Source organism: Phasianus colchicus, chromosome 3 (genome assembly GCF_987193195.1).
Source record: "Phasianus colchicus chromosome 3, bPhaCol1.hap1.1, whole genome shotgun sequence".
NCBI classification, from domain to species: Eukaryota; Metazoa; Chordata; class Aves; order Galliformes; family Phasianidae; genus Phasianus; species Phasianus colchicus.
Window position 1 is genome coordinate 68,744,709 of NC_143438.1, and position 72,089 is coordinate 68,816,797.

Sequence of the window (72,089 nt, forward strand, 5' to 3'; positions counted from 1 at the left end):
AATAAAATTCATGTCTGTGCCTAACATCCTCCTACCTCAGCCAAGCAATCAGCAAAGAAAGCCACACAAAGCAATCTTGTATTTGTTGTTTCACCTTGATTAATCTTTCTAGTTAGGTCTCTTCACAGATCATAATGCTGATCGTGATGGTCAGGATTAGGGCTGGACAGTGAAGAGGGGATGGTGATGGATTTTCCCTCCGTCATCCAAGACAAGGGAAAGCTCTGTTTCACCCAAAAGATTCCCTCCTAAAATCTAGTGGATGCTCTATTTATCAGGTAAAATGCTAGACAACTACTTGTGGAGATCACCTCAATTAACTCTAATCAAAGCATTGCTTTTGGGTGACTTCTACCCTGTTCACTGGTGCAACTGTGCAACTGAAGAACCTCTTTGTGCAAATTTCTGTCATACATTGAGGAATTCTAATACACAGCTTCAGCCTTGGGATAATTAATGTCCTTTAGGAAAATGAAGAGTACTTAAGCCAAAGTTGTATTATAGGTTACTCATAAGGAGCACTCTGCCTCTCCACTGCCACTGTGAGAATACTGAAACTGTTGAACTTGTAGCATTCGTCTTATTCAAATAGTATTTGTCCATCTGAGTGCCCAACACTTACTCTTGCACTGTGGGAATGTGAACTTCCGTTTGTTTTTTAATTAAAAGATCTTTTATATCCATTTGTACTATCATATATATATATTTATATGTATATAAACTTACGGGTTCATAATAATATTGTACAAATCAGCTAGGGTAAGCATTTCTGCCGCTACTTAAAAATCTTGGCTCACATTAGTATACCATACAGGCACGTTTGTTTGTTTTTCATGAAAAATAGATTACAATGGTATCACTAGAGTGCAAATATGATGTGAAACATAATCTTTAGAGTAAAGTTATTATAAGCTATTGCATAAGCTGTGTTTAAATACCAGTGTTCAGAAAGCTCATTTGAATGTAGAGCTGTCTGGAAAGGCTTTCTCCATATCTTATTCTTCTTACTGAAATTATTTGATATTCAGAAATTTTTCTTTGCATGCAGGTGCAATTACATTAGCTTCTGTCTCCAAAACACAGGTCTGTTCAGAGTCATTTCTGACTCAGCTATCTGCGTTGCATAGTTATCAGCTACAGATTTCTCTGTGGCTCAGAGGAAAGCAGTCATTACTGAGTCACTGTTGCCTTCAGGGACAAAAATGTCAATATGCTGTCATCTTGCCCACCTTCATATGTTCATTTTAGTATAAAATTCATTTAGAATACAATAGATAAGGTCTGACTCACTGGTCCAATCTGCGGCATGTTTTTGATCTCAGCTGGAACTTGGTCTGATGCAGTGTGTAAAATGACCTTTTTGATGGATATTTAGTTTGTGTGGGTGGCACCACCACATTTATTTTGGGTTTAATTATTTCCTTCACACCAGCCATGGTCAAGCACTCCAGCAGTGCCACTGTAGTCAATCTGCAGGTTGTTGCACTTCAATCACTGTGTGTGGCACTGGTGGCCAACGGTAGGCACAGACAGGCTCACTAAAAATTAGGTTTTAGAAATATGTAATGTGAGTCCAAAGAGAGAGATGCAAAATGCTGTCTGTGGCTTCCATCATCCCAGCTAGGCAATTTTATGCTTTTCTGTAAAAATGAAATATTTGATAGCTGTTTGTAGGTGATTGAAGGCTTCATTGAATTACAGGTTTGCTTTAATGCTTTTGTCAGTAACGTTGGATATATGTGCTGCACTGTAGTATCATAGTCTCTACTCACCACTGAAGTGAAGGACTTAGTAAATAATTCTGACTTAACGCTTTTATATGTGAGTGATGATGTTGTTTGTGTTTGGTAGCTGGTTGTTTTTTTTTTTCTTTCTTTATCTCTTTCTTTTTTTTTTTCCCCTGCTGTTAACTAATGTCTTGATTTAGGGTAGAACAAGAACATAATAGCTAAGATAGTTCTGCTATCTACTCTCTTTCTCATACATTCTCTAGACTCTTGTACCACCATCCTTCTAGATTCAATTCTTGAAGCAGGAACTGGAGAAAGCACCCTTTCATTTTCAAAGAAGATCTCTAAAAATAGTAGTTAACTATCCTGTGTAGTCAAGGAAGCATAATTTCTATGGATGTGCTTTTCAAGGTTTATCTTCAGTTTCTAAAGTGTGAGCTCTAACTGGGTCATCCAGAGATGTTCTCTCTAAGAGACTGATGTTCTTTATTACCTCAGAAAGGTTGATCTCACATTGTGGTATTTTTTTGCCTATTATCTGTGGGACTAATAGTTATTCTCTTCTAACACAAGCCATGAATTTTTATACAGATGTGATTGGAATTGGTCTACTGGGTCAGATACAATTGCTGTGAAAAAGACAGATGCACATGTAAAGGCTGGCTGCATGAGCTTTCTATACGATGTGAAGGATTCACAGACTTTTTCAGTGGCTAAGTTCAAGTGAAAACAACAACAAAAAAAGGATGTGAAAGACTTCTACTTCTATGGTTACCCTCAAAAAACAAGGAACTCGGCACATTGGTTGTTTAATCACTGCCAACTTCTTTTTATGCACCATAACAAAGTGGAAGTTAATAAAGGGAACACACACACACACACAAAAAAAAAAAAAACCAGTGAAATAAGTTTGCAGGTATTTCCAGGGAACTCCTATGCAAATGTAGGACTAAATATAGGAGACTGAGACATTAGTGTGTGAAAGTGATGCAGATCGATACTACAACCTCATAGCATGTAGAAGCTAGTGTTAAATGATGAATGAGAGATGACAAAAATCACAGCAGACAGTTGTAATGGGGCTTAAATGTACAAAGCTAGTTGCTTATAGTTGATGAAACTGAAAAAAGTAGTTTAAGGCAGTAATATAGTAGAGGTGATTAAATATGTACATTTTCAGCAGCATTCAGCATACAAAGAAATGCAGAGAAACATATTTTGTCATCAAAGATTATGCATTTTTCAGAGTTTAATGTTCATATAAAAAGCACAGTCTTTTTGTTGTACAGATCAGTAGAAGAAGAAATTTTCCCAGTGCACTGTCATGGGATGAATTTCATGGCAGCTCTTTCATTATCTAGAATATGACTGCCTTTAGAGTCTCTGGCCATTTTTAATCATGAAATTTCATCTTGTATATAAATTCCATTAGTCTTTGTCAGTGATTAGTAAATGATCTGAAAGGATTGGAAAATAATTGCTACTCATTTTCAGTTATATGATGTTTTTTGTTGTTGTTTTTATCTTTATTTTGACTAATGATGCATGTTAATTTATTCTCACCAACTGTCATTTGCTTATAAACATACATAATGGCAGACCTTGAATCAAACGCATAGATTTTCAGATATGGCTTTGGAAGAGACTGTTCACTAGAACACAACATCTGCAATGAGATGCTGAACCCTGCATTTGCACATTGTGTCTTTGTTTCTGTGGTAAAACTGTTCTTTGCAGTGAGGCCTTGAATATAACAGACCGGAGTATAGGAACAGGCTGCACAGAGAGGCTGTGGTCTCCTTCTCTGGAGATAATCAAGACCGCCTGGATGCTTTCCTGTGTAACTCACTGTAGAGACCTGCTTTAGCAGGGGGTTGGACTCAGTGACCCCTTCCAACCCCTCCGATTCTGTGATTCTGTGTCACCTGTGACACCAGAGGTCAGCAGTGCACATTCCAGAACTGTAATCTCCCAGCATTGACATACAGATCTACAGTGTGGACGAACAGGATGCATACGTGAACATCCTGCTTTGGAGGAGTGATTTTGAAAAAGAGTTATTGTGATGAATGCAAATATATTTATTGGATGAACATCCCCTATCTCTGGCCTAAAACAGCAGTCTGCCCACAGATACGGTGTTTTGATAAAATCTTATTTTTGAAGATATCATTGATTTTTTTTTTTTCTATTTGTTTATGTAGAATCATTACTACTTGTTTGTCATTTGATATTTGAAAAATGCAGACCTTGGTTGGAGAGGGTCCAGAGGAGGGTCACAAAGGTGATCAGGGAGCTGGAGCACCTCCCCTACAAAGACAGGCTGAGGGAGCTGGGCTTGTTCAGCCTGGAGAAAAGAAGGATGCAGGGTGACCTCATTGCAGCCTTTCAGTACCTAAAGGGAACCTATAAACAGGAGGGGAGTCAACTCTTTGAAAGGGTAGATAACTGCAGGATGAGGGGAAATGGTTTTATGTTGAGGGAGGGAAGATTTAGGTTGGATGTCAGGGGAAAGTTCTTTACAGAGAGTGGTGAGGTGCTGGAACAGGCTGCCCAGAGAGCTTGTGGATGCACTGTCCTTGGAAGTGTTCAAGGCCAGACTGGATGGGGCCCTGGGCAGCCTGGTCTAGTATTAGATATGGAGATTGGTGGCCCTGCCTGCAGCAGGGGAGTTGGAGCATCATGATCCTTGAGGTCCCTTCCAACCCGGCTGATTCTGTGATCTCTCAGAGGGGGAATTTGCTACAGACTTAGCCCAAAACAGATCTATAAATTACGGACAGCTGGGAAGTCCCCAGTTCCCTCTCAAAGAGTTGGGACGAGGCCGTTGCTGTCACACCCATCCACAAGCCGGCGTCGCCCCGCTCCAGCCGGACCCCGAGCAGGCCCCGCTCGGGCTGCAGGCCGCGGCCGCTGCTGGGCGCCAGGTGGCAGCAGTGACCCAACAGCCGCTGCGTGCCATCACGCCGGCCGCTGGCACCGCGGTTGCACGGGTGGTGGGAATGGTGAGGGCGGTCGGGTGAGCCGCGGTACGGCCCTTGACAGTCCGAAAACAGCACCGGCTTTCTGTTATCATACTGTATTTTAATACATATGCAGACGTGAAGGCGGGGATCAGAAGGTACGTGTGCAAGAGCGCTTCGTATCTTGCGCTGGTATCACATTCCGTTACGTAACACGGGTTACCTGATGCTGAGCTGCGCTGTGCCATCGCAGAGCTGAGCAAGCAGCAAGGGCTGCATCTCAGCCTGCGGTGCGGACCTGCTGCCTCGCCCCGGCCCTGTCTGGGGGGCAGGGCGAGCTCCAGCCACGCCGGGCTCGGAGCCTTGTGAAAAATATGGGGCACAGCGTGGTAGAAATTTGGTTCTGAGCTGAACGCAGGGAGCGGATTAACGGGGATTTGAACTCGCTGAGGAAAGAATTGCAGAGGATGGGTGCAGGCTGCTGCCATGTGTTCATGTCTGGTACAATCTTTCCTTTGCCCTCTGTATGCAAGTTGGATTTAATCACAAAAATGTAGGCCTTTTACCTTGCAGAGAAACTTCTCATCACTGTTGAGATTTTGTGGTTGATACAACTCCATACAATCTCAAGACTCGCTGTAATAGAAAATGAAGATAAGCTACTTTTATATCCACATTTGCACTACAGCCAGCACACAGACAAATGAATTTGATGTTGTGGCTTCTGATACTCTGTGGTTTCAGTCTCCATTTTTGAAGGGTCTTTTTGGGTCAGCATGAACGTGCATTCTGCCATAGCCCTTTAGATGCTCACTCATTATCTCTGTACACAGTGCTATGCATACTGTATCCAAATAATTAAATCTGCTTGTGAAAGTAACCTTATAAACCCTGTTGGAGGCAGGAGTAAGACTCTCTGTTGTTTGATGAAAGGGATTAAAATGTGAAGCCTTAACCTATAGAAAGGCTATCGAGTCTTTTCTAGGAAAAGTCAAAGGAACAAAACACCATGGAGTTTCTGTGCTTCTGTAAATAATGCTCTGTATTTTGCAGAGTGAGACTTCTAGAGGTATGTGGCAGGTATGACATGTTCTGCTGTGTTTCAGCTGGTAAACAAGATGCAGTTGCATCTGCCAGATTTATCCAAATCTTCTTTTTAGCAGTCTAAAGAGGGAAAAGAGAATCAAGATGCATCCCAAAATAGTGGAGGAACAATTTGTTTCTATACTTGATAGCTCATATTTTCTATAACCTCAGGGACACTTCTTACTCAGCACCTATTTTGCATAATATTGAGTTAAATTTTATCTTAACTGAGGAATGCCACTAATATAGAAGGAGGTAGAGTGTCCCTCCACGTCCTCAGTGGAAGCCATCAGCGGGGTGATCAGAGAGGCTGTCCTCATATTACCTTTACACAGTCAGTGCAGAAATGCCTAACTGTTCTTTCATTTTGTGAGTCTCAGGCAGGCAGAAAGAAAAACAAAGAGCTAGACTGCAGCCTAGGGCTGTTCAAATCACTATGTTTTTTTTTTTTATTTGTTTGTTTTTCTATTAATGGGAGCAAACATTAATGTACCATAAAACAGTACACTTTTTCTAATGTTGCATTTAATGACCATGTCTACATAGCACGATTTCTCATGGGCAATTTCTTAACCAATACAATGTCTTTCTTGTCTATTCTTAATCTATGCCTCAGTATGCTATCACTGTTTTTCCTTTCCATGTCTACGAGAAGAGAAACTGCACTGTTACTTTTAGGGAATCTGATCTGATGAGATCTGTACACCAACAGCTTCCAAGAGTGCACCCAGTCTGAAGTATTAACATTTACCAAAGGTCAAGAAACAGAGATAAGCTGTGTAAAAGTTGTCACCACGAGGTGCCTCAAAAGTCTGAGTGACTCAATGCAAACATGTTTGTACTGACAATGGACAGCTGGGGCGTTGTTTTATCTGTATGTTGCTCAGTTTTTAAATTATATAGGAAGCCTAGAAAATGGAGTTGCTGCAACTGTGGCTAGGTATGTCTTTCCAATCTTATGGTGAAAGGGCTTTCTTCTTTGGTTGTTTGTGTTTTTTTTTTTTGTAACTGCATATTGTTTAGTGTTATTTGTGGCTTTTTTTTTCTTGCTATAGTCAATAGCTGTTAAATTCTCTTACAGATTCAATATCATGGAAGTATCTATAAATTTTTATTCTAAGGAAGTGATATTTCCTTAAATTTTCATGAAGCTTCTAATTCATAAGTATTTATATTTATTTATTTGTAAACGAGAAAGGATAAGGTATTAAGCAAATAACTATAGCAAGAGCAGTCAGGGAAATAATACAAGCAGACCAGAACATGCTAGGAATTTCAAAAGTGAAACAATTAACCCTAGGTTCATGAGAATGAGATTCAGCAAAGAATCAGCTAGCAGCTTGCCTAGTAGAGTTATGTAATAGCAGTCATTTGCTGCCTGTCTGCAGAGTACTTCCTTTTTAAGCCCCAGTAAGATGTTTAGCACACCTTGTGTAGTGCAGCAGGGGCTTGAGCACATGAGCTCATTGTTTTGTTGTTTGCACCTCCCTTCCCCAAATGCCTGGAATTTCTGGTTACCCAGCAACCCTGCAGGTGCATTTGGGCACCTCTAATATCTGTGTGGTCTGGAATGGCCATAGTGCTGAAAAATCTTGATGTCTGGACCTGCAAAAAAAGACAGAACAGAGAGTGAAACCTGCAAACTTTAGTTCCTGAATTGCCTAAATGCGTGCCAAAAAGAAGCATGCTGACTGTTGCTATTTACCTCTTTAACAATACTATCTTGCTTTTTCTGACACTGTACTGCCAGACATTTTCCATTCAGCCCCAGACTATGATGCCTGATAACTGCAGGACTGAAAACTGCAACAGTTAAGCAGACCTACCTGCCATGGTCTGTGGTTTTACAGCTAAGTGTAATTAAGCAGCTGCACCTGCTTGCTCTCATCAGTTTTAGAAAATGATTGCCTTTGCCTGCAAACTGCTTATCCATGTAAAACTGCAACAGTGGTATTATAAAGTGGAAGAGCTTGGGTGCTGAAATTTATTTCACTTTTTGCTAGAAAAGCATGCAGTTTAGGGAGGATGAGCAGATTAAGCAAGCATAGGAAGGTATTTCCTTGTCTTCTCTTAGACGAAGATAAGCGTACAATATGGAAAACAACAACCCTTGTGAAAATAGCTATTAACAGTGCTTTCACCCCTTTTTGTATTAAAAAAAAAAAAAAAAAAAAAATTGTATAGAAGTAACAGGCAGCATTTGTGAAAGCAGGAAACTTGACTCTTCAACATCTTCATCAATGGCATAGACAGTGGAGTTGAGTGCACCCTCAGCAAGTTTGTTGATGACACCAGGCTGAGTGATGCAGTTGATACAGTAAAACAGGGATGCCATCCAGAGGGACATGGACAGGCTCAAAAAGGAAACCCATGTGAACCTAATGAGGTTCAACAAGGCCAAGAGCGAGGTTTTGCACTTTGGTTCAGGCAATCACAGAAATGCATATATCGTTGGAGGAGAACTCACTGAGAGCAGCCCTGAAGAGGACTTGGGAGGGAGGCTGATGGATGAAAAGCTGGACTGAGCCAGCAGGGTGATCTTGCAGTTTGAAAGGCCAACAGTTTTCTGGGCTGCATCAGAAAAGCGGTGGCTACCAGGGAGAGGGAAGGGATTGTTCTCCTCTACTCAGCCGTCATGAGGCCCATTTGGAGTACTGCAGCCAGGTTCCGGGCACTCAGTAAAAGAGGGATGTGGAGCTGTTGGAGCAGCTCCAGAGGAGGACTACAAAGATGATCAGAGGGCTGGAGGATCTCTCTTATGAAGAAAGGCTGAGGGAGCTGTACTTGTTTAGTATGGAGAAGAAAAGGCTCTGTGGAGACCTCATTGCGGCCTTCCAGTACTTGAAGGGAACTTCTAAGGAGGAGGGAGACTGACTTTTTACAGGGTCTGATAGTGATAGGACAAGGGGGCATGGCTTTAAACTAAAAGGAGAAAATTAGATTAGATGTTTGGAAGAATTTAATGATTATAATTAATATTAATGATTAAACTATTTGGTGAAAGTGAAGATTAACTACTAATAGCGTAATTATGGCTATACAGTTTTCAGAAAATAGGAGCAGGGGAAAAGGAATGTTTCTAGAGGACACAAAAATGCAAACTGTTGGCTGTCATGGACAGCTCAGCCTCAGCCTGGTTACTCATCACTGCTGCATTTAACCTGACAAACTTGCAGGGAAAAAGGCAGGTTTAAATTCTAACTCATATATTCTCATTAGATTGTTTTGTAAATTCAGATCATATTATTCTTAAAGATAAGCCTGCTAACTCAGGTTGTTATCACTGTAGACATATAAAGACTCAATTCTTAAGTGAGGGAATGGAGTCACTTAACAGGAAAAATGCTTGCAATTAGACGAGTCTTTTATTTGAAGAGTTTACATATTCTGCCGCCAGACTGAAAAGCTTCATATGCACTGCAGAAAGTGTAAGGGAGAAATGAGATAGAAATCCATATTTAATTCTAACAGGTTTCTCTGGAAAACAGCCCAAAAGATCAAAAGGCATGCTAATGCTTGAAAAATAAGGCATGGACTGATATTATCAGAAATTCATCAAATCACATCCCAGAACAGAGGAAGATAAACTACGGGAAAGCAGAGACAACATGTCTGGATGATTTGGATGAATTATCCACAGGAGAAGAAGAGTGTAAGGAAAAATGGGAGAGAATCATACAATCATAGAGTGGCCTGGATTGAAAAGGGCCATAATGATCACCTAGTTTCAGCCCCCCTGCCATGAGCAGGGTCGCCAACCACTAGACCAGACTGCCCAGAGAGAAATTAGAAGCATTAAGAAAGAGAGTTAACAAATGCAGTGGAGAAGCTGGAAAAACAAAAGTCATCATTTGGGCCATGTCTACTAGATTCTAGATTCTGGAATGAGGATAAAACACATCAAGAGTTCAGAAAGATTGAGTCAAGATATGGACCAGGAAAGAGACTGTGATGCTTCAAAAGAAATTTGGATATTTTGAGGGAAGAATAATATGTATGGAGTAACTGCCACTTACAAGTATTGAACTGAAGGTCAGTGTTCATGGTAAGCATGACATGCTGCCACTAGCTGGTGCTATGCTAGACCTGGTAGTTTATGAATGCTGTAAAGTGAAATAGGAGCCAGTTAAGAGAAAAAATAATACATGTTACATTGTGTGTCTGTTCTCTTATATTATTCATACTGACTCTTATGTTAAGGACACGTAAGCTAAAAACCCTGTTCATCCCCTGTGTAAATATTAGCATAAAGCAGAAGATGTCTCAGATTGATACCTCATCCAGAAGCTATTACATGCCTTGTAACCAGACAAAATATTTAGTTTGTTTCAGAGCCAAATCCCATGCAGTCAGGTTTGTTTAGCATTTTATTAACACTAAAGGGTAACGTATTTTCTCTTTTCTGTCTTTTTAAAGGAAATATATATATATATATGTTTAATCAGGCTGCTGCAGTCATATACTGTTGCTGTTCTAGGAACTCTTCCTGGAAAGTAATATAGATAAATGCAACATTGCATTTATGTGAGTTTTATGCTGGCGTGAAATACTGACATGCAACCTGTAGAGCAGGTAGATTTGATGATACAATAGCAGTTCTGAGACTTATTGCAATTCTGACCAAACCTAAGGCTGTTGAGGCTAGTTTTGCTCGCTCTTCTAAGTCTGCCATTTCTACCAGGCACAAACTTACGTGAAATGCTTGCACACAAGCCACTGAATAAAATCTACGTTTCAGTGACTACAGCATTCAATGACTAAAATTTTAACAAAGACCAAGAAACAGTTATCACATATATCTAATTCTGAGCTATCCACACCCACTACTTTTTTCTTGCATAAATTAGAGTCAGACACAGAAGTGGGAGGGCTTTAAGGCTGATACGTGCTGCTTTCAGAGAAAATTCAGTTTTTTATCATCTGAAGGAGCTTATTGGCAAAAACTATGCAGATAATACATAAAAATCAAAGAATCACAGATTTGAAGGGGCTGGAAGGAACCTCCAGAGATCACTGAGTCCAACCCCCCTGCAAAGCAGGCCTGCTACAGCAGGCTGCACAGGTAGGCATCCAGGTAGGTCTTGAGTATCTCTAGAGAAGGAGAATCCACAACCTTCCTGGGCAGCCTGTGCCAGTGCTCCGTCACGCTCTCTGTGAAGAAGTTCCTTCACATATTGTTGCAGAACTCCCTATGCTCCAGTTTGTGGCTCTTTCCCCTTGTCCTGTCCCTGCAGAAGATACCTTGAAGCAGAAAGTTCAGAAAATGTTGAATTAAACTTCATTTAAATTTAGGTTTATTCTTATAAAGTGTTTAGAGGTTGTTTTAAAATATTTTTTATAGTTTTTAGTTTTGTCTATAATATAGAACATATTATATAGTGGACATATTAAAAAAATGCATGGATTCTGACTGCATTTCTTTGTTAAGCACAATTACAGATTATTCTACAATGTAATGATAAAGACAGTTTACTATTCATGCAGGTCTGATTCTGCCACTGACATATTAATCTAACTGGACAAATTATATAACTTGACAAAATAATCATTTGTTATTGAAACACCCTGTAGTTACTCTCCAAAGTGACTTTCAGTTTGGCAGTTGGTTTTTGGGTCTGGAATAGTTTAACTGTCGACAATGAATTCTGGGTAACCTTTTCCCCAGAACCCTTCCTATGGTGAAATGTTGGACTGTTGTCAGTGTACATCACTTGTAAAGAATAGTTATGAAGCAGATAGGGTGTGTTTTCAAGGTCAGTGAGCAGAAAAATGACTGCAGGTCTATATGCAATCAACGTCTTGTATTGCACAATTTGCAGTGGTGTTCAGAGCCCTTGTGTTTGCTGCTGTTTCTGCTGACGCTGTTGATCAGTCCTTTGTCTTGCTTTCCAGTCCACATGCAAACTGTTCCTGCTCAGAGGGGTTTTTACATCATCCTAGTCTCTGTTACTTTCTGTGCAGCAAATAATCCACATGAACTGATGTTAAAGCAGCTAGCCATGTGTCTTCAAGGCAGAGGTAGCCATACTTTGGCACGTGTCTTTCTTGTAAACTGCAAGCAATTATAGCACAGCTTCCATGCTGGAAGGGTGTGTATCTGACTGGCAATGAGCCTCTGCAAGCATAAGGTCTGGTGAGAAGCCTTCAGCTGTGGGAAGAAGAATCTGGAGTCACATCAGCCCATTTTGAGCACATAGCTCCCACAGCTTAACCTTGTCCACAAGGAGAAGCTGGCATCACTATGAATCATCACCAGAATTCTTCCTTCCTTCAGCTTTTCAGAGGATCTTGTACAACTCATGGCCACAGTCAAGTAATATTTTGGACTATCAATCATACAATACTTGGAGCCCTTTCTTAACAGTTGTGTGCCATCTTTTCACATTCTTACTTTCCCTAACAAGAGCTGCTTGTTCCTTCAAACATCTAAATATGTTCTGCCTTCATGGTAGAACTACCATGAGTAAAGGCTTGATGAAAATCCTGCTTCATCATAGATCAGCTTGTATCACCTCCTAAGCTATACTATGTTGTTTTGTGAAAAGATGTCTGTTCTGTTCAAAAGCCAGATTTTATCCCTGTTCAACACTGAGGAAGGCACAAGTGTTTGGTATATAATCTAGAAGAGAACTTGGTCCTGTGTGGACAACATATTCACTATGACAATTTGACGGAAATGTTTCTTCCTTTTGCAGGAGACTATCTATAGTATCTCTAGTGACACAGTCATACAAAGTACTTGTAATGTAAGCAAACTCATTACTGACTTAAAATTCAGTTCTTTTGTTGGACGCAGGAAGTACACTCTTGTTCAAACCTTTTCAAGAAATAATGTCAGTAATTTGTTCAGAGTACTTCCAAAGCAAGAAGAGGCCTTAAATGTCGCTCAGAAATGTCCATCAGTGAGTGAATCACTAGCATGAACAGTTGATTTTAATCCATCCTAAAAAAATGCACTTTTGCATTTTGAATTGAATCTGAGGTCCTATTTTGGAGGTTAGAGGTCATTGTGCCTCATGTTCTAAGCAGGGCAAGCAGAACATGCTGTAAAATGCATAATTTTTTGTAATTTTTTGTAAGGCTGTAATGAACATAAACGTTAGAAAAATCTTGACTGACCTCTACTTTGCCTTGCATCTAATGGAGATTCTTCGAAATTAACAGCTGCTGTTGAACAAAGACTTTCTAAGAATCTTCAGTCTCAACTTCAGACTGCATCAGAGGTTTTAGTCAGCTCATGGAAGCTATGTGAAAATCTAGGTTTTACTTCTCCCTTTTCTTGTTTCTGCATAGTAACGTACTATGGAAATTGCTTGATTGTTTGCTTAGTAATTGCTTTTTGATTTCTTAAATTAAATATTTATGAATGCAGTAATACTGTCTTACTACCACAGAGATCTTCCATATCCTGCAGCTTGATCTGTATTTGTTGACAAACTGACTTTAATTCAGCCCTTCAGCAGGTAAGCCTGACCAAGACAGCTCAGTCTGAGGAGTGCTCCTTTGCTTTCCAGGAAGAAGCTGACTGGCCTTACTGCCACCAGATCAGCTAGGATGCTTCCATTTCATATTGTAAAACCACTCCCACACTAAACGACAATCCTCATCTAAGCACTTTCTTCAAATAAAGTGTATTTGTGAGTGGGCACAGTCAGCCTCACCAGTCAGTTTTATTCAATGCAGCGATGTCAATGTGCCTTTCTGTATTACTTTTCATTCTGGGATGTTGCTTCAAAATTTTCTCCTCTGTATGTAGAAATTTAAAATGGTAGCAATAATTGACTACTGTAATTCTTGCTTTTGGCCACAGCATGAGTTCAGCAGACACAACATGTGATGTTTTGTAAGAAGACAAGCAATTCTTAATTCTTTCTCATTGTGGAACATTGCTCTGTTGTGCTAAGTCACAGTGCTAAGTTATCCGAGAAGTTATAAACCAGTACTGTTGTCTTTTTATTAATTTTATTACCAGATCATGTATTCTGAGTTGTTTCTTATGAATGTGCATATTTATCCTCACATTAACAACCTTCTCTCTGCGTGTATTTCTACAAGACTTGTCCCCTGCACTGGCAATTGCAACACATCACTGCCACTGAAAGAGCTCTAATGGCTTATGCAACACTATCACAGACCTTTTTCTGGGTCAATACACCATTGTGCAAAGTGTCTTCTTTGCTGTGAACTTATTATATAGTTATTTAACTATTTTCAAAACCAACAATTTGCATGTTAAAATTGGGCTTACTCAAAAATATGTCAGATGCACATTCTGCTGAAGCCCCATACATAGTTTCGCTGGTTAACCATGCCTATTTCCCAAGGAATTAGTGACAAACAAAATCACTACTGCCAAAAGTGCTTTATAATGGAATGAAATGTGGAAACAAGCTTTTATAAGCAACCAAGGAGATGAAGATACCAGTGTTCTCTGTGCTGTGTAATTATTTCCTAGAAGTCATTGTTTTCTTTCAGAGGATCAGGACTATTTCTGCTCTGAACTCAGACAATGAGTTATACTTAATTACTATGCTCTGAATTGAGTTTGAGTTCCATTCTTTGAAAAATATTCTTAAAACAAGTGATAGGAAAGAGTTTATGTCCTGCTTACTTAATTACTATGCTCTGAATTGAGTTTGAGTTCCATTCTTTGAAAAATATTCTTAAAACAAATGATAAGAAAGAGTTTATGTCCTGCTGCCAGTCCAATATAGAAATATACTCAGAATTTAAGGGCAAAAGTAGTTTATGTGATGTTTTGATATTAAATAGGTAGTAGTTACTAATTATTTACGGTTGTTGGCATCTATAATAATTTTGTACACAATGTAAATTTATTTGTCATTTTGAAAGGCTTTTAAAATGAGTTGTATTTACAAAACAGGTCGGCATAGTGTATCAGTCCTGGGAGAATACTAATCCGATCAGAATCCTTAAGAAGATTGAGAGATGCTAATGCTTACTGAATAGGAATGTTCAGATGTGCATGACTGAGAAATATAATGAAAAACAGAATGAATTACAAAGATAGCAGCTACATTGCTGAACTTTGATTTCTGAATTGAAAAGTCTATTTTGTGAGATGTGATAAATAAAAATGTAATAAATCAGAAAAATTCAAATATGATTATAAATTTCAGTTTTGATTAGTTTAAATCACAGAATGACAGAATTGTAGGAGTTGGATGGAGCCTCTGGAGATCAGAGAGTCCAACCCCTACTAAAGCAGGTTCCCCACAGCAGGTTGCACAGGAAAGCATCTAGGTGGGTCTTGAATATCTCTAGAGAAAAGACTCCACAGACTCTCTGTGCAGCCTATTTCAGTGCTCTGTCACCCTCAGTGTTCTTTCTCATGCACAGACGGAACCTCTTGTTTAAGTTTGTGCCTTTTGCACCTTTCCTGATAACTGGGCACCACTGGGCCCCATTCACCTGAGACCCACCCTTGAGATATTTACAAGCACTGATAAGATCCTGTCTCGGTCTTCTCTTCTCCAAGCTGAACAGTCCCGGGTTTCAGCCAATCCTCATAAGAGATGTGCTCCAGGCCCTTTATCATCTTTATACCCCTCTGCTGGACTCTCAAGTAGTTCCATGTCTTCCTTTAACTGGGAAGCCAAGAACTAGGCACAATACTCCAGGTATTACAATAATGTATATTCAAAACCTCTGCTTTGTATGCATTCACAAAGAGCATGTCCTTGTGTTCTGCCTACAAGCAGAAGCTTCCTCTGGCTGTAGACGAGTGAATAGGGTGGGCTGCAGACAATATATATTTCAACACAAATCTTTAAGTGTAATTTGTTTAATCAGTGATGTTATCCACTCATGGGGACTGATTTTTTTCAATAACTTTAACAGCTGTTAAAGAAATAACTAAAAACTAGTTCAGCCAGCTCTAAGCTACTTTCATTATTCACATCACCTTAGCCCGAATCTGCAGAGTTCTTTCTGGGTCAAAATTCAGAAAATCACCTTTGCTTTACATTTTCACAGCCTGTACTAAAAAGAGTTTGGCTCACCTACAAGTCTGGACTTACAGTCTGCTTTGATTCCACATGCCACTGAAAAAGGGGAACTGATTTGAACTGTGTGAGATGGATTGCAGCTGCTTTACTAAGCTATTTAAAAGCTTTTGTACTCCTGACTGTAGCTATTTGAGAGAGCACCTTGGCTGATTAAAGACAAAGCGTACATAATACCCATAATGAGCTTTTCTTTTTCAACTTCAGTGGGTATAATTTATTTTTAAATCATCAATATTTCACAGCCAGAATACCAAAGTTTCAATTTAAATATAGTGAAGTATTCTGCAGGAAAAAAAAGAAAAAAAAAAAAAACAAACTAAAAAGTGAAGCAGGTGATGTTATATTCATTGTTCATGAGTTGGGTCACTCTTAATTATTGCTGAACTGACTGCATCTCTATCTGTATCTCTCTCCTGCTGAAAACTAAGTTTAAAACAACAACAACAAAACAAAAACAACAGATGGATTATCATCATACACCAACCTAAGAAGTTGTGTTTGTGCAGTTGTGGTTATGTGTGTGTGTCTCGTATATTTCTAGAATGAAGAGAAAGAAAGATGGAGTGTCTGAGAGGAAATGTAAACAAAATCAGACTATGATGATAGTTGTATTTCCTGATAGTTTGTGCAACTTTTAAAATCCAAAAATCAGCACACAAATATAAGAAAAGAAAGAATTCAGCATTCTTTCTGAAGGCTGTGTCCAGATTGCTGACTGTGGCATATAATACAATGCTGACAGAAATGGGGTAATAACGTTGGTATGTTATTTAGGAAGAAAAGAGTATAGAGACAGAAAGATTAGCTCTGAGATAGAGGCTTGAGTTTTATTTGCTATAACGATCCATTCTGATATGAAATGCTTAAAAATCTGAAGGTCCTTTGCCCAGTAACTCTACCTTTCACTTAATTTATTTGGAATACAAAAGCTGTTCTTTAGAGGCACCCTGACAGAGAAATATATAGCAAAATAGATTTCTCAGAACCTTACTACATACTATGTTATTTCTAGATAGAAATTTAAACAAACCATCAAATATTTTCTCAACATGAAGCTTAATTATTTACCCACACAATAAAAAGGGGTATGTATTATGCTGCTATTTCACTGATTTATGAAGTATTTGCAGACGCTGGCAGGTTTCATTACTACTTTGAAACCACATCCAATTCAGTGATGTCCTCACATAGCTGCTGGGATCACCCAGTCCAGCTTGCAATTTTTCACTAGAATTGGAGGCCTCAGCTATAAATTTTGGATTGAAGGCTGAGGCTCATTTTCATCACTCTAGTTTATATCCATCAATGACAACAATCATAGATTCATATGAAGAGTTGTCCACAGCTTTTAGACAAAGCTGGGTGAAGCTCTGTTGGTTATAAGAGATTTTTCTCTACAATTTCCTGCTCTCTTGGATGTGGAACTTTGGCAAGAGAAAGTAACAAAATTGACAGAATATTTGTTACCTTGGTGCTTGGAATTTTTGCACAGTACTTTTATAGCTGTTCAGGCACCATCCATCTCCGTGCAGACTGCAAGTCTTTTCTGCACAGTGAAAAATGGCTTTCAAACCAAACTTCTATCCTGTGGCAACTCACAAAGCTCCTCTGCAACCTCTCCTTGATTACTGCTCTGTACTCAGCCATCATGGTCCCTTTGCATGTCCAGTATTGTTTTTTTTTCAATCTATGAGCACTTTCATGACATGATTTTTACACATACAGTAGACAGTTCTTCCAGAGAGTACAGGAGGAGCAGATCACCTTCTTTGCTTGTACTTCCTACCTTGAGAAGCAACACTGCTCTGTTAAAATGAAGAGCTTAGCATAGGATCTAATAAAAAATAAATCTTACAATATGTCCCTTTACAGAGGCATTTGGTTGAATACGACTTTCAGTGTCTTCACATAATAAAATAGGAGGCATTACTTTCAGAGCAGCCCTTGTTTATTGTTTCTGCCTAAATCCTCCCTTACATTTATATTCTGATTTTCATTCTATTCAGGGTAAGCATATTCCCCTGATCCCGGGTAATACATGCAATTCAGAATTTGGTGACAGGAACAGATTTATTTTGAAGTAGAAAACACTGAATTGGGAATGGGAGATAACACTTTGTTATAAGTGCATGCTAAAAGCTACTTGTTACCTCAAAAATGCTTCATTATTTCCACATAATAGGTTTTCCTGATATAACCACACAACATCTGACTCACAGTCCTGTATAGGGCCAGCTCACCCTATAAATTCTGCTGCTGCATTGTGATAATTGTACCAGGAGGCATCTGATTTTGCTCACATGCAGGACAGTCATTATTTATTATGTCACAGTTTAGGAACACAAGCAGTCTTTAAAATTTTGAAAGAAGACTCATATGCAGAATGTGATACAGCAGGTAGTACTGCTAAGACGCTTGACTTTCTGTGGATAATTATTCTGGGGCCAGAGAAAAGCTTTGCAAGTCTGGGATTCCCACTGGGATTCTCACTGCATCTGCTGAAATTTCCTTTTCTTGCATTTATACAGAGAGATTCTTCTAGTCTGCAAAAATCTCAGCAGGTCATGGTGTTGGGTACATTATCATCTCTGCCGATTGGGCATAGGAAATAACATGGAGATAGAATTTCCAGAATCTCTTCTGCCTCAGAAGCTGAGTTCTGCACAGCCTTCTGAAGATGGGAGCTCTGCGTTGGGTCAAGAGTACTCTGAGGATCTCAGAAGCAAAAACAAGACCTTTGGTTGCTGGGAACTTATTAAAAGAGAAATCTCTAGCCTGCTGCCCTTGACCTCATGTATGTTATCTCCCCTGTCTTCCAAAAACTATTGGCATTTCTTGCCAAGATTTTGTCCTCAGAGGAATAGGAAGTGACTTGCTTACGGAACAGCTGGAACTCAGTGGCTTTTATTAGTTTATAAGCCATTTTTAACTGCTTTGCTTGTGCGGTCCTGTACTGAGTCATGCTGGTGACTTTCTGCTGCCATATCCTTGCAATACTCTTATGTACATTCTGTATCAAGGATTTACAGTGAGAGCTGCTACAAGTTCACCATCTGGTGCAGTTTTAATGGGAGAAGTCAGAAGAAGGCAGTTTGCGAGACTAGTAGAGCATGCGTACAAGAAGATATATAGGCAGAAAGTCAGGATGATGAGTACTGACACATCCACGTGTAAAGGGGAAGTAACAGTAAGCAAGGAAATAACACCTGGAGCTGTAAGGACTGTAAGACAGGTATAGGCCACATCGTGAGACAGCTCAAAATATCAAGGAGTGCAGTTGGTGAGCCAGTACACCAGCCTGGAATGGGAAGGTGTGTACACAAATATGGACTGCTCTGAAAATAATGCCTCCTATTTTATGTTTACCCACAACCCCAGAGGCGGATGTTGGTGGAATGGAAGTAGGACTTGAACCTTCCCACCAGTATTCCATTACATTTTTTTGCTGTGTGACACATGGCAGCAGAGGGGAAGTTTGACAAAATGGTGTTTGACATGGAAGTGAATATAAAGCAAAGGTGTGGGACTGAATTCTTCCAAGCAGAAAAACTTACACCCATTGGCCTTCATTAACGCTTGCTGAACATTTATGAAGACCAAAAAATGGATATGAGCACACTGAGGCATTTCAGCAGTGTTGACAATGACAGTGGGTTACCTCCGCTCATGCAGATTTTTATGAGCATGACATGCAGGCTCTTGTTCATTGCTGGTGAAAACGCACGGCTAACGGTGATGACTATGTTGAAAAATAGTGTTTTGCAGCTGAGACTTGGTCTATCAAACACTGTTATTATGCACTTTGTTTCCATGGAAATAAATAGAAAGCATTACTTTCAGAGCAACCTAGCTAAATGTTCAAAACCAAAACGAATAATGAAATGTCCTTGATGACATCATATTTACACTGTATAGGTCTTTACTCAGTAGGTGTAATTTCACCGAATCGTGGCATAGCTTTAGTCTGGAAACTGAGGTTATTCATGTAGTCAAGGTTGTTCATTTTGGTATACTTGTTTACTTAAATGTGTATTCATAGCTGCCTGTATCAGTAATAACCAGAAGTTGGCAGAGGCAGGCAGTCCTTTTCTACTGCACTGATATGACATGAGACTTGCTATGTTGATACTTACATTATTATCTCATGAAAAATTACTAGTAAAGGAGCTTTTTTTTTTTTTTTTTCATAATACAAGGAAGATCTCCCTCTACCTGACTTTAGCGTAGGACAAAATATTAAATTCTATAATTTAAGTTTTACAGAACAGCTGGCATGAATCACCATGTTGCATGGTTCTACTGGAGCAGAGACAAAATTGTCAAAAAGAAAACAACAACAGCAACAAAAAAATGCAAGTACCATGGTGATCACTGTGTGCACTTCTGCTGAAAGCCCTGGAGGCTGATGCATGTTTTTCGTGACTACTCCTGCAGCTAGGATGCTCATAGAAGTTGGCAACTGACTAAAGCAGAGAAAAAAAAAAAAAAACTTTGCAATGGAAGAACCTGTGCCATTTTTTCATCATTTTCAGTGATTTCAGTGATTCCAAAATAATAATTGTGGACAAACAGGATGCGTTCCTTCTGGTGCTTAGTCAACCACTGTGCTGGGATGTGTGAGATCAAAAGCATAAGCTTTGTGTTGTCGTTATCCCAAGGATGAGTGTCACGAACAGAGTTTGGAAGTACCTCAGTGAACAGTTTGCATTTACTGAAGCCATCAGTGCAGTTTCTGTTTACTTAGGGGTATGATTCAGAAGTACTATGAGATCTGTAGATTTGTTTGTTTACCACATTTAAGTATGATCTAACTCTGAGAAACACAAGAGAGATGATTAAAAATGTTTTTATTAGTTTCTAAACACCTTCAGAATGTGTGGGGATTGCTCCAAACGAGAAAAAATGCACACAATAATTGTTGGCAACAGTACAGAAATGGGAGACTGGATGACAATGGCATCTTTTCTACTCATAGCGTTAATGTCAGAGTCGTGAGTAATCAAAAGGGTACATTAATTATCTAATCTGTTCCCTGTGTTTGTATTGCTTGAAATATATTTATAATGCTTCTATTGCCACGGGATTTGTGAACATTTGCTTTAGGAACTGCTCCTACACATTCTGTATGTGCAAGAAGGCCTCACTGGTATGTGTCATTCTACAGATTTCAGCAGCACTGTGGCAGAGGAGCAAGCTTATGCAACATACTGTATATTTACCTGAGATGTTTGAGCTTCTACAGATGTATGTTCGTGTACATAATGTTCTTCTGCTGTTGCTAATACACCTCGCTTCTTGTCCCTGGTAAGCAGCTTCTGCAGTGTTATCTCAGTTATGCTGTTACCAGCACCCAACTCCTTCACTCAGAGCATGGAGAAGGCTCTGGGGAGACCTTGTTACAGCCTTCCAGTACTTGAGCTTATAGGCAGGAGAGGGACTGATTTTTTACATGGTCTGATAGTGACAGGACAAGGGAGAATTGTTTTAAACTAAAATAAGGGAAACTTAGGTTAGATAAAATTCTTTACTCAGAGTGGTGAAGCATGGGTACAAACTGCCCAGAGAATCAATGTATGCTCCATCCCTAGAAGTATTCAAGACCAGGTTGGATGGGATCCTGGGCAGCTCAATCTAGTGGGTTGCAACCCTGCCCATGGCAGGGGTGTTGGGACTAGACTGTATTTAAGTTTCCTTCCAACCTAAGCCATTCTATGGTTCATTCATGTGCTCTGCCATGAAACTTGAGTCACAGAATGGAGCCTGATATAGGCAGGAGATAGAAAAGAAAGAGACTGCCATCCTTGAGCCCCAGTCACTACCAGGCCCACAACAGCAGCTTCTTGGCATGGACATAAGCCTGCAAGTACCACACTGAACAGCATGTGACTTGATTTTAAGAACTACTTTGAATTTGTGGATGGATGTGTGTGTGTGCTTAGCATGCATCACATACCATAGGAGCAGTGTGACAAAGATTAATGTAATTAAAACCCCAGCCCCCTGGTAGTGCTGCTGGCTCCACTTCCCCTGTAAGCACCCCGAGCAGCTTTCTGAGGAAGCCTGCCATGCTAAACACTGTGTCGTGCTTCATCCTCTCTTTGTTCTTTATGTAGTGCAGCCTCTGACGTCAGTGGAGACCTGACATAAAGAGAGCAGAGGAATTGGGCTGAAATGATTTTTTTATAACAAGATTAAATAGAAGGAGGCTTTCTGAAATGTACAGAAATATTATTCCTTCCCACAGCATAAATGAATATTTTCTATTTTATTCTTCAAGGACACTTACCTGCATGGGATTTTCTATGTGTGTTTATGGATGACTGCCAACACGCTTGCCAGAAAGGATCTGTAATGAGCAAACACGGCATTGCCAGTACACTTCTAACGTGCATTTCCATTTGCTATTCCACATCACACACACTTCTTAATAACTTCTGTGCATACAGCTTTGCCTCCACATTTCCGTCTTGCAGTTGCTAAATCCTCTTGAATAGAGGCATGCAAATGTGAGTGAACACACGCTGTGTTCATCAGGAATACGCTTTAAATATTTTCTGCCTATACTCAAAAAAGTCGGAGAAAAGCCATCAGTTTTTATATGGAATTTCCCAGCTGGTTCCTTTTGGGATGAGCAACAGTAACCACATTGTACCAGTGGACTTTTTTTCCTCTTCACAAATAAAAACAAATGACGCACAGCTTACAGTGCTGAATGTAAATAATGGGATCGTTCCGGTGGTGCTATCCCAGACTCACAATGGCAAGCAGAGTTTGGACCCCGGGGCTGAATCACAACGAAATACCAAAACATATGTGGATAAACTGTCTTAATAAGAAAATGGGCTAACATACCGCAGCACTGCCAATGTCATTCCCCTATCAAAACAATAAATTGCTCAGAGCGGACACAGAGGAGCATTCACAAAGGACAGCCCGCAGTCCCGCTGGGTGTGATTGAGTGAGCGAGGGCACAGCAGCCCCAGCGGCACAGCAGCAGCGGGGCTCGGCGCAGGGCTGCTGTGCTCAGCTATTTGTATGAAGCTCTCAGGTCTGCACTTTCCCGTGCTCCCGTAAAACGGGCCGGTGTTGGGCAATATGAAAACATCTGAAATATGTACTGCTCCGTTCTCTTCCCACGTCCAGCCGTGGGAGTGGTGATTCAACTGCTCTCGCAATAAGCGCGCATTTCCTACAAGGTGAGCGAACGCGAGCACGGCTCTACCTGCCTTCTTCTCTGAGAGCGATCGCGAAATCACACTCTGAAGTAAGAAACAGGAGCGTCCTCTTCCTTCTTAAACGCGACCGCCGCCCCCTTCCCCCTCCCCCCAGCTAAACGGTCTGATCCGCGCCTCCAAATCCCCTGCTAATCCCTTCCAAAAGCGGCACCAACGGGGAACGATCCCGCGCCCGCCGCACTCCGCCGGCCCGGCCGTGCCGTGCCCCGCGCACGGAGCCGTTCCCGCGGCCCCCAGCAGGGCGCAGCAGCGGCACGCCGCCCGCGCACCCCGTTCGCCCCCGGACGCGCTCGCACACACGCGCCCCGCTCCGCCGCCGCTGCCCCGGCCCAAGGTCGCGGCGCGGAACGGCCGGGAGCCCGCGCGGTGCCGGCCCGACACGGTGCGGGCGCGATGCGGTGCGGAACACGGCCGCCTCTCACCCCTGCCGAGGGCGCTACGAGCCCTTTGGTGCCCGGCCGGGCCCGGCGCGGCTCGGCGGCGGGAGGATCGCGGGTTATAAGCGGACCTCTCTCTCTCCGCCCCCGAACGAAGTCTCCCTCCGCCCCCGCCCGCGCTCCCCACCCCTTCCTCCGGCCGCGGAGAAGGGCATGGAGTTCGCGGGAGCCTATAAAAGCCCCTGAGAGCCCGCCGAGGCCACGGCGTTGCGATAGCCGACGGAGCCGAGCGGGTGCATCATGTCCCATCACTGGGGGTACGACAGCCACAACGGTGAGTGTGGGGCACGGCGGGACGCCTTTGCTTGCCGGTCGCCCCGGGAAGCAGCGCCGCAGCTCTGCCGTTCCTTGAGCTCGGAAGCGCTTCGGTTTTGCCGCTGTAACCTTGAGATGCCACCTGCGCCTGAGCGGCGCGCCGAGCATCCTCTGCGTTCCGACACGCGGGGATGGGGCAGAGGGTGCCCCGGCAGAACCCGGCCGCGTTCCCCTCATCTCGGGGGCTGCCCCCGCCTCGCTCCCCGAACGGGTTTTCCCTCAGCAGAACAGGTGCCGCGGGGACGTCGCGCACCGCAGAGCGGTACCTCTGACCCCCGAGCCCTGAGCCGCCCCGCGCTCTCTTGCAGGACCCGCGCACTGGCACGAGCACTTCCCCATCGCCAATGGGGAGCGCCAGTCGCCCATCGCCATCAGCACCAAGGCCGCCCGCTACGACCCCGTGCTGAAGCCCCTCAGCTTCAGCTACGATGCCGGCACGGCCAAAGCGATCGTCAACAACGGGCACTCCTTCAACGTGGAGTTCGACGACTCCTCTGACAAGTCAGGTGAGCGCATCCATGTGTGCAGAGCGTGATGCTGTCGCTAACGCTGCTATTAATGCTAAGCATCTACTGAAGCTGCAGGATTTCTTTTTTTATTATTAAAAGTACATATATTTTGGAAAACTGGGCTCCTCTTAGAAGAACGCTATGGCTCCCTGTTGTGCCTTACTCTAAACTCTGTAGAAGCGAACTCTTCCTTTGCAGTTAATTGGGGAGGATTTGGGTATGGGCTTGAATGGGAAGGAGGAAGAAAAAAAAACATTATAAGAGCAGTTCTAGGTGTAGTTCATGTAAGCTACCAAACAAATGGTTAATGAGGAGGCAAAAGGCACCACTGGAGGAAATGGGCTGTAGAATAACAGAGGATTACAGTTACCAACATGGAGCAGAAATAGTTTAGAAATAGTTTCTTTGGTTACCAAAATATTATTTCATATTTCTGAAGCCAGTATGCTCCCAGGTTAGTACAGAAACAGAGGAATGATTAGGAAATACCTCTTTGTGCTTTTGTAACTTAAACAGAAATCCCTGATATTTCTCGACTGAAGGCTTTCTAGATACAGACGATGTATATCCAGCTCATATCCAAAGTTTGCAGGCAGGCAGCTGGTCTGCTGTGTCCCACAGCTCACTGTGCTGTGCGGTGAGGTTCAGCACCGTGTCTTGCAAACCCCACGGTAACCCTGCTGGAAGGAATGGCCCCATCGTTGGGCAAAGAGAATCTAAGGCATGGCTGCAAGGACGGTTCTGCAGGTTGTCCTTAATTGTAGTTTTTCCCTTGGCTGGGTTTGCAGAAATCACCTTGCTGCAGTGAGCGTGCCTCTATTTTTAATTTAGAGAGCAAAGCCTTGCCTCACTGTAAGTCACTGCCTTTTCCAGACACTACCTGATTTAACTTGTGTGAGCAAGTGCCCTGTTTTGAGCATTTCCTTAGCAATGTCACTTAGGGAATGGTGCTGGAAGCAAACAAATCTTGCCTACCAAAAAATGTTATTTTTTTGTTTTTTTTTTTTTGGTAGATAGTATTATACAAAGGTATGTCAGACAGCACTGCGAATTTGTATTTCAGTTGTGATCTTCATACTGAGTAGTGTTAGCGGGTCAGCTAAGTGGTTCACAGCTGCATAGGTACACATAAGCCTATACGTAGTCTATTCTGAACTTCTGTATTCATATCTGTATAACTTAAAAAACAATTAAAAAGTAAGGAAAAAGGTCTTCTGAGTTCTTAGTGTTTATTACTCTGAAGCACTGAGGAGCTGGAGTTGAAGTGCGGATGTTTCAGCAATGTTAGGAGAAATAAGTCCCATAAGTAAAAGCACAAGGAAGGGATTCTGTTTTTGTTCACCAGATCTGTCTTAGTCAGCTCTCACTGAGCCCAAGGAAGCAGCTCTGGGTCCTCACAGCATAACACAGCTACTGTGAGGTTACTCTGTGTGTGTGTAGGTCAGGGAGGACTGAAAAAAGTAGTTTGTATCTGACAACATGGGAGGGAAAAATGGCAGTAACATAAAATAATCAAAAGAAACATCTATAGGAAGAATGCTCTTTCTGAGAAGTCAGTGCAGAACCAGAACATCTGTGATGGGGATCTTGTGACAGATAGGCAGTGACACTGCTCTCAGAGTGGGAGGGCAGAAGATGCAAGTGGGAATGCTCTCAGTGGTTCTGTCAGTGAATCAGAAACTGATGAGTGTTCAGGAGAAAAAAGTACTAAACAGCTCTCTGTGAATCCATGTAAGGGCAGATCCTTCAGTATCACACTTACTATTGAAAATTACAGTGCCCAAAATCTACCTGGCAGCACCCATAGTGGCTTCATTTGTATGCAGCTAACTGAGTAACCTACTTTCTTTGTGGAAAATAAAGCTGTCTTTGACTTGTCTGTGCTTGATTCACTCCTGTTCCTGAATTTTGAGACTAACAGTATAATGATCTCTCCAATTCCTGGTTAGACAGCAGTCACAAGGAGAGATTATGTGACGTTCTGTTATGTGTTACAGAAAATATGGGGATAAAATCCTGTGAATATTCCTCCAAGGCTGCAGTGCTTGCTTCCATGAGCTGTCCCATTGCAGTAAGGAATTATCTGTGTCAGTAGGCGTAAAATGAAGCAATAAGATCATTATTTGTGAATAATCTTCAACACATGAGTAATAGCACACAAAGCCATAGATCCATTCATTAAGAATCTTCAGGCACATAATGAATGATGCAGCGGTTCAGAATATTTTATGACTTCTGCTCTTGAAGTGTGCAGAATTAGTTATTGTAATAAAAAGTACGTAGTAAAGATAGCTTTTTTACCTAAAATGTGTTTAGATGAAAGTCTCTAAAAGCAGTTATTTCAGTTCAGAAGATACTGAATATTAATATAAATTTTGATATAGAATATTTTCACAGAATGGCCTGGGTTGGACAATTATCTACCTTCAACCCCCTGTAATGGGCCCAAATCTAAGTCTGTGTCTATTTGTTGTATTACGTGTGCACAGGAGCCTATATCCATCAAAAAACTGAGGATTTAAAGGGTAAAAAATATCATTTCTTAAGATAATATCCCATTCAGAAGAGTTTTTTTTCTCCTTTCTGTCCTTTTAAAAGTCTTTTTACTAAGGTGAAGCTCTATAGATGTAGTACTTGGCTTAGTTTCCAATTAACCATTCCAATAACCTGTGCAATTTTCCCTTACACTGATGTCAAAATTATTGTGATCACTTCAGTACTTGACTTTGCTCTACTTTCTTGTTAATGTAGATGTTACTAAGCATGCTTAAAAAAAACCAACCCTATTCCTAAACAATTGCACACAAACCTTCTATTTCAGTTCTTGTAGCACAGCCTTAGAATTTCTTGGGTTATGTGACAGCTGTGGTATTCCCCTTTAAAGCTGCAGTTGGTTCCTGAAGTCTGTTCCCTTCCTGTTTCACAGTTGCTAGCTGGTAGAACGGATGGAAGTATGGAAGTAAGTTGGCAACTTGGAATTGCCTCTCTAAATGTTTCTATTTGCTGAAATTCCATTACTTTCTCTTAGATAAATTATTGTTTTCTATCTTGTTTTCTTTCCCTTTTTTGGAATGTTTTCTTAAACATATAGAAAACAAGTAATGAACTTCTGCCTTCAGCTGTTCCTTAGTTTCTCTTCTCCTTCTGTTCCAGCTTTTTGAATTCTTATGTCCACTGTCTTGTAGCAAGTGTGAAAGTGCAAGTATTTGTACACATTTCTGTTTAAATTTTTATAACCTAAAGTAAAAGCAAAACCTCTATATGGTAGAAGTGTCACCAGGAATAGAAATACAGTTTTAGGTTTATCCTCCATTGTCTATTGGGACACGTGTCAAGCCACTGGTACTGATAACCCCTGACCTATTATAGTGCACCTTATTCTAGGAGTTTTATAGCAACTGAGGGCTTTGTAGCTCATTCAGGGTACCTACGTAATCATATTGTAGTCTGCCATAAGGAAATGTGTATTGTCATACACTTCAAAAGATGGAAACAACTGTTGACTTCTCAAAGCTCTAAAACCACAGGAAGTGACTGTGCTCAAGTAAGCCTCAAAAGCGTGAAAGACAACTTTGTAATATACACTTTATTTTCACTTTAAGTTCTGTGGAAAACTTCTTGGAGTTGACCTCCAACTTGACATTCAAATGGGAAGTGAGCGCTGTATTCTGTGTTCTCTGATCACGTGTTTGTCAAAGTCAGCTATTAATTATTTCATAGATAAAGATATTTTAGTTGCAAAACCTGTCAGAAGTGAATAGTAACTCTGGTGTAAACCTCTAAAGACCTTGCTAAGTGTACTAGTCACTTCTGCATGCGAATGAGTCTCATTTCCTCTTCTTTCCTTGCTGCTGTCCTGGAGATACTGAAGTCCAACACAGGCTCTCAAGTAAATCTGACATTTTTAAAGAAATTCTGTCATAATGGAACTTTACAATTATGAGGAGACCTGGGAAATGAAAATATTTTATTGACTGGGAGACTAGCATTCCTTGGGAGACTTTCAGCAGTCATAACTGATTACTCGATTCTGTGATGGGAAATATTAATGAAGATCCTTCAACTGCCTTGAATTCTGACTCTGTAAATAGACTGATCTATTTTGTTGCATTTGTTGCCAACAGTTGGTGCATTAGCAGTGTGTGGTTGCAGTGAGTTACACTGGAAGTTGCGCCACTGTTCTCTTTTCCTAGACTTCCACCCCAGCAGGTAAACTGAGGAAGAAATGTGCAGATCTGCTGCCTTTAAGGCAAAGCTTTTACGCAAAGTCACTGCCAGGCATCTATTTTTAGGCATCCCAGCTCTGTGCATGTAACATTAGCTACACCAGAATAATGTTGGAGGTTGCTGGTATACAGTCACAGCTTGAAGCCCTGCAGTACAGTATGGGCTCTGCAATGTCATAACCCATCTGTATCGTAAATCAAGGAACTGATTACTTATGGCTCAAGGGGACTGTGTTGAGACACCTGCTTATATGTCACAAGTATTTTTGTGCATTGCCTGACAGAAAGTCAGAGGTCTCAGAGCATGTGTGATCACTGAGTAACTTTGCTGTTCAACTGGTATCAGCAGAAGCTTCTAAGCAAGAAGGTGGTTTGAGTGTGGTGCTTCAAGGAAATAGGAAGGAAAATGATAAGGCTTGAGATCAGTTCTGCTTAATTCAGGCTTTCATTTCTTTACAGAGCTCAAAAGTGCCCTTCCTGACTTTAACCAGCTTGCTTCATTTATCTCTTTCTGTTTATTTATTTACATGTCCAACTTCTAGTCAGAAACTTGTTATGGCTTGTGCACGTAAGAATCCTGCTGACGTCCTTCTGCTCTCCAGATTCTATCTCTAGAGGCATATTTTAATACAAAACCAAGAAACTCTAGTTAACTGCCACCAGCTGAGTTAAGAGCCATTTGGCTTCATTACATCTTAAAAAGAAACTTTTCATAGTGCTAGATTCCACCTTGACTATTCTTCCCAACCAATTTGATCACTACCTTCATAAGTGAAAGAGGTGCTGAGTGTTGAGTGCCTAGAGGCCACACTCACACCTTCCTTCACTTTGCTCACCTTCCTTACATCTCAGTTGTATGAGCACCATGTCCAATACATAATTTCCAGTACTGTAAGCAACCTCTGAGGTTAGTGTTATAGTTACACCTGTCAGAAATGAAGCCAACTGTTACTCTTAAGAAAATCTTAATGCTTCCAACTCAGTACTTTGGAAGTCATTGTCAAATTATGTGGGTTGAAAGGTGAAGACTGAATGGTGATCAGGCATTCCCTATAGTGCCTTATGACACACAAAAATTCTCCTAGTCCTCAGAGCAATGGGTTTCACTGTGTGAAATGAATAGTACCCTTCTTGTACTAGGGACAATATATCATGTGAACAAATTGTTCATAACATAATGCCAAATTTTCAAGTGTTTAATACTCCCAAGCTGCATCTATAAATAGTTTAAAGTGTATTTTGTTCTTTTAAATAGCCACTTCTCTTGCCACTTCTCCTTAACTTATTCCCAGTGGCTAGTGGATGTTTCCTTCTGTACAGGCTAACATTCACATGCATACAAGCATTCCCACTTAGATGTTTGTTGGAATTGTACAGACAAATGACCTGAAGGGCTGACAAGGAAAGATGTGAACCTGAATGACTTAGGATGGTTAAGCAGGTCAGAGCCTTGTCTGGCCGCTGCCCAGTCTGTGCCAAGTAGTTCAGCAGGGCTGAACTGAAATCACTGAGCAGCTGCTGATACACACGTATGCGGACGTGGTACAGTTCAGCACTTGTTTAATTCTGGCCTATCTCTCCGGAACACCCTTGCTACCTTATCAGGCTAGCCCCCTGTGCTAGGTCACAGCAGGGCTTTTTTTTTCTTATGAGATACCAATTACGTAGGTTCTTTTGGTGAAGCTATACAGATGTTTTCTGCAAGTGTGATCTCTACATCATACGCTTGCGTCCTGTCTTACTCTCCTGCTTGCCATGATATAGTGTCCTAGGAGGAATGTTTGAAAGAGATAACGTAAAGAAGGAAACATCTCACAAAATGTAATATTCTATACTCCACGTTTCACAGAAGTGACAGCTCACCTCAGCTGAACCCTTCAGACTATCAGATGGGGAAGTCCATCCTTGCATGAGAACACAAGGCTAATCCCTGAGCATATTCATAAGAGCCTTTTTATGCCATTAATAGTACATGGTGCTTGAGATGTTTTTCTGCTTTATCTCTGCAGGGTCTGTTTTCTAGCATATAGATATCTGTGTATACACAAATGTCTATCCAACATTAACATTATAAATATATGCACAATATGTACATTATGTGCACATATCTATAATGCTATATGCACGCACATGTCTACTGGAGGCAGCTAGAAAATCATGGCTTTTTTTTATGCCAAAGCAATCTGTGCTTTGGGCTCTGCTCAAAGCTATATGCAGAACTGTCCTATTGCTATTTTTTGGTTTGGTGGTATCTCATTAGAACTACCTTTTCTGTTTTGAGCTCTTGACATCCATCGTGCTGCGGTGAGCCCATTGTTTTGCTGTCAGTTATTTCCATTCAAAGGCCATTTTCTCATTCAGCTTTGTCTCAGAATCATGAAGTTTAGAGTAGCGTTTTGTTATCGCACTGATCTGTATAACAGGAAGAAATTCATTCTGTCTCAGGAAGCTATCTTATAGTTCAGCCATTTTGATTACTTCTTTGACAAGTTTATTGCTTCAGTGAGATTTATTACTCTCCTGCCCTGTTACATCCTTATGCAGGGAGCTGTGGTAATTGCATGTTATTCCTGCCTAACTTAGCTAACTTAGTGGCTACTGCCACTTCCTGAGGAAAAAGTAGTCCACAGAATTTCTTGTAAAGCTGTCCTGTTCAGCATGGGAAAAGTGACTGCCCAGTGACTGCCTTTGGAAACAGCAGTGAGGTTGCATGGCCTGAATGAGCAGCTGTCCTGGGTTTCTGTGCATTTCCAAATATCCCATGAGCACAAAATGGAGACAAAGATAGTTCACCTTCTTTATCCCAGAAATCCCACAGACATTAATAGAACCGTTTGTGTGGTTATTTAGCTTTCCAAATTAGCTCTGCTTGTACTTATTTTCACCTAATTTAGAAAATGTTATGAGGTCATGTAACAGCAGTGCAATATAATTGTTGGATGTTAGTAGTGTAACTTCTTCAGTAAGTGGTAGGAGGTTGAGAACAGTTGCTGTTTCTTAATCTAAGCAAAATTGCTCCAAATCTGTCTCACTGCAATATTTCAAATAACTGTCGAATAGAAGAAAAGCTGCATTTCCAAGCTGCTACCTCTGGATTGCTAAGTGTCTGTGGAGACTGGTTTATTGATGTAGATTGAGAGTGAAGAATCTATGAGAAAATCATGTGTTTTCCAAGCTGTCCAGTGCTGTCTTCACTCTGCATCTGAAGCTATGCTATATAATGAAAGGGGACAGAGCTACATCTGTATTTACATCTGGGTTAGGGTAATACTCAACTCAAAAGGAGGAGAACTAATGCTGAAGTGCTCAAATATGGATCAGAATTTTCCCATCCCTCAAAAAAGGAGAGAAGAGCTGGGCTTCAGTTCAGTGGGACCTGAACTGATGTTTGTGTCACACGGACAGGGGTAGGGAAGTTTCCAGTGGAAATGTTGCTCTGATGCTCCAGGTGTTTTTGCTTTACAAAAGCTTTGCTCATGGTTTAAAACAAACAAACACTTCTTTTCTTCAGTATATCTTCACATTTGTGTTTTAAGTTTAAATTTTACTTCATTGGAAAGGCTGGAAAATATTAAGGAAAAATAACAACTGCTTAATGGAAGCTAGAACAAGAAGGCCTGTTGTGTAATTAAGACTGTTGAATTTGTATTCATTCACACTAATCTAATTATTACTTTCTTTGAATGCTCTGCTGTGAGACAAAATAAACTAGTGCTGGATTTGAGAACCACAGAGTGAGAAAAGTAAGCAAAAACTGCAAAGAGACTTTGTGCATCTTTTGACTTTTATGAAGCTATAGCAAACTTTGTGTAGAAATAACACCGCAAATGGATTTGGGAATATTGCATGGTTCTGCTCTTCAGCATGCTTTCCATTGATTAATAATGGCAGATTAACCTATGCTATGCTAGTGCTTCTGAAGTTTGGGAATGGTGAGACCATGGTCCGTTTGTATCTGCAACAAGCAGCAAGTCCATTAGCCAAAGGAACTGAAACTCCATGGCATTGTTTTTAATTGAAACATGTTATTATGTGGCTTACATGATTTTGCATCAGTAAAGATTTAGCATCTGATTACATTTTAAAATGGAGCTAGCACACATTTGCAATAACCATTCTGAAAAAAAAAAACTCATTCCAATTTGCAGTACTGTGCTTGAAACAGTTGTGCTCCTTGGCTGTTAGAACGTGTAGAAATACAGGAGTAGAATAAAATATGTGCCTGTTTAATTACTTCAAACAGCCATTCCTCTTTGTATCACACAGTTTGGCAGTAGGCAGGGTAAGTCTTGCTCTGTTGGCTATGTACAGTAAAATTTGTAAAAACTGTAGTGGAACATACATTCACATTTTTTTAAACAAAAATATGTGTTGGCAGACTTCTAAAATTATTTGCCAGAGAAGGAGCTCTGGGCAAACACTAAGTTTGTCCACTGAACCAAATTCTGCATGTGTAATGCACACAAGTGGAAACTAATATGTTTCATACGTCTTACGTCTAAATTTCATGTATTCCGGTTGTTTAGTCAAATGCTCACCTCTTTGAGTTCCTCCATTTCCATGTATCCGCAGCTACGTTCGTCCATGCTTTTGTATAATCAGAAGAAATCTGAACAGTGACCTTTTCCACTCTGCGTTTGGTTTACATTTTCACACCTGCACGTGTGATAGTTCCATGTCTAGATTTATTGCGGACCAGGAGGCAAGCATCTTCTTCACTCCACAGAATCATTTTGTTTGTGGCACGTGCACAGAGCACACGTATGTCTAACATCTCATGTCAACACTCTTCTGTCACTTTATATATGTATTATGCACCTATATACAGAAATAGATCTGTAAGATTATAGTATTTCAAATGATATTTTAAAAATATTTCTGATTTTTAAATACTAGCACCTCAAGGATTTAATAGTGAATTTGAGACACTTAGAAAAAACACAAACCTGTGTAAAACCTTGCCTTAATAACTTAGATATATAGTTCCACTGAACAGAACTGTTTGTTACTGTTCCATGCGTCATGCTGCCTTGCTGTCTGTGCCTTCAGCATTTGGCAGTTAATGGGGCTTGATTTTGCATATTGTAATGGTGATTGGTCATAGAATAAGTACAAAGTTAAAGCTAACAAGCAGAACAGAGGAGCTTGCTCCTGTGTGATTGAATGTGTGGCTGGGCTCTCCTCTTATGACAGTCACATCACAGGGAGTGGGAAGCATAAGTTAATGCTTCATATCTAAACCGAACTTAAAAAAAAAAAAAAAAAAAAAGGCTTCTGCAGCATAACTATTCTTACCACCATTCTCTTATATTCTGGGGAGAAAAAAATAGGATAGGCAGAGTTGGATCTTTACAGTGCCTTGTGCTGTGTCCAGCACTTTACCTAGCATCTGCTCACAGCTAAGTGTTTGGGTTTAATTTGGAGTCAAAAGTGTTTTACTTGATCAAATTCACCACAGGATTTGTCTTAATGGATAAACTGCCCAAAATGAGGAGATGGAGTACAACACTAAATTAAATATGATTTGGTCTTCAGGTATACTTTCTCAGAATAACCTTTTGCAGGGCTAGTCTTTTTCTTGGACTTTTTTATTTACTTGGTGACAGAAAAGTTTCATCCTTAACTCTTCCCTTGTCACCTGTAATAATAGCATGCTTAATTGCTGATGACACTCACTGTAAATTCACTTATGGTTTTATGTTTGTTATTGACTTGGGCTTTTTGCAGCAGCGTACCATTGAAGACAATCTGGAGTAGCATGACAGCATGCAGAGCAATAAATTAATTCACTTGGGAGACTTGAGTGGATGTTCCAGTCTGAAGTGAGACTTGATAGCAAATGTTCTGGGAGGTGCTAATGGAGGCTCTTTGCTTTGCAGTGCTGCAAGGAGGAGCGCTGGATGGAGTCTACAGGTTGGTGCAGTTTCACATTCACTGGGGATCCTGTGAGGGCCAGGGCTCTGAGCACACTGTGGATGGCGTGAAGTATGATGCTGAGGTAGGATGTGCTTTGCCTTTCCAGTCTTGTGTATCTAATGAGTATTTTGATTTATTTTTTTTTCCAATTTCCACTGTGATAGTAATAGTTCTACAAACCTTCACGGGGCAAGAGACTGTGGGGATTACCATGGAAGATTTTGGTGCAGTGCCACATTATGATCAGCCCTTTGCAAATCACAGAATCATAGACTTGCTCAGGTTGGAAAACATCTTCAAGATAATAAAGTCCAACTACAACCTTACCGTACTACCCTGACTCTAACAGCCCTCCACTGAATCATGTCCCTGAGCACCACATCCAAGTGATTTTTAAACACATCCAGGGATGGTGACTCAAGCACCTCCCTGGGGAGCCTATTCTAGTGCTTAACTACCATTTCTGTAAAGAAGTCTTTCCTGATATCCAACTTAAACTTACCCTGGCGCAACTTGAGGCTGTTTCCCCTCGTCCTGTCACCAGTGAGAAGAGACCAACCCTGTCTCACTGCGATCACCTTTCAGGTATTTGAAGAGAGCAGTGAGTTCTCCAAAGATAGTACAGAGATTAGAAATGTATGTCTGCTGTGAAATACCTTTTTAACCCTTCCATAAATGCACACATTTGCTGACTGTGACTGCAGTTTGAATGGCCTCACAAATTTATCAGCTTTGATGCTTTTTCATGAGATAGGATTCACTTTAGGCATATCCAGAAAAAATCCTGCCATTGCCTCACATCTGTTCACAGTACCATAATTACTTGTTCAACTTGAGTTGCAGATATTGGGAAACAGCCATATGAACTAAATAACTTTGAAATAAAAAATAAAAGAGCACCTTTCCTGAAGTGGCCTCGATACTCTTGTGATATCTTTTTCAAAGGCTTTCCATGAAAGGGCTGGGTAGTTCATTGTTGTTTGTTTTTCTGGGTTGTTGTTGTTGTTGTTGTTTTCTGTTTTTTTGTTTAGAGTGGAGGTCAGAACTGTATTTAATGTCTTCTCAGTTGTTACACTGTAGGACCATGTATTTGTGTTGATAAAAACTGGTGAATACCTGGCTATATTAGAAGTACTGTGTAAAATCCTGCGGGCTGTGTGTAGGAAAAAGTCATTGTAAAGATAAGAGGACTTTTACCAAACTAAAAGCAGGAAGATGCAGCCCACAGTTTGCATTTAAAACTCATCTGGGAGCAAGAGTCAGAAGCAAAATAAAATGCATGACAGAAATCTCTTTGCATAAACGAAACTTCAAAGTTAATGAATTATGTAACAAATTTTTAACTGTACACAAAGTTTTAAATCTCAGCAGTAAAACACCATCTGCTCTTAATGTTTAATAAATTACTTCCCTGCATCCTCATTTGTAAAATATTATGGATGGAATATAATTTTCACAGTGCTCCATGTTTTCTTGTTCCTAGCTTCATATTGTTCACTGGAATGTAAAATATGGCAAATTTGCTGAAGCTGTGAAGCATCCTGATGGTTTGGCTGTGGTAGGCATCTTCATGAAGGTTAGTTAAACTTCTTTATATTATTTGTGTTAGTATAGTATGTTCACTGTGTTGCATGTGGAATCAGGAGCCCAAAGCATAGAATGAATCACAGAATGGCCAGGGTTGGAAGGGACCTCAAGGATCACGAATCTCCAACCCCCCTGCCACACACAGGGCCACCAACCTCCTCATTTAATGTTAAACCAGGCTGCCCAGGGCCCCATCCAATCTGGCCTTGAACACTTCCAGGGACGGGGCATCCACAACCGAAGCAGTGTTATTTTATACTCCATAAGCCCAGAACAAATCAGATGATGCTCCAGGTTCTTGATTTTTCTGTACATACAAAAACTGTACACCTACAGTAGAGTATGGCTGTCATCTGTCACTGTGATGACCCTACAGCAGCATGCTTGCCTCCATCATACTGGCACTGACTTGAACAGTGAGATGATCTGCATTACTGACCAAGTCGTATATATGAATCTATAGTAAGACCAGCCTAATTAACTATTTTAATTTCCCTGCTGTTGTTAAATGTCCAGAGCATTTCATATCAGCCAAATTGTCTTCACAGCTCTTGAAGGTGTATCCCAACTGTGTGTACTCTGTCCTGGCCTCACGGTCTTCTATTAGGAGGGTGGCTTCTATGAAGAAATAGCAGCTCAAATCCAAAAATCCACATGCTGTAAATTGAAATAACAATTTTATTCTGACCAGTGTCCTCAGCTGACCTATTTGTGCAGTCAACTGGCATGATTTTTAGAGAGACAGTTGCAGTCACTTCTGCTTAATATTCCTGTTATGCAATGAACTGGTGCTATAAAAATGTGTTACAAAATGTGTGCTTGAGAATTCTAAGAGAAAACTAAGGTGTCACAAAACTGCTCTGTAAAGTTCTTTTCATGCTGTTTGTGTTCCAGGTAGGGAATGCCAAACCTGAAATACAGAAAGTTGTTGATGCTCTGAACTCCATTCAAACCAAGGTAATATTCTGTGTTGAATGCGACCAGACAAAACTGTTTGGTCTAGAAAGTAGATTCTCTACTACTTTCATGTCTGCTGTGTGTATGAGAGTAAAGTCACATCAGCACAAATTCTTCTGTAATTATTAAAGTGAAGGATGTTCAAAGTAAGTTAGGTTAGAGGGCAGGTAATTTGTATCTGTGACTACATCTATTTGTCTTTCAGCTGCATTGAAACCTGTAAGGTAAGAATCATCTTCCAGATAAGAAGTTTGATCAGGATAAAAACTGGGGAAAAAGTTAGCCTTTTTTATTTTAAATACTGTGTAAAGCATATATGGAATCTTAATGTGCTGAGTAATTGGAAACTAGAGATGTCTATTTAGTAATAAAATACTATCATAATGGGTAAAGGCCATTGCCAACAAGATGCATGGATGGAAAAGGTAAAGAACGAGACTTCCCTGTCACCTTTGTCATCGGTCTCCATTTGACATAAATGGATGTTGCCATTTACTTCATTGGACAACAGGTCTCTCAGTTTCTGTATTCCCAGTGTACACTGCATCTGAAATCTCACTGTTCCTTTAGGCAAGTTCAAGTCATATCTGTGAAGGAAAAGCCCATAAATTCAACATTTGAAATGCTGAAACATCTTGACTGTCCTGAAAAATAAGGAATATAGTGCTGAATGTACATAATGCCTGTACCATAAGAGGTACTAACCCTATATGCCTAACTCAGTTTCTCCCTTCCTCCAAATATAGAGATTCTGTAGAAGACTTCAGTGTGACAAGCCCAGTGGTTGTCTGTATTCACTTCTTTGACAATAGTCTGCCTACTTTCTTTATTGCAGGGGAAACAAGCTTCTTTCACAAACTTTGACCCTACTGGACTGCTGCCTGCATGCAGAGACTATTGGACGTACCCTGGCTCACTGACCACTCCACCACTGCATGAATGTGTGATCTGGCACGTTCTGAAGGAACCCATCACTGTCAGCTCTGAGCAGGTAGCTCTCTGGGATAGTGCCAATCTTATTGATTGCTTTGATTCAGTCTTCCAAGTGATCCTTGAAACAGCTAATGTCACATAGAAATATGAATCTGAAGTGGTTGCCTTTTTCTGGCAAGCTCTGCTTCTTTATGTGGAAGTGGAGGTTGATGTAAAATGAAAGATCGTCCTCCATTTGGATGAAGTTCAAGCAATGTGAAGAGTTTTAAAAATTTAATCAAGTTGGAGCTGCTGGTTTGTTTTTTGTTTTTTTTTAAAAAAAGGTAGAATACATGAAAAGACTATTTGCATGTGAAGAAAAATGCTAACATGTACTGTGGGCATCAACATGTTTGCTGCACATGCACAAGCCACCTATCTGTGTGTACTTGCCCTGAAAATAACAGGTTTATCATGTATCAGAAGAACATTCATTTTGCATCTGCAGTAGTGTACTGTAAATCTGAGGCTGATTTGTTGATTTTTGAGATCTTAGAGCATTTCCAGGATATGCAGAACTCATGTTACAAGGACTGTTCATCACAGAACAGACTGGGAAATCCCATGCACAACTGTAACAATCCTAACTGCCTTGTTTGGAAGAGTGAAAATTTGCAGATTCCAAAAGTCATTTGTCTAAGAAGAGTCTCATTTTCTGTTGTGCAGCTTGAGAAGGATGGAACCTTCCTAGTGGGAAGGAGTTCATTCAGACTAAATCAGTCCTGGCCCAAGGTTTCTGCACCATCCATTAATGAAATTACAAAGAGGCAATATTCTATCCTGAGGTTTGCAACTGCATGCTCAGAAGATATAAATAAATCTTGAGCCTATAAATATAAACTAGTCCTGAAGCTTACCCTTTGAACTCTTAAATCCCTTTTATGTATGGTGCCCATGCTAGAACCATATGTAGATGTCTCTCTACATCACTAGTGTTGGTGAAAGGTTTAGTTGAGCCTCGTGGTTTGGGGTGGTGATGTGTAAATCAGATAGTCCTGTTGCAATGAGTATTCATTTGAGGATGGTTGTGCCTTTTCCCACAGATGTGCAAACTCCGTGGCCTTTGCTTCAGTGCTGAGAATGAGCCGGTGTGCCGCATGGTGGACAACTGGCGCCCATGCCAGCCTCTGAAGAGCAGGGAAGTCAGAGCTTCCTTCCAGTAAACCTCAGCGATGAGTGTGTTAGAAACTGCTGTGTTTGTGAGGAACCCTTTTTGCTAAGCACAAATCAAACCTTTGCCATGTGTGCCCTGGCAACAACTTGTCTCCCATATTCATTCTCTCTTTCGCTCTGCATCTAAAATGCCAGCTAATGAAATGTGAAAGGCTCTTAGCCAAACAGGAAGGGGTTCTTAATGTGTGGGGCTGAGGGAAACCTGAGGGGGGGCTGTATGCATTTTGATGACTTGCTGTGACTGACATTTTGGTATAACAAACAATATATTGGCTGTTTGGGAGAGCATATGGTGATAGCAAAATAAGCCATTCTAAGAAACCTCATCCACTGTTGTGATAGTACATATAACTAATGATAACTTGAAGCTTTGTCAAAAGCACAGGAATACAAAATATAGGTATAGTATAGGAAAAAAAGTATATTGAGAAGGAAAAGTAAAATGAATATTGAGAATTAGACTTAGATGTTAAGAAACTGACATGTAAATATTTTGAAGACCATTTTACATTTTTACCCATGCTGTCAACAACCTTGATTGTCTTCATGGTAGTGTTGGATTTTTTTAATTAAAAATGTCCTAAATTAAGTATTATCTTTTAAAATTGTTACCATAGAGTACAAAATATCTTTTCACTGAAATAATATATGCTCTAATTTAAGGGGGAAATAAAGTTGTATTTTAGATAACTTCTCTAATAAATCTATACTTATATTTTTGCTTCCAAGTTGTTGTTTAATTCAGGGAAGTAGTCACTAATCTGTTCACATCATTACATACTAAACATTATTAATAAGCATTTAGTGTATATAAGGAGTGAGTTTTAATGACACTGGAGATTAATGCAAAATGATACAATGCATTAGAAGAAAATTTCCTAAGTCACTCTCTGCTAGACAGCAGAAGGAAGAATTAGTTCTGAGCAATCCTTGCAAATTGTCATTGAAGTTAATTGCATAATAAAAGATCCCCTTGCAAGAATTCTGAACAACATTCATCCTGTTGAACAAGCTTCTCCCAAACTGGTAGCATAAATGTTGCCCTTATGTGACAGCCCCAAAACAAAGTGCCTTATATTTATGCAGAACATTTATGCGATCTGTTTCTTCAAGAACAAGTCCTTTCAAGACCGTGTCCCCAGGGTTTGATGTTTAGCCTCACAACACCATATCATATGAATAATTTTAGTTGAAGAGTTTTCAACAGAAAAATAGCAGAGCAGATGATAGATTCCAGTAATACTACTGCCTGATTCCTTGTTTTTCATGAACACATTCGTAATAGATACCTAAACATAAATCTGTTCTACACACAAGATCCAAGCAATACTGTAAGGGGTCTCCATCCCAGGCTACTGGTTGCTGGGAGGAAAGCAATTTTCAAATTTCTCATCTGTTTGGATTCTTTTACTAAGTTTTAAGACAATGCATTGATGAGCTTCCTACTGCATCAGACATCACTGTAATTTATAAAATGTCAGCTGAATAAGCTAGATCCTGAAACACCTGGGATCTTGAAGTGAAATGAGAATGAGGCCTTCTCAGATTGCGTCCACAAATCTTCAGAATCTTCAGAAAATTCTAGCAAATTTCCTCTATGAAATGCTTTCCAATTTAAAAACAAACAACCAAACAAAACTCCAAAGCAAACAAAAAGAGGAAAACCAAAGGATAACCTTCCTTCACCATATGTCATTTGTTCCAACTTCAGCTTTTCTGAATGGAGCTCTGGAGGTACTCCTCTCTTCCTACAACCGTGTTGAATAATTCAGGGTTTTTTGTGTTGATTGACCTTTCTGACTGTCGCTCACAGTTCTGAGTACCATATTTACAGCTTTAAAATTGCAGGGGATGTTACACCTCTAAAAATTAAAATTACAGATCCAACACATTCTGGTTTAAAGCTTCTGAAGTAAGCTGGCAGGAAACATCTTAGAGAATCTCAGGGTGGCTGAGGTTGAAAGGAGCATCTGGAGGCCATCTGGTCCAACCACTGCTTGAGCAGTCTCCATCTCTAGGGATGGAGACTTAGAAGCTTATGATCCAGTTATTTCAGAAAGTTTACTGAAACTGCAGCAAAGTGCTTGCCTGCTGTCACAAATATTATCTTTATTCCTGGAATTTTGCATGTGTGTTAGAGCTTGCTTTCAAAGGTGGCAACCCTGCTCACTGCATAACGACTGCATGTTATGGCACTCTCAAAATTAAAATGTGAGAGCTCCAGATGGGAACCCATGCCTTGACAACTGTGACATCCTAGCTATTAGGTAATAGGACTTTCTGGAAGGTGGTGTTCTCACCAGGCTAGTCAGTGAAAAACAATGTGAACTTCTGCCTAAAGGCTAGGGTAAAAACTGGAAGTGTCCATGAAGTTCTAACTACTGCTGCAATTTAAAAAAAATCATATTTCATACCCCAAAAATGAAACTGTGACTTGAATCAGCCCTCTCTTCTGTTGTTGACAGTGGTCACTATTTTAGGATGTTACATATTTTTGCATTTTTTCATCCACTCCAATTTTTGCTCTCTTCCTGTGGTCCAGTGAAGATCTCATGTACATACTGGCTTACCAAAGGCAAAACTAAGGAAGGCTCTTCTTGACTTTGTGTCCAGGACAGTACTCTGGAGACAACATGTCTAAAAATCCATCAGGAAGAGGTCCCTGCTGCGTATGCTGAGCAACTGAGGAAAAAGTGATTCCCATCATTATTCTCTGATAATATTTAATATGTGGTCCAATAACATAGGTATGTTCTAAGCATATGGTCAGCACCTGCATGAGGAAAGAGATCAACCTCACTGAGTCCATCTGGAATGGACTTCAAGGAGTACAGTCAGCTTCTCGGAAGTGTCGAGATTCAAGTTGGGGCATGGAGAAGCACATCATTAGACATAATGGGTTTTTGTTGTTGGAAACATAGACAGCTCTACTGTGTGGCCACTTGTGAAGCTCAGGTCATCCCAGCCAAGGGAGAGAATGAGCATCTACATTTAGAATAACTGAACAAGTTACCTAAAATAATCCACAACATGAATTTACAGCCCAGGAATGCTCCTATAGTGTCTCTTCAGGTCAATGAGAGAGAGCATTAAGCTGTATAACAGTCATTGTACTATTGGAGAGTCATGAGAAGAAATGCTGTCCAACTTGCCCTGATGTTTATGCAATGACAGCTTTAGTCAGATGTGGGTATAGATAAATAGACTGCAGCTCAGCATACACCCACGCTATTATATTGCTATACATCCAAGTATTCCTGTCCCAGCTGGAATTCCAGTATCAGTGCCTGGATACCTCCTAAATGTTATGGTGAGTGTAATCTGCTTCTGACTTAATGTTTAAGTGAAAATTGGTAATCCTTGTCTCCATACTGTAACAGTTCACATGGGTTGGAATTACACTCTCCCCAGAAGGTGTTTTTTGGTTTTTTTTGGTTTTTTTTTTCAGTACATAAAGCAAAGCAATAACAGCAATAACCATGATTTTCTTCAAAATCCTCCTAGAGTGGACCTTTCTCTAGGACTCATAAGAAATTAACCTGAAGAGGTGATGTGGAGCAGAAGAGACTGTAGGTCAGGGGAACGTGTACACGGATGCCTGTGAAACAACTCAGTCACATTACACAACTGACTGAGTTCAAGATGGGTACTGTTACAGGGAATTACTGCTGAAAAAAAAACCTGCTTCTTACAAGGCTTGTAGGCCAATGTGGTGAATCTTGCATAAAGAATGAGACCACTGTAGTTGTTTTCTAAAGTGATCTGCAAGAAAATAGGCATGTCTTGAGTGAAAGAATGGACAAGTCAATTTCTGTAACTATCTATCATCATAGTGGATTGTGTTTGTCAGTCATACTTGTCACGTGATACCTTTGCATTACACCAAAAATCAACTCACCAGGGTAGGAATACTGTGTGTTTTTTGAAGGAAAGTGAGGGTAGAAAGAGAGTCTGATTTGCATGAAAGCAACCAAATGGTTTTGAAAATGTACTTCCATGTCTTCCGATTTGTTCTAATCAAATTTGTCATGCTTCAGGGTTGCTCCCTAAGTAATAAGTAACAGCAAAGACAACCAAAATCAGCTATATATTTATCATCTTGTTTTCATGAACTTATTTACCTGGAACGTTGCCAATGCTCTATGTTTGCTGAAGATGAAGTACTTCTGTGTTGAACTAAATAATGCAAGCTGGTGTTTGTAAGACACCTGTGTGGTCCACCAGGGAACACTTCTCATTTCTCTCTTTTTTTTAAAGTGGATAATCTTTGAGAACTTCCTCTGAAAATCCTCTCAAAAATCTTCTCCAGCATAAGACAATGTGTGGGCTGCTCACAAGTTCACACTTTGCATTTGGACTCTAGCTCAATGGGTAGTGTTTTCAAGGAAGACATATATGCTAAGGCCAACTCTGAGATGAAGAAAGTAATTTCCCTAGCATTCATTACCCATTTCCAGAATGATGAGTTGAATAAGAAGTGTGACTGGTACCATCCAGCTCTCCCTGACCTTTATTTTCCCTCATTATTGACTTATATAAAGAAGTTATAATTAGGCTTTGGAACTGTTTCACAGCAGACTTAACCATTTGAACATAACAATCAGACCTATTAAAACTGGGAAATTGTTTATGGATCTATAATGAAAAGGTGACCACTTTCATCATAGACCAGAAGCTGATATTTTGTCCCATGTAGCTAATTGTGTTACTGTCAGGCAGGTAGCTCTGATTAAAGGGAAATTTACTTAGAAGAAAAAAGGAAAAAAAAAAAAAGGTCCTTGTGTTGATTTGAAGCCATAAGATACCTCTTTGATGGAGGAAAAAGGGAAGCATGTTCCATTGCAAACTGTTCATTTTGCACAGTTTGTGATCTTGTCTCGCACTTGTCTGCCAACCCCATGTGTTAGAACATTTTATGATTTCTCCACTGCTATTTCTAAGGGTTGGATGTGTCCTAGATTGACATGGGCGGGTAGACTGTGATTAGAGACGTTCCCTGGGAGATTAGATAATAATGCCCTGCATGGAGTCAGAAATATTTATAGAAGTCCAAACAGTTTATAGAAGAGTATCACTCACAAAATGACAGCTTTAGGATTTTCTAACCCTAACCCAAAGAAAAACCCTGTAAGCAACAGCTCTGCCAAGTCTAATATCACAGAAACAAGCAGTGATGAAAGTACAGGCAGTAGCATTATTGAAGAATTCCCATGGACCCTCTAAGATCAGCCACTTCCCTCTTCCAAAACACAGCATCTCACATAGGCAGAACCTGGTGGCAGTTGCTTACGCTGCGTGTTTGATATATTTTTAATCTATTTTTAACTACCTCCCTCTTTCAGTATGATGGTAACGTGTTGAAGGGCAGCCATGCTGCCTTGATGCCACTGATGGTTTGCTCAAGCAGAGCTCAGTGCTAACATGATATAGGTGTGCTGTTCCTAATTCCAGAAGAGAGTCAGTTTCGATCAGCAAGACCATCATTGTGCTGCACCATATTAAACAATACAAGTATATCCTCAGGATATTTTGAAAAAGGCAGTATACAAGCACTATTTTCATAATATTGCACTGTATGGGCATTGTGTATATGTACAACAAGAAGCGGTCTCTTCCCTTTTGAACTCACACCCTAAAACAAAGAAAGGCATGCAGGCAGTGTGTAAGAAACAGGTGGATATTAGTATTTTCCTTGAAGGACAGGTTTTAATGAGTCTTGCAACTTCAGTCATTATTCAGAGACATGGAAAATTTGCTGCACAATACCATCCACATTCTCTCAGTGAAGTCCCAGAATCAAAGTAAAAATGTGGGACTTGGTACCAACAGGGTCCTTGGACCAGGGATAATGATGATGGAAATAGAGAGCATGAAAGGTGGCTCTGAGAGGCATGACTGAGATGCCAAGGCTGGCAGCTTTCGCAGAAAGCACAGATAGACCCTCTCTTGAACGTTCTTACAGACCATAACCAGCTAAAGGCCAGGTCCAAAGGATTAGCTGAGAGTGATGAGGGAAGAATCTACCTAATAGGGCACACCAGTGGAAGAAGTGGGACACTAGACTAGTCAAGGCTCCTCTTTGCTGCTCATGTGCCACCCCAAATGTGGACAAAAATGGAGGCTGGTGGACTGTCCTTCCCCAGCAGGGAAGAACAGTGGCAGTGGAGTGTCCTTACCAAAGTGAAGTAGCAAGGATAGCCAAAGACCCTGCTTTTACAAAACTGTGTAGTATCAAAATACTTTTGTGGTTATGCAAAGTTGGGAAAGAACTTTCTTTTTCATCTCCCTAAATTACTCCTCAACAAAGTGACTTGAACTTGATACAGAGAGAAGATAATTTAATGGGATGGTATGCATGGTACAATTTGGATGATGCATCTCTTCACCACTTTATTAATTATATTCTTTCAAAAAGGCACAATAAAGAATGGTATAAATTTCAAATGCCTCTCTTAAGAAATATATTCTTTGAATCCAAATCAAAATTGAAAGACATCTAAATAGTTGCACTTGTCATATTTTTTGTTGGTTTAGATCCATTAATAAACATACTCATAGAAGGAAAACATATTAAAGAAATCAGGAACAGCATTTTGCAGTAAAAAAAAGATGAAAATTGAAACTTGAAAGAAAAATCATCCTTACTCAGGATGTGTTTTTGGGAGAGATTTGAAAGGACAGCATTTTACAGATAAATGAGGGTGGTAAACATCTTTTCCTCCTACTCTCTGCGCATCAGACTCCAGACTGTCCTAAATACTCTGACTAGTAATAAAAACCATATCCAGACAGCATTTAGAAATTGAGTCATATTTTAATTTTCAATTTTAAAAGGCATTTAAAATAATTTTAGAGACATACAAAAACTTTCAGTGAATGATGAAACTTATAAAATGCAGGAATCCTGGAACAAGCAAAATGTTCCTGGTGACTTCCCACGCATCATGCTCTGCTCTGCATATACTAGTGTTCTGTGTCTCTGGAGAAGAACTCATTCCTTTATCAAGGGATAAAGAACACACAGAGGAAGAAATATAGAAAAGCTGAAACCTCTGATGTGATTTATCAGTTACAAATAATTCCATCCATTAATCAGAATTATGTTGTCTTGTCACAGTCACTGCATGAAAAAGGCCTGAGGAGTAGAGTTAGGAGATTGAATACATGAAGGTTTGGATGTTTTTTTCCTCTGGATTTCAGACTACAGAATTATTCTGAAGAGCAGTTAGAAGGGAATAGGATGGAGGAATCACCTTTAGGAACTGTAGGTTCACAGAATGCTGCCTAAAGACATGAACATGAAATGAGCACTGCATTGCTCCCATTGCCATAGCAGATGCAAGGAGAGCTGTTTTCATGGCTTGAACTCCAGGCGCTTGCTTTAACACTTTAACTTTACAGCCACAGTAGTGGCTAAAAACAAGGAAGCCATGAGTGGTGCTCCTGCTTTTCAAGGCTGCCAGTTCCCTGTAGAGTTAATAGAGAGGTCACCAATGAAGATATGGTTATCAGATGACATCTGCATGGCCTCAACCTCCATACAAGAACTTGGGTATCTTCCAAACTCACAGTCTAACAGGTAATGTGGTAAAACAAGCTAGATGAAATCTCCCCATTTCTTGATCCAGAGATGGCTTCTGTCTGACAGGAGTGAGCTGGGACAGTGGGCTGTTCACGTTCTTAAATGCAGGATCCAGCTCTTGATTTATGTTGAACAAAACTCTATTTCCATCTTGTCAAGCCCCCAGGTAAATGGAAATGTCAGATCATTCCCACATGAAAATCCATTTTTATTTCTCAGAGGGTTTTCCAAGCACTGAGCAGCTAGGTTTAAGGCACAGAAACTGTGAAAAATATTTGCCTTTCAGAAAGAAAAGCTACAAAAAGGAAAAAATTCTAAGCTTATAGAACACTGAGTTCATTTTCATTCTGAGGAATATTTATGTTTGTTAATAGCAACTCTGTATATAATACAACATAATGAACGAATGATTTTTTTTATTGGACTCTGGACCTCGTGTCTATCTACCACAGTGTATCTGTCTATATGATAAATGTCAGGCCTGACTCATGAGAAAGAAAAGCCCTTTTTCATTCTGTGTATTATACTTTCAGTAACATAAATCTTTGGAAAAGTGTTTATTTTTGTCATCCTGAGATCATTTGTTTTAGAAAGAATATGAAATCACAGAATCACAGAATTGTAGGAGTTGGAAGGGACCTTTAGAGATCATCGAGTCCAACCCCCCTACCTAAGCAGGTTCCCTACCAGGTGAAATAAGAAATAAGAAACCAGTAAACAAATTATCACTGGAAAATGAATTATCCACTCAAGAGAAGAAAAATATGTTTTGTATTTAGTTAGTAGTTGCTTTATCTTTATCTTCAGTCCTTTGTACTTTGATTAAAACAGTATCTTCTGAAGTGTTCACTACTAATATTAGACAAGGAAATATCTAAAACTGGGTCATATGTCTGCTCTAGCAAAAAATACCCTGCATTTCAGAAGCTACACTATTTCCTTTAGGAAAAAAAAAGAAAAAAAAAAGAAAAAAAAGCTTTATTAAAGGATGTTCCAAGCTAATTGCCCAAGAGGGATGGGGAACCAAGTAATGAGCAGTTCCATCGCAGACAGTCATCACTCCTAGACATTGCCTTCCAGTGACTGAAGAGCTAATGATGCTAGATTCTTAGGAAATTCACAGCCTGCAATCTTGATTAGGTAAGACAGCAAGTCTAATCTGCATTTAATGAATGATTCAGGAATAACTTTAAGAACATAAGTTTAAGGGAATAGGGTTTTGACAGAAATAGGTACCTGCCGTATGCACATCTTGTGACCTGGCTAATTATGGGTATTTGAAGAAGTTACTACGCTTCTTTCATTCAGTTTCAAATCCCATTGAATTCCTGTTCTGCCAAGTAAGAAAATCTGGTACTTTGTTAAAACTCATGCTACCGTTTAAGATGAGCCTAGAAAATAATGAGAGAAGAAGGAAAACTCATGAAAAGTTATTTCTGCAGAGCACTGTAGACAAATATTTATGGCCCTCTGAGTCATTAGTATGTCTTCTCAGTGATACCTGACAACAAATAATGTTATTTTGACCTACATTGGTCTGAACACCCCAATTAAAGAGTACTTATAATATACAAGTAAATGCAAAGAAAGAAATCTAATCAAGCACAGAGATTTAGGAGATTTCTTTTTCTTTTTTTTTTTTTTAAATCCCAATAGTGTTTTCTCCTAAGACAGGGGAAAATACAGCTTCCTTTCAGGAGATGTTTTCAAATTAGAAATAATTTGTGAATGCCAGCAGCATTGCAAAATATCATTAAGGGAAAAAAAAATGGACATATGCAATCATCAGTGACCCCATCAAAGTATCAGACCCTCTCACCCTTTTGGTTTAGCAGGAAAAGTTGCTGAGAGACATTTGAAGCTGATGGTATGCCAAGATTCCAGCAGGAAAGAGAACTGTTTGTGAGGCAGGTAACTGTCACCCACACTTCTCAGGCCTTTCTCAATAGCCTTTGTCCCTCTGCACCCACCTTCAGGTCTCACACAGCAACTTCTCTTGACCAGCTCCCACATCCTCCTACTGCTTATCTCACTCTTCACCTAGGAGCCCAGTGCAAGGATCCAGTCCTACCATGTGCTGTCATTATGGAATCCCGTTTCATGTTTCCTATCTCAGGAACACTGTGTCTGGGATAACCTGGATGCTGTGAAACAGCAATGGTAGTGTGTGCAACAAGTTACTGCCAGCACGATGGAGAAGCAACCTAGAGAAGAGCAGCCCAGGGATGGCAATTTGCTCGTGTCAAGGTTTGGGCACTGGTGCCCCTGTCTGTTTTGCTGTGTTTTCCTGCGTAGCCAAGTTTCTTTCGTGTGGACAGCAGTGTGGAAAATGTCAAAGCATTTATAATAGCTAACTTATTATCAGCCTCTAACAATGGAGGAAATAGAAGCAAACACAGAAATAAACGTGATTTTCAAAGACATGCTCTATACAATCAGAAATAAAACCTGCGGGTCACACATTAACTATGAAACTATTCTGACATTCCAGGAGTCAGAAATGAGACACTGATCGCAAGAGCAACGGAGAGGTGCCTGAGAGAATGAGGGCTCTCAGCCCTTTGAAACAGTGACGAGAACCTGGGTTGGAGCCAGGCAGTAGCAGTGTTCACGCAGCCTCCTCTCACACAGCCAGCTTGGCAGCGCAGAGCTTCTCTCCTGCCTGCTCAGTATACACCACCAGCCTTGAGAAGACTATGACTCAAGATCTGTGCAGTCTTGAAAGGTTGAAAATATCCGTAACAGCTTCTTGCATGGCATTTGAAGACGTAAGCAAAACCTGCGGCAACAAGCCCAGGCTGGATATGCAGAGTTGTCAAAAGTAGCACACTGTGCAGCATTTCGATTATAAATCCTTGGTTCCAAGGGACTGAAATTCAAGTGTAATTAATCACTGCAGGATAAAGCTAGAAAGAGAGCATTCTGGACAAGAAAGTATTTTTTTTCTCTCGGTAAATCTGGAAGTATGGAATGTGTACGTGAGACACCGAAGAGATTTCTCCCGGGCTCTGAAATTATTTCATATTCCAGGTTAATAAAAATAGATTTAACAACAAAACCTGGAACACAGAGGAGATTTGATGCAATGGAATTTCACCAAATAAAATGCTATGGCTGAAGTACGGTCTGTCTACCTTCTTCCCAGAACTCCATTAAGGATCCTTTATGTAATCCTTCCCTCAGCTATGAGTTCTGTGAGATTATTTCGCACATAGAGTCTGGACTGTTTCTCATGACCATAAACTGCAGCAGTGCCACAAATTTCCTTCACAGAGAGCCATTTGTAATGTTCCATGACTTAGGGCTTTAAGACTGGAGGTGAGAAATGCACACATCTTAAAGCCCATTTTATGACTGTAGCTTTGTGCCTGCTCTGACTCCCGCTCATGTCCTGGTAGGAGCTGTGCTGTCACGGATGTCTGTCAACATTTTGCCAGTCTTTTTCCACCCACCCCTGGTCATACGTGAATCTTATATCCAGACAACCTAATTAAAACTCTTCCTAAATCCATAGTGTCTGGAAGAAAAAATAGCTAGTTCAAATTTATTTTCCGTGGAGGTGACAGTTAAACCCATTCCCAATATTGGGATTGGGCTACAGGAATAGTTTTACCTGATGTTTTATTCATAGTGTTTTTGGATAGAAAAATACTTTTGAGAAGTTCACTGATGGAAATAGCCACAAGACAAATGCAGTCCAGATGGTGTAAACACGGGAAACATTTGGTCTGTTGTATGGCACATAATCAGCTACTGTGGAAGATGACAGTCAGCTTCGTGATTAATTCCAGCAAGGAAAGGCTAACCCTAGAACTGAAGCAGCCATGACCTCTGGAAAGTGGCATATGCTATGGACACCACCAAGTGTGACCATGCACCAGCAAGGCTTTCTCACAGTTTATGTGCTTTTTTTTTTTTTTTTTTCATAAGAGATGGAGTGTTGTACATCGTGTTAATTATTCCCCTTCATGGTAAAATCCAAGATTTTTGTTTCAAGAGATTCACAACTCCCAGTGAAAACTTAGTCCATTCAAACAGTGTGTTGTATTAGGTGGGACTCTTTGGCAGTGTCAATCCAAATACTTTCTTATACTAAAATATTTCACTTGTTCATCTATAAAACTATACTGAAGAAGAACTGGAATTTATAAGCTTGAAAGAACATAACAAAGCATCTTGACTTTTTTTTTCCTTTCAATTCAGTGTGCCACATCTCTGCTTTACTATGGGCTAGGCAATTGTTTCATCATCATGCTGAAAGCAATAAAAGAATAACATGCACTATAGACAGACAAATAAAAATGTTTAAATGTGCCAGTTATACAATAAAAGTTTGAATTTAGCTCACTGAGTACAAAGGAACTAACCAAAGAAAAAGATGGCAATGACTGCATTACTTTCTCAACATAACTGACAGGAAGTAATCTACTTTGAGATTACTCTTGTTGGCCCTGAAGATAAAACATTACTGGGGTTCTAAAAAACTAAGGAGACTAACTTTCTACAGCTCTTCAGTACTTGATAGTATTTATCCCAGGAATCAATAAGAAAACTACAAAGGGCCTTATCATGCTTTTAAGAGTTCTCCATTGACTTTGGTAGGAAATCTGTTCTAAAACCAGATAGTATTACATTGCTAGCATGCTAAGCTGATAACAAAAGAAGTGATCTATCACTGAAAGTAAATACTTATTTCTCCATACTCTCTATTCTTATCTTCTAGACACGTGTGGGATGGAGTAACTGCTGTCTGGGGTTTGGTAATGAGGAATGGACTCTTGTAACTGTTGCTGAAAATTGCTCACTTAAATCCAATCAAAATAGATAAAACAGGTCTAAATATACAATGGACAACACATTTTTTCTCATCTTATTGTTTTGCAGGTTCTTCTTTATCACTGTAGGCTAATTTCCATAATCTTATTTGACATTAATTCAATTTGTAGTGACAGTTCCTGAAGTGGGACAAGGATTGAGATTCTAATTCAAGAATCCATTAGAGTACGTAGACTTGTGTCCTCACCCTGAATGAGCACAGAGAGGAGTTAACTCCTGCTTTCTTGAGATGAACATAAAATTTCTTCCTTAATAAACCCTTTTCCCCAGAAGCTTATTCAGAATTGATGGCTAGTGAAGCTTACCAAACTTAGGGCTAGCATCTCCTACTAGTGCTACCCTAACTTAACAGCAATTTTCAAGTTTCACTTGAATGTAGCAAAAAGTTGTGGTGGGAGGAAATTACTCTCTGCAAAACTGAACATGATGAAGCATGTGAGGGCTTTGAAAAGGGCTTTGAATCATTCTAGTCATCTTCACACTTTCCCTGCTGCTTGGCAAACGGTACATGACGTCTCTCATTTCTAAAGGTCTGTTACAGGCTGCCTGATGCAGCATGTGATTCAGCCTCCCTTTTGCACAACCAAGTTTTTTTTGTTTTGTTTTGTTTTGGCTTTGTTTTTTGTTTTTTGTTTTGTTTTGTTTTGTTTTTTGTTGGGTTTTTTTTGCAACCTACACACCAGAGAGGCTGAAAAACAATTTCATTTCACTCAGCCTCTGAGCGCTGGAGCCGAGTGGCAATTTTCAGAAATGTGTCACTGCAAAAATCATTGAAAATCTCAGGTATGTCGTCAAGGATTTTCTAAGCTTTGCTTCAAAAAAGTTATCAAGAAAACAAACAAAGTAATAGAATGTTGGTCAGCCTATATTTGTCTGTGTTTCTCTCTCTGTTTAGCATTCACATGGGGCAGTGCCGAGAATAATAGCTAGAACTTAAAGCTCTAGAAACCATAGCCAACAGGTTAAGACCCGACTATCAATATCTTAAGGCTCAACTTACAGTAACAAATAACAGTAGTATAGTAAACTTCATTTACAGACTATTTTTTTCCTCTGGTTTTGTTGGTGTGGGATTTTTGGAAGTAAAAATGTCAAACATAAGCTATTACTCAGAGCCTGAATGTATGCTTTCCTTTAATCAGTCAGGGTATCTACTACATAATGGGCATAGTGCTTCCATCTGTTTTCTGAGCAAGAAAAGGACCTATCCTTTAGATGTTTCTTACTAACTGTATAGTCTGATTATGAGCAAAATGAATGAATATAAAATGTCTGGAGCCATTTTGTTCCAGCTATAAACAAAAGTATCATTCAATGGCTTATAGTGGGATGTGCCAGAATAGGAACTGAGACACTAACACCATGGTTCACTGGAATAGAAAACTTCTGCTAGCCACAGGAGTGAGAAAGATCTGCAGTGTTTCAAGGATGGCTTCTGCTTATGTTCAGAATGAAACGAAGTCTCTACTGCAGTTTTAAAGAGAATAACGCTTACAGCATTATATCCATTTACCAAAACTGACAATTACTTGATATCTACCTACTGTCAATGCTTTTTTTTTTTTTTTTTTTTTTTTTCCCACTTAGGACAAAAAGGAACCAATTTGCGTCTGTGCTGTCCACAGTAGCTCAGTGTATTGTAAGCCTTAAGTAAATCAGCACAAAATGTCTACTGCTGGAAATGGAGTCATGATAAAATGAAAGGAATAACACTACAGATTTCAGTGTAAACAAACAGAAAAGGCATTAAATAACTGCCAGTTTTCCTAATGTTGCTCATTATGTTTGTTTTCTAAATTCCTAATATTTTGGTTGTTCATATAAATATGAGTGAAATATTTTGAAATCTTGTCACCTGACTTATTTATATTATGATTTACACTTTTGGGTCCCTCAACTCTCAGTTTGGAGTTTTAATTATAATTTTTATTCAACTTAGAAAGCCTATTATTTACTTTAGACAGTTTCTATATGAAGGTTAGCATCACATTCTGTCAAGTTAACGCCTTCTGTCCTGTTCTGGAATTTAGAACATTCACATCCTGAAGACAGCTGTACCTTCTATCTGGAGGTAATCTATCAATGAGCAGACACACTACAGCTGTTGTCTTTGTGGAGCAGAGAGGATGAAGAGGAAGTTATTTGCGTTCTGGAGGATTTTGTCCTGTCTGATTCTACCTGAACTCCTCACACACAGAGGCATCCCTTGCCACTATCAGCCAGAACAGATGGCAGAAGGCAGATAAGTCTGCTTCAGAATGGATCACACAATAGAAACCAAACTAATCTCAAGTCCTGCATTTTGACATGGTCAAAACTCATTGATATTGCTCTGATCTGGGAGGCTGAGTTTTCTAGGGAAGAAAGAGGAAAGAAAAAAACAAAACCAAAGAAAAAGATGACAATATACTTCCATTTCATTCGCTTGACACATGGTTGTTTCAACATCTAAATAACAGTCCCAGCTCCAGGCTTTGTCACCCAGTGACAGTCACCCACAGTCCCTCTGGGAAACATGATGACTGGAGACCTCAATGCATGGCAAGACTCCAGGAATCACTCCTCAGGCACAGCCAAAGAGGCTCTTAGCCAGAGAGAAAACCTGTGGCCAAGTGACAGAGAGATGATTTTGACACATCTCTGCTACCTAAGAATTCCCTCAGGGCAAGGAATTTCCCAGATGTCTGACTGCTCTCTTTTGAGACCTTCAAGGACAAAAAAGAAAGGGGATGCCACAATTGTGGACATGCCTTCTGAGAAATTTTATTCTAAAAAGGTCTGTCTCACTTTGCAGGATTAATGATGTGAATGTTAACAGGCGTTGATGTCCAGCCATGCAAAAGCTTGCACAGAAAATGGAGGGGAAAATCTTGCCTCTCCAGATAAAGAGAAATGCTCTTAGATTAAGATTGCTTCATGAATCAGGAACCACATAGCATATGAACAAAAACGTTGTCATTAACTGAACATCTGCTGGTATTGTACTCATGCAGCAATAGGATTCAAGACTGTTACCTTTCAATATATTTTATGGGTTGTCTGTTTTCTTAAAAATTGCAGCTCGTTTAGAACCATCTATAAGAACAAAGAAATCTACTTCTCTTCTAGGATGTACGATATTTATCAAAATCTTCATTTATTTGCTATGTGCAGAGAGCCAAATACAGATCTTAGTTGCTGGTTTGACCTTGACTGTTTAATGAGATTTATAACAATGCCATTGCAGCCAAGCAGAGCCTGGCAGAACAAATGCAAGCAGCCAATGCACTAAGATCTTTTGCCCTCTACAAAAGCAACAGTGGAGAAAAAAAAGAGGTTATATCAGATGAAGAAAACAAGTCTTAGCAGAATCCTATTAACATACAATGGCACTGTATACCAGATACCAAATGGAGAACTTTGGCTGGCCTACTTTATGCCATAATTCTTTCTTTAGTGTAAATGAGTTGTAGGCTGTACTGTAGGGAGTGTGCAAGCTGCATGGCATCTGGCAGCAGCAAATTTGGCATTACTCAAAATGAAAGGTATTCAAGTAGCTTCTTCCTTTCTTTTGTAACATTGTTATTTACATCTGTATAAAGTGAATTAACGTACTCACAAAACAGCCATTTTTAGATGCACTTCTTAGCAGAAGTAAATGTTTGTCTAAGGGATCTAAGCGGTGGAATCAAAAAGCCCTTTTCCAAAAGCAGCAGACGGTGTTGAAGGGACATTAAACTTGACACCAAATAAACTGCAAGATGTAGCTTTTGCTCTGAAGACATTCCTGTGCTGTGACTGTGGGTAGTTCTCCATTTGGGGAGACTGAAAGGAAGTAAATATGGTTTCTTGCATTTCTTTATTGTACCAAGGGACAAGTTTTATAGTACGAAAGTAGAGAGGGAGAGGTCTGTTTCACCTTTTTTTTTCTTTTTTTTTTTTTTTTATGCTTAATCTTCCCTCTTTAGGAGAACAATTTGTCACAGTCCTGCATCCATCTTCACCCCTAAAAGTATTACCCGACCACAGCTTGCCTTCCCAGTTCCCTGCATGCTCAATCAGCTAACAACAGCAATGTCATATTTCATACATTCTAAAATACACTTTAGGTTTTGAAAGTTTTACAACACAGGAATTATCATTAAGTTGTTAACACCAACTGCTCTTTGCATTCACTGACGAAGATGGTCTGTGTCACATAGATATCTTGGAAGAACTGCATGTGAATGAAGGATATGGAAGTAGAAAGGTCAACTGCTTTACAGTTCAGGTCAAAGAGGCTTTTTTTTGAATAGGAAGGGCTGGGTTAAAGAAAGTTCACATTCTGATATGGGGGAAGGGGCATAGTATCCCTGAGAGATGCACATATGCTTAGGAGAATTGTTTGTGAAGAGAGCTTTTCTCTAGGCCTGTTCCTGGGAATGTACGGTAGTAGCTACTTAGCCTCAAACGAGGGAAATGGGGACAGTTGCAGTCAAGAGTCTACCACTTACTTGGCCCTTTTCAGCAGGAATGGAGATAACATTTCCAAGAAGCCCCTTTCAGATGTGGACTGAAATCTCTGAAACACACTGGCAGTGCAGAAGAATAAAAGCATGGCTCATACATTCTTCTTCCTTGCATAGCTCTGTAAACTAAGCCAAGCCACAAATATATTTTTCTTCTCGGCCTGTACAGTTTCATGGCAACAACATTTCAACAAGCCTTAGCAGAGATAAATTATTTCTTTTGCAGTAGAAATTAAAAAGGATTTCCATTGTAAAGGAGATTTTTAAAATGATAATAATTTTTTTTCCCGACATCCACATAGCACCCCAAGATGATTCTCTCAGCAGAATGAAAACACCGTGCCCTCATCTTCATGTGGTATTCACTGTACATATCTCTTCTTGAGGGAGGTACAAAAAAAAAAAAAGGCCTTATGACTTGGGCATTCTTCCTCCTTCCTCTTTTAAATTGCACAGACATAAAGAGCACAGTTTTGCTGATATTGCATTGTAATAAAAGTTACATCACAGTCTGTATCTTGTGGGGCCAAGAATCATGAAAGTTTGAATTTGGGGGGAGAATAACATGGGGGATTCCTCTTAGTAATACAAAACAGCCAGAGTTATTTTCTATTTTTGCAGATGAAGATGCTGAAGGTTTATTAAACCCACTTTTTCAAGAATGTGAGACTTTAGAAGAGTTCTCCTTATGGAGAGGTGGACTACAGAGATACTCACACATGCATCTGCACATTAGTAACCTCTTCTTCCTTATGCTCAAATGTAAATCCAGAGACTTTCTAGATAAATCCTGTTTCTTTCAAAGACTTAAGTACATATATATCCCTTCATGCAGGCAAGAGACAAGGAGGCTGTGGCTACTTTTCTGAAGTAGCTGAATTTTATTCAGGACAGTGACTACCAGAAAATCACAGGATCTAGTCATCCTGTGTAATTTACAGCTACAAAGAAATGCATACATTACAAAACTTCTTACCTCATCCCTGAATTTGACCTAAATTGCCCACGCCCTTTGTGCACATCTCAACCAACTTCCTGGAGTCTCCTATGAAGTGGAGGAAGGGAAGGTTTTGTGCTTGCTTTTCCACAGGGCATGACTTAACTCAGCAAGCCCAAAGAACAAGTAAGGGCATATCATATAGTAAGACCATTTGTACATTTCCATAAGAATAACTCATCCTGGTCCAGAATCCTTATTTTGGAAGCTAAACATCTCAGCCTCATACAGAATAAAAGAAAATGACAATTAGGACATAGCAATGAGTAATTATCCTTTTGTTAATCTATAACTAGCTGAAAAATGAGTAGATTTTCTGCATTAAATTTTATTTGGAGCAGAAATTAAGGGAAACCAGAAACTTCTTTTTTTAAGAAAATGAGAAAAATAAAAAGTGAAACATTTGGATCATTTTTGTGCTTCATTTTATTTTATTTTGTTTTTAAAATTCCATAGATTGTTAAGACTTTTCATAACTGACAGTTCCCTGAAACCTACCGCTTTAGTTCTCAGCTAGTCCTGTCCTGGGTGAAACAGAAAGATAGCTCAGGTCCAACACTATCTTTCATAGTGAGTCACAAGCTGGAATATTTAAACAGTTCAGCAATTTATTGATATTAAATGGGAACTGACTTGGATTCTTTTGATCAAAGTGCTTCTGGGAGTCTCCCCATGTGAGCCATTATTAACACTTTTCATCTTTTTGCATATTTTCCTCAATGTAGTTGCAATCAGTAATCACTGAATGAAGGAAGCAAATGCATATTTTAAAAAATCAAGGACACCCAGGGCATTTCAAAGTGATTTTCACTTAATGAAGGAACCGGTTCCAGACAACATAGATTTCACATAATTTTAGATAGAGTTGGCAGTTCAAAGTCCAATGTATTCTGTTTTAGAAAATAATTCAGGGAAAGGCTTGTCAAGCAGGGAACAAGCTACTTCATTGAGACACCTTTGGAAGTGACAGAATTAATGTAATTCCATTTCTATTTCAGGCAATCTCAGGCACACAACAGAGATCAGATACGCTCTCACTGATTATCTATTTATTAGGACTTTTAAATAGGAATAGTACCTCAAAATTACCTGGCTATCAGAACAATTAACATAATTCTGAATTGTAGGATAGATGTAGCAGAGCATTTTGCATATAAGCACTGCAAAAACACTCATCACACTTTGTATCGTGGCTCTGAGTACATAACAAAGTAATAAGACATTAAGAACATCATCTTTTCTTGCAATGCACTGTTATGTCATTAATTTCTTAACCTATTTGAAACCTGCCCACTCACTACTACTATGCAATACTTCAATGAGTTTGTAATTTATAAGGTAATATCCTAATAGCTGACATCAATGGAAAATGCAGTATTCAGTGCCTCTCCAGACTTAGCCACACACTGCTCAACAGTTTCTTAGAAAACAAAACTTTTTGTTCCATAACAGTTCTTTTTCTTTAGTAGATAGCTAATTTCATACTACACATTTCCTAGAATGTCAGTTTCTATTTATGGGGTAAATTCAAAACCCTTAAGAAAAAAAAAAAAAAACAACAGTGAAAGTTATCTAACTCTGCAAAGAAATGGAAGATAGTGAATAAACATTCTTATTTGGCATATCTGAAAAAGTGAGTAAACTACTGAAATGAGAACTGAGGAATAACCTCTGCTAGCCTGCGTTCAGTCCTGATTTAAACTTTGACTCCAAATATATAAAATCTCCACAAAGATTCCCCTGCTGACCACATTTCTGCATCGCATTTTTTACCAGTCTTTAGAAAGCTTCGAAGATTTTTCTTCAGATATCCTCATTCCCCAAGCATCCTGCCCCCAAATATTTTTGTATTCATCTAATCTACTCTTACTTTGTCAGGAAGCAGAGTAAATGCACATTGCAGACACGGTGTTCCTTATTTTAGCTAAGGCTTCCAGTAGGGATAAATGTGCAAACTGGAACACAGTCCCAGGAGATGACTGTTTGCAGGATGCCAAACAGGGCTGTACACAGCACAGATGATTCACTCTGCTGATGGTGACTGTTTTTCAAACTCTGGGCCAGAAGTGGTATAGTAGAAGAGTTATTAAGGATAATATTCTTCTTTTTGATACATTTTGAATCACTCAGTTTCAGATAGTTCTGAATTGCTGAAACAATTTTTTCAAGCTCATTTTCTAAATGAAAGACAATCTTCTATTTAAACAACTATTTTCCTTTCTTTCAATATTTTTTTTTTCCATTTTTGACAAGGACCTGTTTGTTTCCTCTTCCTCTGAAGAGCTGAATAAATACCAATAGTGTCTATCTTTGTCTGAATACTCAGAGTCATGGCTGGGAAAATCTTCCTTTCATATGTGTGACTTTATAAATATGGACTTGACCCCATTTGTGGCCACGTAATTCTGGTGCTGTTGAGAGAAATCTTCTATACATAACCCTAAACCCACCTACTTTAATAGCTTCAGACCTGTTATTCAGATACATTGAGCTGAAGTCTGATTTGGCTAGATTACAAATACCAGCTCCCATTCAAGTTCTTAGCTGCCTGGATTCATGTTACCTGAAGGGCAGTGTAAGTCTGGATGTAATATCTCATGACTGGTGTATGCACTGAAATAATGGTAACATGAATCACAAGTTAAAATCTGTATATACAAGCAGTAGAGTTTTCTTGGCAACTGACCCACTAAACTAACAATCACCTCTGGAAGACATCCAGAAGCCTTAACATCTTAGCAACAATATAAAATAGCAACATTTCTTCTGGCTTTCCTTCCTGAAATGCAGCTATCTACAGTGAAGATCGAAAATGTGAAATCCAGAATTACGTTAACAAAGATTTGTCTTATTATTAAAGAACTCGACTATTAGGATACCTCAGCCCTGAAATACATGGTTGGTTGCATGCAGAACTTCCCAATATACAATGCATGCAAAGATGTAGGCTGGAGGCATAGGATTCCTTCAAGGACAGGAAGTGTATCAGTTGTCACATATTAGCCAACTGAAAATGATGAGATTTATATAATCCCTCTAGACTGAGGGGAATACCTTACTCCCACATGGATCTCCAGCCATCCAACGTCCCCTGGGTGTTAGACTACTCTGACAGACCTTCTTGAGTAGAAAAGTCTCAGTAGTCTCTCTTCCATAGCTGGATGTATATTTATGCAAACAAAGTGCAACTAGAATCAAATAATTCTGGTTCTATATACAGATAGGTGCTTGAACCTACATTTTCCACTCCCAGACCACTGGACCAGATTACCATTCTCCTGTGATGGAAAAGAGACAGTTTTTCTCAGTGTATCTTGCAGAAGCTGTATTCATCCTCCCAGACTTATTAAACATTCATTGGGCCCTAGAAAAAAAGACAAGGAAACGTCACTGTAATTCACTGCTTTCTTATGATTGTCATCAGGTAGAAGAATCCTTTTCCACTCTTTCCTCCAACTCAAGATTTAAATTTTTGAAAAGGAGCACTCTGCTTCATGGGAAAAGCAAGACTTTCTTTTCTTACCCAAGAGCCTTAGCCACTTAGAGTTAATCTCATCTTCTTTCCTCCTCTGACCTAGTGAAAGTTTAATGATTCCCTGAAAAGTAGAAGTTAAGAGAACTCCACTCCAGGCTATTATAAGATACTGTCTTAGTAAATTTGTTCTGGGCTTTGTTCCTCCTGCAGTGAGTGCTCAGGCTGCTGAAGGTCAATAGAGGTCTGAGGTGCTGCAACTGCCTCCTACCTCAATATTTTTTATGCAAGGCCTTACCTAGTAGGTGTGCGCTGAATTTGTAAATTGAGTAAGGGAGATGGAGAGGACTTCATGTAAAAATTTTGCAGAAGTTATAAGTACTGAAACAGGCTGCCAGAGAGGTTGTGGATGCCCTGTCTCTGGAGGTGTTCAAGGCCTGGTTGGATGGGGTCCTGAGCAGCCTGATCTAGTATTAAATGGGGAAGTTGGTGGCCCTGAATGTGGCAGGGGGGTTGGAACTTGGTGATCCTTGAGGTCCCTTCCAACCCAAGCCATTCTATGTGATTCTATGATTCTGGGAATAGGTTCCTGAGAATTGGGTATTGTTGAAAAGCAATGCATTTCCAGCATGCTCAAGGGTAAAACTTCAGGGACTTAGCTGCTGAATACAGGAGCAACTGTGAATTCAGACAACTCGAAAATAAGGCAGAATGAAATATTACATTTTGATGACTAATGTAGGAGAGTCCCAGTTGATTTCTTGTGTATTTTCCAGATTGAGTGTCTTAAATTCCTATTCAGAGAAAAAAGCATAGCTACTGACCATAACTTCTGTATCAGCATTGCAGTGGTGTGCCTGGGATTGCACACAGTAAGGATGAAGATCCGAGATATCACCCCTCCATAGAATTATCATAGATCACTTTGACCTGTCATCAACTGCACCTCCAATGTAAGACGTGCTATGCGGCAGGGCAGACGTGTGGGCTGCCCCTTCCATGCAGTGGGAGACAGCCTGACCCAGAGGGCCTGTGGGCACCACACAGAATATATCACAGTAACACATCTAAAGAAACACTGACACTTCCAAGAACCTTTCCCCAAATGCCTTGAGGAGTTTGCCTACCAGTTTTGCACTCTGTGTCATGATTGTATTACAGGAGAAACTCTGAAAATAGCACATTGCTTTGATCCTACTGCCAAAGGAAGAAATGGGATATCTGACAGCGGAAAGCTGCTGGTTGTAGCAGCAGGAGCACAGTCAGCAGAGAGGCAAGACTGAGCATTTGGATTGGACATCAGGGCTGGAAGTTACTGATTACTTTGACTTTATTGCAACACAGACTTGAGACAGTGAAAGATCTTGATTTCCACATCAGTCTCCTGTTTGTAACCACAACATTTCCAAGAGGTCCATTTTTCCAGGAGGTTAGGTCAGTGAGAAGATCATTAGTCATACCTTTCATCTTTATGTTTTGCACGCAAATCTGTAAGTTGCATGTCTACAGACAGCTTAGCTACTGACTGAATATATACAAGTATAGAGAAGCTCTAAACATTTGCCCCCAGAACTGAGTGGTGAGATTATTTAACAAGAAGCTCATTGAATCCCTCTACATGCACGGTATTATAAACATGAAGTTTGTACAGCAAGAATGGAGTTTACACAACAAGAAGTGTAACAAGAATAGATCCTCAGAAGACCTCAGAAGACCATTTAGACCAGTTCTTTGAACTGAGGATTGTTGTCTACTGCAATGGTAGACCACAAATGGTCTTAACCATTCTTAAAATTTCTAATGTAGTACACTTCACAGATCTTACAGGAGAACACCTTCAGTACCTAAACAACGAACCAGACCCTTCTCTTATACTCAGTGAGCTTACACTTGGTGAAATTTAACTTAATTTATGCTTGTTCTTACCCCAGTGGTCCTGAAGAATGACTTGTAATAATCTTCTTTACAATAAAAATTTATAGCAACAGAGTGGAGAAAAGTATTTCCTGCCCTACTGACATCAAGTAGAAGGGGTATTTACCATCTACACTAGCATTCAACTCTGAATGCAACCCAGAGTAAGATTTACCTGCTTATTTAAAATGCCATAATTTTTACTCAGTGATCTGCCTTTTTTTTTTTTTTTTTTTTTTTGTAATCCTATACTTAAAGGAAAACATCAAAATCTTGTTACGTTGCTGGTTAGCTAACCAGTAAATTAAATCATTAACCATTCAACACTGTAGTTTAAGGAAAAAAACAGAAACCACTGTAAGGATGCAGAATAAATACATGTCCTTAATCTCTCTTTCTAGAACAGAATTGTTACTCTCTTTTTAAGAGCAGAGCTCCCCACTGTGATGGAGATTACTGAGCATAAATTAATGCTTTGACTTAGGAAAGCCAAAGGGTAAACTGTATGATCACAAAACCTTTATTAAAGCTGAATGAATACTTGGATATTGGAACTTACAAATGAATAAAGAAAAAATAATTAATTGATATGAGAGGCACCAAATTTTGCCCTCTTGCTTTGGGTAAATTTAAAGAAATTGTTCTTATATAGAATCTTGCATTAGAGCATTTATCATCTTCTCAAATGGAAGCTTGTTAGACAAAAAAAGTTTAGGCCTTCACTTACTGGAAAGTTTCAGAAAAAGCTAAAGTGTGATTCTAGAATTAGTGACCACGAACCTATATACACTCTGATTTACAAAGAGAACACAGTATAACCAGTAAAATCAATATGTTTAAAAACATTAAATGCATTTAAAACAAGAATACAGAAATGCGTGAGAGTGCTGCACTATTTATATTTTGAGATTAAGAAGTATTCTATTCAACTCCAATAATATTCTCAGTGCATGGAAGAATAATGGCTATGAATTAAGAACATGAAGAGAATAAAACAGTGGCAGAATATATGTTACATTATGGGAGCTAGTAGTCTTCAAACAACTCTATTGGTGCTGGAGTTCTCATAAAGAACTATATGTTAGGTAACATGAGTAAGGATAGAGAGAATGAAGTTCACATTCCTGTTAAAATGTAAATAATATTTCTTCTTTTTCATCTTTCTTTCTCTATTACAGCAAATATTCAGTTGTTGAAAAGTTGATATTTTATAGATCATTATATTCTCTATTCTCACACTTTACTCAATTGAAGAATTGTATTATTAAAAACTAGGGAAGAAATTTAATGTATTCAAGATTTTATTTTATTTTTTGTAAAAAACAAAATACCAGGTTAAGAATGGTTCTATGTTAATCTAAATAAGCTATGTAAACGAAGATAAATACTGAAACCATATAGCTGGAAAATTGCCTGAGTCACTATGTTTTCTGGCAGGGAAAAACAGAAGAGATGTGAATGAAGTAATTAAAAACGCTCTGAAAAAAAAGCTCCATGTTGACTGTGTTTGTGTATCTTTGTGTCTCCTTAGCCATTTTGCTGTTGGTGCAATAAGTAATATCTATCTACAAATAGGAGGAGCCTTAGGAAGTTAAAAGTTTAGTACAGAAATTCTTGTCTAAGAGCCTACACATTCATATACTCCAGCACTATTAATAGTCATGCCGTGGTGCTTATGAGGTCATTCTACAGATAATCAATGAACGTAACATCTTTTAAAATCAAACCCATTATTCAGTTAAAAGTCATCCACAAACATCTTCTCACGCTCAAAAATCTTGTAAGAAACTTTAGTATGGCTTAGCAGGTCTTCCCCAGCTCAAATGTGCTGCACATCTAATAATGGACAGTCGACTTTAAGAATGGGATTTATTTGCTGGTGTAATTTTGCTTTATGAATCTATATACATGTCTCCAATTGATAAAACATCATCTTAATTTAACCCTGCTGCATTACCCACTGCAATATAGTCTGCTGCTGTAGTGATATCTTTTCAAGACAAGGAAAACATAGAATTTAAAATAAAGCTTTGGAGGATCAGAAAAATTTGTTTCTGTTGTGTGAAAAACAGGCTGTCCTCTGTTGCAGCTCTGCATAACACATGGAGCTGAACACTGTCTGACTCATCATCTTTAGTTTATCAGACTAAAAATAATTAAAGAAAAATCAGCTGCTGCTAAACATGATACAGGATGTAAAAGAAAAGATAAAAAAGAAATTTTTTTTCAAATGATGTAAGCTGCTGTTCATGAGGATTTGCCTCTTTGCATGTCATATCTCCTCCTTTTCTCACTAACTCTTTATGAACTCAGCACGGGCTCCTCCTCCTTCCCCCCCTCTCCTGTCTTCAGAGAGACCCTGCAGCTGTTGGCATACTCAGTGGTTGGCCTGGGAGAACACTTTGCTGGGTCTCGTCCAGCAGCAGGCTGGTCCTTTCCTGATCTAGTGCTCACAACAAGGGGAGCTACACGGGCTGGAAAGAGACTGATATGCACTCAGCCTTGTCTCTAAGGCAGCAAATGGACAGTGAACTTTCTGAGTGCTGGATAATACATCAAGATTCAATCCCAACACTATCTGTCCATCACTGACTGTACAAAATCCTCCATAAGACAAATATTCTTCTTGTATAAATTCCAAGCAGCATATTAGAGGCTGGGTTCACTGTACCCAGTGCAGCATGTACCATTGTTACTACTGGTCATTTCAGTTTCATCTGCTCTTGACCTGCCATGGTCTTCTGCTCCCTTCCTTCAACCCCCTCCAAATACTAATCCATGTAAACCCACCTGCCTCTGGCCATGCAGTACAATGGCTCAGCAAAGGGACCAGCAAGTGAGAAAGAATGAAGTGGTTGGATCCAGACCACCTTCATCTGTCCATACCCGGCTTTTTGGATGTGTGCACACCTTGCTTTCTCTTCCACTTTTCACTACTTCCCCAGTAGCCAGCAGTTTAGATATTCCAGCCTGTCCAGGAGAATTCATGCAGGACACTTCAAAGCCTTGGCTGAGATGGTGGCTTGATTTGAGAGAGGACAGTGGGGGCTGGCAGGTTGATATCTAGACAAGGTCTTCAAAGTCTGGTGGCAAGCTGGGTGCACACTACTCTCATTCTGACTTGTCATAATGACACACAAGCTGTGAGATATTGTCTCAACTATTTCTAAAGTCTTTACTCCTTCCTCTATGGGCTGTGGCCCATCCTCAGGTGAACACTTGGTCCAGCCTGGCTATAGATCATTTTTTTGTCTTCTCAGTGTTCTGCCAGGTCTGAGTGGAGAGACAGCTTAGCTTTCCACAAATGACCAGATCGTAGAAAAAAACTTTTGTGTGATTATTTGATACTTCCTTGTATTCTGGAAAGAAGTAAATGGGAGGGGTTGGAAGAGATAGATCTCCTAGAGATCCTCATGCAAACTTAAGTCAATGGAGCTTGGATATAGCCCTGGGAGGTATAAAAGAGGTATGGGAAAAGGGCAGTCCAACTGGGACAACACTGCTCATCTGTTCAGTTGACCTTCTTCTGAATATGAATGCTGCAAGCCTTATATCTTGGCTCTTTGTAGTTTTGCAACTTTTTTTTTCTGCCATACAGTTCATAGGCCTGCCTATACAGTTCCCATTGCAATGATTTGTCCTCACATGTTTCACAAGTAAAAGGAGCATCACAGTAAGATGCAAGTCTGGGAAATGAAGTAATATCTTATTTATTAAGAATTGAACAAAAAAATTAGATGGTAGCATTGTCTGCAGTGCATTTCCTTAAGAATGGTGTCTGCAGAGTTGGCCACTCTAGAATAAAGTAAATTCATTCATTTCAGCCTTCTACTTGTTTTACCCTAAAAGAGAATCTGGACTCATAGCTCCATACCATAAGATGCCCAATGACGAAATAATAAAAAAGGCCTTTTTGTTTCACTTTCAGGATAGATACAGAGGAAAAGTAGGGGAAAATTTTTAAAATTAACAGTAATAGCCCGCTTAACAGTTGTTGTTTCATTTCAGAATTTCCTACTGAAAATTTCTGATTGCAGATAAGGATACTAATTTGCAGCAAATTTTTCATTTTCACCAGAGTGCAATTTTCCAAAATGTTATTAGCCAAGAACTGTAATTATATAGGAAATCCAATGCTATTTAAATAGCATTATGAGAATCAGTATCTTTGCAAGATTTCATTCTTACTAACACCAATACGTGGGCCTGTGAATGCTGGAACATGTTAAATCATGCAAACACAGCGTGGAATGAAGCAAAAGCTTGTATAAAGCTATAAAGAAAAACTCTTGGAAAAATTTTATTAGTCACTAGTGCTACTGGATCCTTGAGTTTTGCCGGTTCATAGAATCCAAAAAAAGTCTTTTATAGTTTTGCAGATTACATTAAAATCAATTTTTTAGAAAATTGATTCTAAATTTTAAAAGAAATGGGAAGAGAGTGCAAGCTAATCTATGTAGTGTGAAGGCATTGTAAGTCTCAAGTGTTTTACATAATTGAGTTGTGTAAATGTCGACAAGAAGTAAAGCGGCAGACAAAAAGAGTAGCAGTTTTGGATTCAGAAGGTGGGAGCTCAACATCAAAATATGCCACAGATTATCTATCAGTAACTTTTTTTTATGTTTAAGTATCTCTTTTACCTTCAATTTTTTTGAGAAAGGACATGCTCTCTGTAGGTAAAGCACCCTGTTGGGCAACTAAAGCCCAATGACCCATGGCTGTGCTCTCCCATGAGCACCAGAGAAGATGAGGGATTGGAGGGGCTCTCACATTTGTGCTCCTTTTCTCTTTAACACAGGCGTGCTCTCAGAGATAAAGTTTATAACACACATTTGAAGAAAGCTCTGGAAATGAAGTACACCGAAATAAAGCCTTAAAACTCTTTTTTTTTTCTGCTGTGTCAGTACAGAGCAGAACAGTAAATCAACATAGCAGAATGTTTACAGTATGTGCATCTGTTCATGTCTCCAGCTTACTACAAAAGGGCCACTAATGCTGATGGAAAGCTTACAAAAGTTCTACAGAAGTTTGCACTTTCAAATCTGACAAAATTTGTTTTCTTTTCTTTTTTTTTTTTTTTTTGCAAATTGCCCAATTCAAATCATGTGCTGTAAAAAAGTGAACAGTTCTCCCACACATAATGCTGACTCACACACCAAAGATTACTGAGGCGTTGCTTCCCTAGAGGATTAATGAGTTACTCTGGGGAAAGTGTAGCATATTTGTCCCTCCCTCTTCATGACCATTCATGAATCTACTGAATATTTCACTGCTGCAGGCAGCATCTCTGATCTGTGTTCTGACAGGAGAATATTCCTTCTTTTCTGGTGTAATTTTTGGAGCTTCAGAAATGCAAATAGCCTGAGAAACCTAATGAGCTTTGTATCTTTCCAAAATCTTCCGACAAAAGGCTTTGGTGAGAGAATTACTGCAGATTGCTTTTAATTTGCTTTAGACCAATGCTGATTGTTGTGTTTCCAGTGCACAAGTTTAAGCAACAAGAAGACAGCAGTGAGAACAGAAACCTGTTTCTGATGCTATATACATATCAGTTATATGATGTTATATACATGTCAAGCATGTAAGTTGTGCTAGCACTATTATTCAGTGTGAAATGAGTTTGGCATAAGTGCTTGCTCATATTAAGGTTTTGAAGAATTCAGACTTTCCTTAATCGCAAAGTGATTCACAGAATCACAGAATCACAGAATGGCCAGGGTTGGAAGGGACCTCAAGGATCATGAATCTCCAACCCCCCTGCCACATGCAGGACCACCAATCTCCCCATTTCAGAGTAGACCAGGCTGCCCAGGGCCCCATCCAGTCTGGCCTTGAACACCTGCAGGGACGGGGCATCCACAACCTCTCTGGGCAGCCTGTTCCAGCACCTCACGACTCTCTCTGTGAAGAACTTCCCCCTGACATCCAACCTAAATCTCCCCTCCCTCAACTTAAAACGATTTCTCCTTGTCCTTCTGTTATCTACCCTTTCAAAGAGTTGATTCCCCTCCCTTCTGTAGGCTCCCTTTAGGTATTGAAATGCTGCAATGAGGTCACCCCGCAGCCTTCTTTTCTCCAGGGTGAACAAGCCCAGCTCCCTCAGCCTGTCTTTGCTCCAGTCCCCTGATCATCTTCGTGGCCTTCCTCTGGACCCTCTTCATCAGCTCCCTGTCTTTCTTGTACTGGGGGCTCCAGACCTGGACGCAGTACTCCAGATGGGGCCTCACAAGAGCAGAGTAGAGGGGGACAACCACCTCACTGTCCCTGCTGGCCACCCCTCTTCTTATGGAGCCCAGGATACCATTTGCCTTCCGAGCCACCAGGGCACACTGCTGGCTCGTGGTAAGTTTTTCATCTATCAAGACCCCCAGTCCTTCTCCGCAGGGCTGCTCTCAAGGACCGCTCCTTCCAGTCTGTAGGGATGCCTGGGATTCCTCCAGCCCAAGTGCAAAACTCTGCACTTTGCCGTGTTGAACCTCATCAGGTTCACCCAAGCCCACCTTTCCAGCCTGTTGAGGTCCCTCTGAATGGCATCCCTTCCTTCTATCGTGTCAACAGCAGTACAGATTCCAGTACTCTAAATAATTCTCTGTGCTCTTTCTTGCTCACTGTGCAAATCCATCCAATTCCCATTGTCCCCAGCTCTCAAACAACTGCTGTGGACACTGTCTGGCCTTTTCCCTCATGCTGGTAGTCTGCCTGCCTGTTCCTCTGTCCCAGAAGACCTTGCTGTGTTCGTGGGAACCTGAATGTCAGACAAGGTTGCAACCTGAGCTACTGCCCTTGCTGGCTCCTGGCTGCATGCTGACTCCTAGAGCAAGCCCAGAAATATGGCAAACCCTGCTGTAGATTTAGTTCACCTTAGGCCCTATTTCAGCCAAACAGCAAGGTAGAGGTTTAATTTTAACTGCGTCTGCAGTGCAATCAGCTGTGTGCTTAGAGTTAATAGACGTATAATTAATTTGCATAAGGATCAGACCTTAGCAAGCATGCCCTCACTGGCATGCAATGTTACACTTGCAGGTAATTGAAAATCCTTTTGAAACTTCAGTGTAATTTCTGTTCTGAACAGTTCTAGAGAAACCTACTTTCTTTCTTTTTGTAGTATATTTATAGAAAATCCATCAACTTACGCCATCAATTCATTTTTGCATCTTATTTCTTAATATTCTCCCTAGAAATGCATAAGTCCAGTAATTTTGTTATGATATTAAAGCCATAAATTAAAAAAATACATTAAACATACTGCCATTTTTGTACAATACTTATTTTTATTGGGATGTCACTTTTAATTTAAGACAATTATTTTCTGCAGAACATTTATCTGTAGTGTTCAAAAGTACATCTCAGTGTCAAGAGGCTGTAAAAAGTCAGTGGTCCACAGAGCTGAGAGGGAAGTGCTGCTGCTCCAGATGCCATCCAATTCCCTCCAGAAGACAATGAAATACTTATTCAAGATTGCAGGCCACAAAACTGAAGTCAGTAAGCCTTTGTCATTCATATTAGCTGGGATTGTAAAACATACTTACTGCTCGGATAGGTTTGCATTCTTCCCTATTCTTTATGCTACAAACTGTGAGTCCTTTTCATCAAGAGAATCTATTTCTTCTTTGATCTCTTATAGCATTTTCGAAGCCACGTGGGACAGGTATTTTCCTATTATGTCTGGGATATTACTGCAGCATTATGGAAGCAAACACATAAAGATTCACCGCGAGCATCCAGAATGAACTCTGTCCTTCTCTGTCGCTTTATGCCAGGATGTGCAGACTGGCTTTGTCCCATTCTTTCCCATCACTGCCCTCTCATTCCCATTGTTGCTGTTCTTATGTCATGGTAAGTATTTCAGAAGATTGCTTTACAGTTGACCAGGCTAGAAGGTCATCCTTGAGCTCTTATAGCCTGTGAAGGCTATGGAGTGTTTTTGATGCATTAAATTACAGGGAGAGCCTGGCATTTTGGCTTAAAAAGAAGCTATATGTTGATTGTCACTTAAATTCTATCGCAGCTATCATTTTCCTCTGCTGACTTAAATCACTTGCTAGATCTCAGCTCTGAGTTCAGCTGAATCTTGTCTGTGTAAACTTGACTGTATCTTGAACATTGAGATTTTTTATCTTTTGTCCATCTCTAACGGTAGTGCAGTGTCAGCTGTCTTCATTCTGTGACTGCTGGGTGAGGTCTTGGCTCTGTGAAGTCAGTGGGGATTTTGCCATGGAATTCAGTGGGGCTAAGGTTTCACTCAACATATTTTTTGTACTCTGTCTGTTTTGTTCTAAGCTAAAAACACTCATTAAAAAGCTTTTAGATTTAGTTCTTGTAGGAAATACTCTCCTTTGCCAGAGAAAAATAAATTGGTGTTCTTAAGCTATGAAGTGTGGTGTCTTTCAACTATTTGAACAGCAAAGAACAAAATATGGGAAAAATCTGAATTTTATTAAAATTTAATGTTAGGTATTAGGCTAATTTTCCAAATACAAAACACGTTATCACTGCAGTGGAAAACAGGATACTTTTAGAACAGTATGAAATGTAAGTACCGATTTTCTGTCTAAAGCATGATGTTACATTGCCTGTCAAAATCTGAATATCATGCAACAGTCCAGTCTTTATACTTGTGCATTTTTCTCAAGAAAATTTCAAAATTAGAAAATACACCTCTATATTACTTTACCTTGTCCAGTGTTTAGAAATGAACTCAAATTGTCACTTCCTTTTCATATGATCATTCTCTGAATGGAATAAAGAAATCAGCTGGGCTTGCCCAGCCTAGAACGCCATGTAGCAAGCAAAGCAAACATTCAGAAATGCAATTTTCAGAAAACTTGCTAAAAATTGTGCAGAAACGCGTGAAAATACAGAGCAGAAAACAGTGAACATACACTCAGGCTTTGGTTGAAGAAAAAAAACAACAAACCACGTTTAAATGATCTTGTCTGGATAGATGCTGGGCTACTGGAGCAACACCTCTTGGAAAAAAAAACACCTCTCTTGTTCAAAAAGCAAAGCCAGCATCATCTGCAGAGGAGAAGGAAGGAAGAACCTTGCATCTGTGCACCTTCCCTGCTGCAGGGTGGGCCCTGTCAACAGCCCAGTATGGGATTATTATCTTACATTAGGTTTCATTTTAAATAATACAGTGTTTGTTTTTTTCCCTTCCTAGAAGTAGGATCTTTTTCTCAAGTCTTCTCTTGGTTTCTTATTTCAAGTAGATAATGCAGTGACATTAGCATTTTATCCAGTGACACAAGAGATATACTTACACACCTGCCAGAGTGATTAGTGTGTAGGCTGATACAGGTGAAAGACATTTAAGCTGTAAGAAGACACAAAAGTGAAATAACATTTTAAAAAATCAGGAATTTTCAGCATAGTCTGTGCTACAACACTGGAAACTTGTAAGAAATGAAATAAAAAATAAAAAATCAGTATACAAATAATTTGGGCTTACTATATTAGCTGTACAAATAATACTCTTATGGCAATGATGTTGCTATAACTACTCATGCATAAAGCAGGTGAAGTGTAAGTATCCAGTATCTGTCATCGTATTCTCTTCCTCAAGTGTTTCCTAAGTGTTGACTTTTGCAGCTCTTTTTTTTCCATTTCATGTTCTACAAATTGAAAGGTCTTGCCTTTAACAGTCTGTACCTGACCCACGACATAT

General features: G+C 39.8%; 1 protein-coding gene and 1 long non-coding RNA gene across 2 annotated transcripts; one reads left to right on the top strand and one right to left on the bottom strand.

Moving 5' to 3' along the window:
• Positions 1 to 20,952: 20,952 nt before the first annotated feature.
• Positions 20,953 to 23,582, bottom strand: LOC149918657 (uncharacterized). The gene is made up of 3 exons (XR_016465232.1): positions 23,465 to 23,582; positions 22,094 to 22,153; positions 20,953 to 21,945 (listed from the first exon to the last, which is right to left on the bottom strand). It is a non-coding gene; the product is annotated as an uncharacterized LOC149918657 (long non-coding RNA).
• Positions 23,583 to 23,593: 11 nt separating this feature from the next.
• LOC116227582 (carbonic anhydrase 2) lies at positions 23,594 to 39,849 on the top strand. The gene is made up of 7 exons (XM_031590954.2): positions 23,594 to 23,753; positions 24,103 to 24,300; positions 34,409 to 34,527; positions 35,929 to 36,021; positions 36,927 to 36,989; positions 37,825 to 37,980; positions 39,005 to 39,849. The coding sequence occupies exons 1-7, from the start codon at positions 23,720 to 23,722 to the stop codon at positions 39,122 to 39,124; spliced, it is 783 nt and encodes a 260-aa protein (XP_031446814.2). The 5' UTR covers positions 23,594 to 23,719; the 3' UTR covers positions 39,125 to 39,849.
• Positions 39,850 to 72,089: the final 32,240 nt, after the last annotated feature.

What these genes read in the sequence shown, in the direction of transcription:
- LOC116227582 (XM_031590954.2), top strand. Translation starts at nt 23,720, where the DNA reads ATGTCCCATCACTGGGGGTACGACAGCCACAACG. An exon ending in CGACTCCTCTGACAAGTCAG is followed by an intron (nt 24,301 to 34,408) that starts GTGAGCGCATCC and finishes TTTGCTTTGCAG; the next exon opens with TGCTGCAAGGAGGAGCGCTG. An exon ending in TGGTAGGCATCTTCATGAAG is followed by an intron (nt 36,022 to 36,926) that starts GTTAGTTAAACT and finishes TTTGTGTTCCAG; the next exon opens with GTAGGGAATGCCAAACCTGA.